Consider the following 72,089-nt stretch of genomic DNA (forward strand, 5'->3'; position numbering starts at 1 on the left):
CACCGTTTAATAGCCTTTCCACATTTCTTCAATTTCTTGGGAGGGGAGAAGCAGGCTTGTTAGGCTATTGCAAGTGGTTGTATATGGGTGCAGGTGCTTCTTTGCATATGTGGATGCACGGATGTCAAGCAGTTCACCTCAAGACGACGACATTACAAGAGAGTGTTGCCTCTTCGGAGAGGGTAGTTAAAACTCTTGGACCGAGGTGTGCGGGGATTGGACATGACTAGAGAATGTGAGGTAGTTTACATGTGAACAAACAGAGAGAGAGAGAGAGAGAGAGAGAGAGAGAGAGAGAGAGAGAGAGAGAGAGAGAGAGAGAGAGAGATAAAAGACAGAGAATGCCAATAGAAAATTAAATTTTTTGTCCAGGTTATAAGGTTTTTACCCTCATTATGAGTAGTGATGAGGATGTGGGGCCGTCCAACCGAAACACCTATCTCTTAACGAGGATCTTATGTCCTTGTAATCAATGCAAGCATGCTGTGCGACGGACAAGATTCGTTTCTTTGCAACACGTTCGTGAATTTGGTGAGTTCGATCCATCTATTATAGATCGAGTTGTTGCCAATTATAACTCGTCAGACTCTGACACTGGCCAACAGGCAGCAATCTTGCAACCCAATAGATGTGTTCGTAGGCGCTTTGGTCAAGTAGCATATGTGAGGCCACAAGATGTAGCCTCTGACAGCTCGGGGGATGATCATGCAGACCACATTCCCAACGAGGCCATGTTTGAGCCCGAGATTGATGAAATGATCGAGACGATCATGAATTCAGAAAGGCTTATCTATGATGATATGAAAAGTGAAGCCGATACGCCATTGTATGATGGAGCACGTGTGTTTAGATTGAAGGCACTCCTGGTTCTTCTCAACATGCAGACAAAGTTTGGATGGAGTGACACTAGCATCACATCGCTTTTCAGGTGATCTATTACAATGTATTTACTTTAATAAAAAACTCTAGATGTATAATGATCTGATAGATTTTTACACAATTGTATCGTATTTTTTTCATTGTGTAGATTGCTCAAAGAGCAATACTGCCAGCTGATAATGTGATGCCAGATTCCAGAGAGGAAGCAAGAAAGATCTTACGAAACTTGGAGATGGATTACAATTCGATCCACGCTTGTCCTAATGACTGCATTATTTTCAGAGGGGAATACATAGACATGAAGAAGTGTCCGAAATGTGATTTCGAGAGATATCGAGTAGATCTCCACGGAACAAAAAATACACAAAAGGTTTGTGACATTTTCCTCTGCTTCCTCGCATCAAGCATTCCTTCAAATGTAAGTCCATGGCCGCCCTAGCATCATGGCATGAGGAGAATAAATCTTAGGATGGTGTGCTATGGATTCCTGCAGATTGTGCAGCCTGGAAACATATAGATGAAACATGGTCGGATTTTGCTAGGGAAGCTTAAAATTTGCGCCTAGGCCTGGCTATGGATGGCGTAAATCCATTTGGTCAAAGATCAACATCTTACAGTGTATGGCCTGTTGTCATCGTCAACTATAACATTCCCCCGTGGTTGACTACGAAGAAGGGGCACCTATGGCTAAGCTTGATTGTGTCGGGGCAGTATAAAGTGAAGAATATGGATGTGTATCTTCGTCCACTATTGGAAGAGCTACAACAATTGTGGATTGGCATAGAAGTGGTGGATATGAGCCGATACACAGGTCGACGGAATGCTTTGATTAGAGGCATTCTAATGTGGATCATGCATGACTATCCCGGACTAACAGAATGCTCAGGTGATTTACACTTAAACTCAAACAATGTAAATCTTGGTTTTTCTCAAGCTTATCTATTATCATGTGTATACATGCAGGGCTTCAAACAAGCGGATACAGAGCATGCGTCACATGTGGACCTAGACTGAATGCACGTCGGGTGTCTTCATTGAAGAAGCAAATCTATGAAGGTCATCAAGCGTATCTTCTAGAGAATCATGTGTTATGTGATGGCATTTTGGGAAGAGAGCCACCGAGGATGTCTGCACAAGCATGGTTAGAGCAGAAGGAGATGTGTGATGACGGTTTGCCCCCAGGGATGAAGAGACCCTCTCTATGGTACGAGTTACCATATTGGCCCCGACTCATGATCAATCACTTGCTCGATCCAATGCACATATTCAAGAATGTGGGTAATATACTATGAGACCAGAGCCAGGGTTGACCTTAGAAATGTGGATCGTATGGAGAAATATTGGCAACAGACAGCATCCTATGGATCGATAAAACTCCCTAAAGCGCCGTGGATTTTCAATGGAGCCCAAGAATGCAAAGTAAAAGAGACCATTCGATTTGTGCGGACCCCACTGGCATAATGCACTCGCTCCGAACGTGTTTTACTAAAGAAGGAAAGCTTACCGGTTTGAAGTCACACTACTGGCATAAAATGTGTCACATATGTTCATAGTGGAAATTGTGTAACAAATTTGTGTGTGGACTTTAATATCATTGCTGCATGTGTTTTGGAGTCTATTTTACCAGTGGCCATTGAGGGATGTTTGCCTCTTGACGTCCATAACACAATCTACAAACTTGTGAAGTTGATGCAATGGATCTCACAAAAGGAGATCAACGTAGACTCCATACATTCGCCAAACTAAACGCTGTGGAGGTTGTGTGCATGTTTGAGAAACACTTTCCTACTACCATGCTAACCATTCAGGTGCATCTTCTTGTTCACATAGTTGATGAGGTGGAAATAGCTGGCACAGTACATTCCACATGGATGGTCTTTTCACTACAACATAACATCAAGATATCGACGCAGTATATATCGACTTCAAAAGGCCAAAGTGACCTATGAGACCAGAAAGTTACAATGTGGTGGATCTGATACAAAGTCAGAGTAACAAGATGACAAAATGACAAAATAAAATATTATGGAATCCTAAACTGCTGGGTGTGGACTAAGCAGCTAAAACAGCTAGCTAGGATAGGTAGATCATAGGAGATCCAGCATTGGTCCGCTAGCGGAGCTCATCAATCTCCTCCATGGTCAGTAGTCTGACCGGGCGTTGTGCATGCCCGAGGGATTCACTATTAGTAATGGGGGGATGTCACCTGCGTGCATCAAAATTAGAGAAACCCCCCTATGTACGGTATCTTACTACATACAGACAAGATACAGACGTTCTCACAATGAGTCATCCCCCCTCATACGGATTTCGTACGGAATGTAATGATCCACTATTTTATGTATACTAGTAACATAACAATTCTAGAAGCACATGCTTTTGCAAAAATACATGTTGAACTACAAATAAACAAAAGTGTACATTGTAGTGTGTTTTCATTTGCAATAGATGTCAAGAGAACAAACCATGAAAAGCAACTAATGTGTACATGTAGTGTGTTTTCATTTGCAATAGATGTTAAGAGAACAAACCATGAAAAGCAACAAATACAATGAATACTAAATTAAAATAAACCAATCATTTCAATGTAATTTGTCAAAAGACAAATAGCATTTACCTTGTAAACTGATACAAATCTCAATTTCAAAACATATGATACTAGCCACCTACTTAGTAGGCTTCCCACATGGGATTTAAGGCACACATATATAATGGATTGTTCTCTAAATAACAAATAATGCATACTCTTAAACAGCTATGAAAAAAATCACTCATCAAATCAAAACATATTACAAAACAACCCATTAAAAGATTACTCTTTTTGAACAAAAACACATCAAATCAAAACATATTACAAAACAACCCATTAAAAGATTACTCTTTTTGAACAAAAACAGTTATATGTGATATGAATACATGTCTATGCTTAAACAAAATGTAACTTTTAAAAAAGCACCATCTGTATTTAATTTTGAGTTTGTACATAAAATATAAATCTTAAAAATTTCGCCAAAGTCTCCTTCGTACGGAGACCTCTTTCTAAAAAAAAATCAGTATACCCTTTTCTTGGGCTACCACATGGGATTTTCATCACATAATTTCTTTTTTCAAAAAAACTGTCCACCTCATCTTAGGCTCCTACGTGGGATTTAAGGATTATCTTACACATTAAAATAAAGCACATTTTCAATAGAAAGTAATCTAACTTCAAAGTGGTGGTATGACCGGCATATCATAGTACATAGGAAACCTCCAATCACATAGTCTAATCACACGATTACCAAAAGGCCATGTCCACATCGATAGACGATCATGTACAAAACAAACACAAAATGAAAACATAAAAGTAGCCTACCAAATCAACTTAAGAACTCTCAAAACCAAACTACATTCCAAGTGCTAGTATGTCATGCTTCTCATACTACACAATCAGCAAAATGGCATGTCCATGTCATATGGCTGCCGTGTACATAAAATACATAAATCAAAACATCAAAATGAAATGTCTGAAGAGAGTTTCCTAAACCAAATGTGCACCTCTCAATCAACATTTCATTGGTCCACATGCCATGTCGGACAAACATCTTTCATAGAATCGTCATTTTATGCAAGTACTCCTATCTAGGTACTAAGTACATCGTCTTTTTATGCAAGTAATCCTATCTAGGTACTGAGCACATCGTCTTTTTATGCAAGTACTCCTATCTAGGTACTGCTTCTCTGGTAATTCACTAATCACCTTGCAGAGAGTTGACCTTAGAGAGTTACCTAGCACATGAAGGTGATCGCTGCTACAATATAAAATTGTATTTGATTAAGTAACATAAGCTATCGAAACTCCAAGCAACCCTCATGCAATGACAATTGCACGGGCAGAAAACTGTTCTTTATTGGGGTTGCAATTGAAAAATGAGTAGCATGCGCAGGTCTGCATTGGCTTCGGCCAGGAGCCACCTTCTTACCAGTCGCAACTCTTGCAGCATTAGTTAATTTCAGAGTCTAGAGCAGGAAAGGCACATCCATGCATGCTCTATACACCGGGCATCTTGCTCCAAGAGACAAATTGTAGGAGCTTCAAAGAAGCCTAGCGTAGTACTGGGACTTGGCCCTAATCAGTACCGCGTCGGCACGGGAGGGATAAGGGTGAGAAACATGCCATCTGTTGAGACCTGTTGTATGTGCCGGTCCACCTCTCTTCTGCCTATATTCGAGCCCCACGAGCTTATATAGACGCCAATCATATTGCACCTTTACGTGCATCTTGCAGCTGTACACCACTAATGTACACCATGGCTTCCTCTTGCAAAGTCTCCATGTGCGCAATGCATTCAAACACCACCACGCTGGTGCGGTAACCCTTGGACAAAGTACGAATAGAGATCAACATAGTTGCCTTGTTTTGTGCTTGAAACACCACCGCGCCGACGCGGCATACCTTTCGACAGAGTACAGGGGTTCAAAGCTGCCTGCTTTTGTGCTTCAAACTCACAGCGCAGGCACGGCATGACTTCGGATTGAGTACGGGCAAATCATATTAGCGCAAAGAAGTCCGGTTCAAAGATGCCTCGTTTTGTGCATCAGCAAAAATGCCCTTTGGATGTCTGCACCCGTTCTTGGCCCTTCAACCTCCCGCACCGGCGCGGAAGGGCAAGCAACAGAGTTCGAAGTGCTCTGAGATCATGTCTCGTCAAGAAATTGTTTAAATACCCATAAATCTGTTTACCATTTCTTGGGCCTTCAACATACCGCGCCGGCGTGGAATGTATTATAGGAGATTCATCGGAGATTTTAAATGTTATCTAATGAAGAAATCGACCCACTATGTAGCTACGACTAATAATCGGAGTCATGCAATATAAAAGATACTAAATGAAGCAAAAACTAACACTCCATGTAGAAAAGGACACAAATTCTGACCTAGAGCTAGCCTAGAGCCTTTTGCATAGATGCAAGACAAATTTAGCATGCTTTTTTTCTATTTTGTGGGCATCCGGGGTTGTCATCTTCTCTCTCTCTCTCTCTCTCTCTCTAGGGTATACCTCACTTAGCTGTACTCATAGGAAAGTTGGGCCGACAGTTTTCAGTGGGAATGTAATTAAGAGTGATGAAGACTAGTTCCTCCTTTACTTTGTGCCCATGGACTCTGATGCTTGAGTTGCCGATTGGCTGTCTGTTGCACATGATCTAGCACTGCCAGGCTCAAATTCTAGCTGCAAGCTTGCTCGAACGGACACTTTTTCCCTTCAGAATGCAGTTTTGGAACCATGATCTTCGAGGGTCCTATTCGATGTAACGCTAATGTAACTCTAGCAGTGTCTTTCCTGATTGCAGGCCGGGCTACAACTCCACCCTTTTTTGCTGATGTCTGGGTGGGGCATCTCTCTCTCTCTCTCTCTCTCTCTCTCTCTCTCTCTCTCTCTCTCTCTCTCTCTCTCTCTCTCTCTCTCTCTCTCTCTCTCTCTCTCTCCCCTGTTTCACCTAGATTTCGCTCCGTTTTTGTGTTCGCTTGATAAAGTTTGCTTGGTGCTTAGTAAGACTCTGGATAGCTAGAAGAACTGAAGGTAAAAATTGATAGCTCAAGATGGCACACCCGGTCAAGCCATATGACCATGTGACAAATTGAGACTATAGAATTTGTAACTACAAGGAAAAAAAACTAACAGTCTTAAAAACTTTAACGCTTTTTATCGTAAAAAGAGGCACAACTACACATTTGGTAAGAATGGATAGCTCAAGAGACCCAGTCAAGCCACATGCATAGGTAGAAGAACTGAAGGTAAAAATCGATAGCTCAAGATGGCACACCCGGTCAAGCCATATGACCATGTGACAAATTGAGACTATAGAAGTTGTAGCTACATGGAAAAAAAACTAACAGTCTTAAAAACTTTAACGCTTTTTATCGTAAAAAGAGGCACAACTACACATTTGGTAAGAATGGATAGCTCAAGAGACCCGGTCAAGCCATATGCATAGGGAGAAGAACTGAAGGTAAAAACCGATAGCTCAAGATGGCACACCCGGTCAAGCCATATGACCATGTGACAAATTGAGACTATAACTACATTGAAAAAAAACTAACAGTCTTAAAAACTTTAACGCTTTTTATCGTAAAAAGAGGCAGAACTCTAAAACCTAAAAATATCTGCAAATTACCTCATGACTTTGGACTATACCTAATATTAAAGGACCTAACAACTTATGAAAAATGACCTACAAAATTTTTAATAAAAAACTGGATTATAGGACTGTTTTTGTATATGTACGGTTGTAACAACATGGGCACCATGCTTGTCCGCAAATAAAAACTTGCTCACTTGCTACAATACTGTATACACCATGCAAGGCAAGGGAAGGCCACCTTGACTGTAGTCCTACGCCATGCAATGTGGGTGAAGGATGGGCAAGGAGTTGTGATCCCATTGCTGCAAGCATTTGCAACCATGTAGATCATAGGTCCTGCCTTTGCCTAGCTCATTTGCACGGGCTACCTTGACCGCCGAGACTTTGTGCATTGGCTACCGCATAACTTTCCTCATCTAGCCATGAGAAGCTCCGACATCTTAAATTGTCAAGAGTTGCTCCATCGCTTGTTAGCTATTTTCACTGTCGATCTTGATTGTATGCTGGCTTACAATATTGGATGCAGCGATATTTTAGCAATAACTTCTATTATTTTCTTGTTGTCCTCTTTTACTCATTTTTTGTCTATTTTTACATGAGGTCGAGAGAGAGAGCTCAGAAGGGCACACTGACTGCCCTAAGGTCGAGGCCGCCTGCTTCCGACATTCTTCTATTTTTGCCATGAAATCAGGCCTGCCAGTTTTTTTGTCCTCATTTTACTCAAAGCTGAAAAGAAGGCCATAGCTATTCTGAAAACGTCCTGCTTTTGATTCCTTTGCTTTACCATATAATTAGCTTATAGCAATACAATTGTCTTACCCATTCCCTACAATCCATATAAAGCAATACTACAATCGTAGCAAGAAAAAAAAGTTTCCTACGTCCCACTAATAATCAATACTTCAATCGTAATGACTAAGAATGGATGTGGAGTATCATGCTTCAAAAGGAGTGAATCCACATCCGTAGCTTTGATGAGACTCAAGAAATTGTTGTAGTTCTTGGTCTGATTTCGCAGAAAAACGAATGAGAAGCATCAAGGTTAAAACATGTTATAGCTCTAACAACTATCATGGAGAAGAATGGACTAATATGGCACAACACAGGCAGGGTTTGAAGGAGCATTGATGCTCTAGCTAAATGATGCATACCATCATAAGCATGCCTTTTATCGACATGCACATACATATATGTACATCCATACATACATGCATGCCATCTTCCCACATGACATGAGAGCATGCATTTCGTGGGGGACAGACTTTCGCACCTCGTTCGACACCTAGGCAATGCTGATATCCATAAAGCCTTAAACATCCAAACACATCCATAGAAGGTGCATAAATCTTTTACCCAAAAGTCCAACAATGTAAAAGATCATATCAATTGCTAACCTGTCATTCCTCGTAAACCCCAATGCTTGCAGGCAAATGCAAACTATTATCACATCACATCCAAAATGTTAGTATGTGAAATTTTTTTGCATGCACAAGTCCTTCCACATTACACCCACATACCAAACATCAAGCATGCACAACAGGATTGCAACAGACACCTGGATCAAGATCTCGGTGAAATTGACAGGGGCAGCGGCAGGACTCGGTGTGCTAATTCCATTAGGGTTAAGGACAGTGATGATGCTGAAAACGCTGATGTTATAGGGGGCCTTGTAGAGCTCGTTCTGGACAACAGTGGACATGCCACCATCTGTGCGGGCAATATGAATAGAGCTGCCTTTCACAGTGATGTTGACAAAGCCATCCTGGCTGGCCGCTCAATGGTGCAAGACGCTCAATGTAGTGCCCTTGGTGATGGCCTTGAACTTGGCAATGTCGAAGTAGTCGAGCAAGACATGGAAGCTTACAACATCATACAGAGTGTTGGAGTCAGAGGATTACTGATGGACAATGGGGTCGAGAACTGAGTCGGGCGGGACGAGGACAATGACGGTTCTCCCGGAGACGATGGCAGCCGTGACGTCCACGACCTCTGTTTCCTTGCAGAGCCTGCTAAAGGCGGAGTGGCTGGGGTGAGAAGCAAGGATCTTTGTGACGTTGTTGTTGGCTCTGGCGGCACAGAGCAGAGAGAGGAGCAAGGCGAAAGCAAGGAGGGCGACCTTCTCTCTCTCACACAAACACACAAACACGTGCTGTCACAGACACAAAGTTAGCGCTATATGCAGATCTCTCTCTCTCTCTCTCTCTCTCTCTCTCTCTCTCTCTCTGCTCGTAACCCCGCTCCTTTCACTAACGCGGGCACGGAGACTCGGAGAGGCCAATACCCCTCTGTCTCTCTATCTGTCTCTCTCTCTCTCTCTCACACACACACACACACACACACACACACACACAGTGTACTCAATGCATTTGAAGAGTGGCCCCTGTCAGTACCTCAGCACTAAAGGGCACGGGCATTAAATGAAGCTCGGGAGGTGGGATCGACGGCTGAGAAGCCCGGGCACGAATCTCAAGGAGATTTGAGGGCTCAAAAAAATGAGGCGTGGGGTGTTGAGCGCGGGTTTGAACCCTGGTGGGTGCCTGTCAAGGCGCATGACTTATCCAACCCCCCTATGCGCATACGTTGACCACAGTGGGCAACAAATGCATGATAAATAAACGTCGACAGGGTGTGCCCATGTCCAAGTTTACTTTTCGGCGTCCTAGTTTACTTCTGGGCATCCTACGGCCCTGCGCGCCTCTGCTTTTGTGCCCGGGCTTCTCAGCCGTAGATCCCACCTCTTGAGCTTCCTTTTATGCCCCGTGCCCTTTAGTGCTGAGGCTGTCAGTAGCTGGAGCGGGAGAGCCAAAATGGAACAGAGAGAGAGCACACACAGCGTACTCAACGCATTGAAGAGTAGCCCCTGTCAGTAGCTGGAGCGGTACTCGGGAGAGCCAAAACGGAAGAGAGAGAGAGAGAGAGAGAGAGAGAGAGAGAGAGAGAGAGAGAGAGAGAGAGAGAGAGAGAGAGAGAGAGAGGAGAGTCTACAGTGCTCGAAAAAAACTTTTTCCCAAAAACTTCGCAGACCTACATATGTGAAGCAACAGAGGTAAATTGACAAAATTTGAAGGTTTTTACACAAAATTGCACTAGTATTTTCAAAATTTTGTAGGTTTTCTCACCTTCAAATATAAAATGTAGAGTTAAATTTCAAAATTTGTAGGTGGGAATACACTAAACCTAGGTTTTTTCGAGCATTGGAGAGAGAAGTATCGTTGTTGTGAGCAAATATGTACACACACCACACACACACACACACACACACACACACACACACACACACACACACACACACACACACACACACACACACACACACACACACCACACACGCGCGCGCGCATGCACTCTATGAGGTAAGGTTGGGTTCAGACGGGGGTGCCGGTAGCTTTCGTCGAATTCTTCTACCTCCACCCTTCTGGTTCACAACACGCGGCAACTCTCTGCCACAAAAAAAGCGTGCCTCCGCTTGCAACGAATCCAAAAAAACCCTGTTGGTGCGCGATTGGCTATGGTGGGCATCGTTAGAGCTTCCCTATCTTTCACGCTGAAAAGTGTGCGGAAATCCTCATCTTCCGAGGGGGGGGGGGGGGGGGGGGGGGGGGGGGGGGGGGGGGGGGGGGGGGGGGTTGTCGCCCATTTTTATGGTGGGTCCGGAGAACCCATCGTCCCTTCCTTCCAATGCTTGCGTGCCACTTCATAGCAACGCCCCTGTGGGTGGTTGTGTCTTTGCCCCATCTAAACCCACCCTAAGTATGTGCACACTGAGGCACTTGGCATGTGAGGTGTCAAAGAACAATCTGAGAGAGAGAAACGAAATGGGCATATGCACATGGCAACACTCTGTGGAGAGAGAGAGCGAAAATTCTACCGCAATCATCCTCGAGGATTCCCCTTCGTTTTTCTTTTCTACCAGGAGCTACCCTACTACTAGTTCTTTTAAACTTACAATCAGCTCAATCAATCGTGCTGGTCGAGAGAGGCAGGGCGCGCCATGAGGGCTAAGGTTGTGAGAGGACACACATGGCACCTGCGTGTACAGTAAATAGAGGAGGCTCAAAGCTGGGAGGACCAAGCTCGCCCTTCTGTTGTGAGAGGAGCATGGGCAGATAGTACCACAGTGAGACCACCCGCTTTCCAATAGCTGGTAGAGCTTGCCGGCAGGCCTTGAGGTGGAAAATTGATAAAAGGTGGTAAAGCACAATACCTTGTCAGATCAGAGGCTCTGAGGGAGGGGAGAGATGCCTTGCAGGACTGGCTATGGAGTTTGGAAGCTCGTCTGTGACTCGCAGGGGGAGAGAGCAAGGACGAAAACCTTGGAAACCTTGGCTTCAACTCTCCTCGTCGACTAGATCTTTAAGGTATCTTGGGATAGTTTCCTACGATGTTAAAACTCTCTTCTTCTTCTTTTTCTTCTCTCTCTCTCTCTCTCTCTCTCTCTCTCTCTCTCTCTCTAGCCAATATGTGGCAGGATAGATAATTGACATTTTGTTGATGACTATAGTTATGTGTTATGTTTGTGGACATAGTCGCCTGTTTTGTGAGGTAATATGTGACAAATTACATGCTAACCACTAAAAAATGCATCTCAATAGAAAAAAATAAATAAAAATTAGAAAAGCTTGATCATTAATCCGACCAAAACAGATACATGTGTACTTTGGGAATTTTAAAAATTTGAAGGGTATTTTGGGAATTTTGACAAATTAGAGGGGTTTGAGATTGGCTTTAAGGAAACGAGGAAATTTGCATAAGTTTTAGTGTAATTACCGACAAAAGCTTCTAATTTTGACCCAAAAAAATGAGAAAATTTCAAGTTTGCCCTTACTTTCACCACGCTATGAAAGTATTCATCGATGCACACACACACACACACACATAGATAGAGGAGAGAGAGAGAGAGAGAGGAGAGGAGAGAGAGAGAGGAGAGGCTTAACCTAATAATTTTTTAAGGTGCTCTCAGGTAGTTAATGTAGCCCCCAATATAACCACCCTCCCCCTCCCCCCCCCCCCCCCCCCCCCTCCCCCCCCTCCCCTCGCCCCCCCCCCCCTCCGTCTTATGTGTACGTAGAGTATGAAATAATGACGGGCTTCTACCCCATTGTATACGCTTATGTGCAAAATCCAAAAACCCCCCCTATTGTACACTCATGTGGTACCGTACGAAAAAAAATAGTGAATCCCCCGGGTGTGCATGTCGAGCCAAAGTGACCTGGATCCTCTGATGTAGACTCTATCGATGTTGTGTAGTCCTCCGCAGTCATGGGCGTCTAGATCTCCCTAGCTCAGTCGCTCGTTCGATCAGTAGAGAGATAGGGAGAGAGAGAGAGAGAGAGAGAGAGAGAGAGAGAGAGAGAGAGAGAGAGAGAGAGAGAGAGAGAAAGAGAGAGGGAATAGAGAGAGAAAGAGAGTGATATATATATATATATATATATATATATATATATATATATATAGAGAGAGAGAGAGAGAGAGAGAGAGAGAGAGAGAGAGAGAGAGAGAGAGAGAGAGAGAGAGAGAGATAGGGAAGTGGAGAGCGAGAAAGAGAGAGAGATAGGAAAATAGGGAAATAGAGGGAGAAAGAGAGATAGTGAGAGCGAGATCGAGAGAGAGAGAGAAAGAGAGATAGCGAGAGCAAGATCGAGAGATAGGGTACGTAGACAGAGAGAGAAATAGAGAGTGATACATATATATATATATATATATATATATATATATATATATATATATATATATATATATATAGAGAGAGAGAGAGAGAGAGAGAGAGAGAGAGAGAGAGAGATAGATAGTAGATAGAGAAAGAGAGAGAGAAAGAGTTAGGTTAGTTGACCAATTGTGTGAAAAGGACAGAAACTCTCTCTCTCCCTCTAGAAGAAACTATGGAACTAAAAGAAGCAAAGGGATTTTGCCCGCTACATGCATTGCCATGTACACCTGGGAGTGCACGTATGTGTCTACTCATATAGGACTTGACCAATAAAGACGAGATTTTGACCCGGTGGTCCTGATCTTCGTACCTCTCGACCGAGGTGTACGGAGATTGGGCAAGACTAGAGAATGCGAGGTAGTTTACATTGTGAGGAGTATATATATTAAAACAACATTCATAATCATTGTAGATGGCAACAACATCAACTAACATGGAGGAAAAGATTGCATGCTCGTGCACGCTCTGCAAGTATCAAATCCTGTGCAAGCGTAGGATATGTAATGAGCATGTGCACAAGTACGGAGAGTTTGCTAGAGAAATCGTACAGAATCTACAATACAACTCCTACGGAACGTGCATTGATTTTTGCGGCATAGCACCTACATCTGAGAGAGAGAGAGAAAGGATTATGCGTGAAGGTCCGACCAATATAGAGCTAGGGATGGAAGCAGAAAAGGGCTTACAGACAGAAGACGACGGCATGGAGGAGATGTTGGATGCCTTCTTCCAGACAAGCGAGGAGAACGCTAACGAAGCAGCACCAGAAGCCGTGTGCCTATCTCCTGAAGACATGTTGAGAAAGTTGGCACGTCAACCAATCTATGGAGGTGCCAAAATATCTGTGCTTCGTACTTGTCTGGCGTTTTTGAATCTTCAGTCAGTGTACGGGTGGTCAGATGCAAGCGTCACTGCTTTGTTTAGGTACGTAATTTACAAAAGAGATTTTCTGATTGCAACGGTGACGTGCTTGGAGAGCTTTTTAATTTAATGTGCTTAAACAGGTTGTTGCGGGAGCAACTTCTTCCGGCTGGCAAAAATGAAATGTCTCCCTCCAGGCCAGACGCAAAGCAACTATTGACCTCAGTTGGCTTGGACTACAACAAGATTCATGCATGTCCAAATGATTGCATTATTTTTCATAATGAATTCGTAGATTGTCTGTCGTGTCCTAAGTGTGGAAAAATGCGCTACAAATAAGATACGGTTGGCGAGACAGTTCCAGCTAAAGTGTTGCGGCATTTCCCTATTATTCCTAGGATAAAAAGCATGTTTCGTTGTGGTTCCATTGCAAAGTTGATGTGGTGGCATTCTACGAATAGATCCACTGACGCAACATTTAGGGTGCCCGCTGATTCAAAGGCTTGGAGGCACATTGAAGATACCTGGCCACATTTTGAGAGTGAACCATGCAATTTGCATTTGGGCATGGCAATGGATGGAGTCAATCCATTTGGCTTGAGAAGCTCGTCATGGAGCACTTGGCCTGTGTGCCTTATCAATTACAACCTCCCACCGTGGCTTGCCATCAAGAAGGGTCATTTGATATTAAGCTTGATTGTACCTGGTAAGTTCAAGGCAGAAAACATTGATGTTTATCTAGCTCCACTAGTTGACGAGCTCCAGGAGTTATGGCATGGGATCGACATAGCAGATGAGGTTGATCCAGTAGGACAACAACATGCAATGATCCATGGACTTCTTATGTAGACTATGCATGATTGGCCAGCAGGATACGGAGAAGCTTCTGGTAATGGTTCTTGATTTACAAAATTCTTGCTATTCGCAAGCACTTTGCCTTGGCCTGATTCATGCTTTAATATATGTAGGGCTAACAACTTCGGGATACAATGCATGTCCAATTTGCGGGCAGTCTTTGTATGTGCGCTATTCTGCCTCTCTTCGAAAGACAATTTATCAAAGCCACCACCTTTATCTTCCAGATGGCGATCACTTGCGCGAAGGTCAGCTTGGTCGCGTCGAATGTCGTCCTATGCATGTACAAGAGTGGCGTCGCCGATGGGAGCAACATGAGGGGCAACCTGTTCCAGGAATGAAACGTTTGTCCATTCTCCATACGTTGCCATACTGGGGTGATCTACTAATTAACCATTTGCTGGATCCAATGCATATATTCAAGAATGTGGGAGAGCTCCTTTGGAAGACAATCATGGGAACGAAAGACAATGGAGCTTCACGAGATGATTTGCTGTCAGTTGGAAAGATGCTAGAGCTGTGGCCTTTCACCAATGCAGCTGGCCAAACAAAACTTCCAAGAGCGCCATGGGTATTGCTAAAAAGAAAAGAGCGACAAGTTAAAAGGATGATTTCAGAGTTCAGGACGCCAACAAGATATATGCGATGTCTCAAGATAGCATTCACCCGTGACGATCAACTGTCAGGACTGAAATCGCACGACTGGCATAAGTTCTTGCAATTCATTCTTCCAATTGCGATCAAGGGGTGTTTAACGGAGGAAGTGCGGACCTGCATATACAAGATTTCAGAGCTAGTGTGGTGGATCTCTTCCAAGGAGATACGGGAGGAATTTATTGCAGTGGCAAGGGCTAACTCCATTGAGGCAGTTTTCATGATTGAGAAGTATCTACCCACGAGCTGCCTAACTATCCAAATGCACTTGCTCGTCATGATGTAGTAGATGAGGTTGCAGTGGTAGGTACAGTCCGCAGCCGTTGGATGTTCTTTCTAGAGCGGTTCATGAAAACACTTAAGGGTTTTGTTCGCCAAAAAGCGCGTCCAGAGGGGAGCATGGCAGAAGGATGGCTGGTGCAAGAGTCTCTTGTCTTGATGACCGAATTTTTATCTATTTCTAACCCAGAAATGCCTCGACTGTGGAGCGATGAGGAGGATGTAAGACTGGTGGGAGAGGAGCCGCAAGGGCAAGGGGTGCCAAAGAAAATGAACGACGTCATGCGAGAAAAGATCATGAAGTTCTGTATACTATATTCAGAGATGATGCAAAAATGGCTTGAAAGGTACGAAGAAGAGAAAGAGAGACACAATACGGAGCAACACGATTTCAGGCGAAGCTGAATGACTAGAGGCTTACCCTTGCCAGACTATCTCGCTCCTCTACCTGAATTCCCTACAATGGCATGGTTGGACAAGATAGTGAGAGCAGCTCGACAGATCGGAGAACCCATATCTCTAGAAGAGGAAGAGATGGCTATTGGATGTGACTGGAAGTATCATACATACATGGCACTGTGGTCGCATGGAAAGCATTTCAGAACACAACAAATTGACAACAGAAGAAACACGTTTGACAGTGGGGTAATGGTTAGTTTCATACAAAAGAGCAAGGCCAGTGCCAGAGACACGAATGAGAGCACTAGAAACCTGGATTATTGTGGTCTGGTGTCAGATATCCTGAAAGTCAGCTTCAAGCGGTTTGAGATGTTTTTGTTGGATGTAAAGTGGTTCAAGGTGATTACTTCTGGTCGGAATGCAACGGTACGCAGAGATGGAAACAAGCTTGTGCAAATAGATTCTACAAAGGTTTGGACAGATGCGAGCGACGCATTTGCTCTTCCCGAACATTGTGAGCAAGTGGTCTTTGTACCGGACCCTCGAGAGCGACAATGGTGTTTGTGGTTTAGCTTACTCCAAGAAATAAACAAGTATTTGAAGGGCAAGAGCTTCTGGAGGAAAGTCGGTCAGACGACGCAGATACTACTGTGACATTAGATGAGATGGACGAAGGTATGGCAGAGGAAGTTGACAGATATACGAGGGATGACGCAGACGAGGCAGAACTAACACTTGTAGATGAAGATGCAATGGATGAAGACAATCTGCCAGAACGAGTTGGGGCAGAGTTATGTCTGCAATTAGAGATAGACGATGATATGGTGAAAGATCTTATCGATGATGCCTCACTCGTCGAGGCCTAGGCCTGTAAGTGCTTGTGTGAAGACGTTGATTTAAAATTAAGCTTAAAGTTAATTTAAACAAAGGTGTTGTGACGTTTTATTTTACTTTCTTTGTGCAGGACTTTAGTATGGCAGACCAGTTTCCAGATCCCGCTTCTATGAGTGCAGATACATTTATGGGCTTCGTCACACGGATGACGCCCAGTCAGATGGCAGAGGCGTCTCAGTACTGGGTAGCCAGAGGCACAGGTACTACGCCTCCGGGATTCACACCTGAGGGTCCGACGCCTATGGGGGGGGGGGGGACGCCTACGGGTATGACACCCGCGAGGTCTCCCATCACGATCGCATTGGCACCTAGGGGTGCAGCAGAGGTGGGTACATCCTCATCTCCGCAGCACAGGCGCACTCGTCGATCTTGGCGATCATCAGGTGGAGGTGGTGGTTGCTGTGGAGGAGGGTCCACAGATGCTTCGACCCCTCCTCGTCTTACCCAGGCACACCTCTTGACACACCTCTTGGCACACCTCGGACACCTTGGGGGGCACACGATCCTAGTGCCTCCAAGCTCTATACTGTACGGGCAGATGGTTCTGTTGACATGGATAGAGTCGGAACTGAGATGAGACAGCGGATTCGCCAGCTCCCGGAGCTGCAATTTTCGACCAGCATTCTGATGCCTTGGCCTGACCAGGATGAGGACAAAATCAGTTATAATGGAGACCATCATGAGAGAGTACCAGGCTGCTCTGGGTTCAAAGGCTATTCCGAGGAGGTGGATCAAGGGTGTCAACGGGACACCGTGAAACATCGACGAGATGCAGCTTGGCACGCTTTCAAGACCGACTCGTCGAAGCCTTCGGGCATCCCACACAAGACGTGACAACAGATCAGGGAGGATGAGGGGACAACAGACACGCGGTTCAGAGAGCAGCATCTGGCCACACAGATACGACAGATGACCAGGGGGACATCTCATCTTGGAAACGGAAGCTTCAACACCTTTCGCTATGAGTTTGTGAGTTTCCAATCCAATCCTAGCTATGGCGTTTTTTTAAACATGATGAATCATGTATTCTTATTACTTTGATTTTTGTATAAACGTAGAATCTTGCGATGCATCGATCCCCGACACGCCAGGAGGAGACAGATGGATATCGCAAAGGTATCTATGAAGTATTGAATGATCTTGATGCTTTAGGAGAGCTTGTAGGCTGGGAGGCCTTAGAGTCTCGCTGATCGATTGAGGTGAAACGTTAATATGTGTGAGTTGATTTAATTAAATAAGTATATGTGAAGTAATATCAATACTAATTTTGTGACTTGTCCTATGTGTAGGTTGTGACGCCTAGTCATCGATAGATTTCATATATATGCTTTGTGAGACACAGACACGCTTTTGTGTCTCCTTTCTTTTATAGACATATATGGTTATGGTTATTGTTCAGACATGGTTATGGTTATTGTTTTCCTTATGGTTATGGTTATGGTTATTGTCATTGTATAGACATGGTTAATTCTCATATTCTTGTATAGACATGGTTATGGTTATTGTTTTGTTTATGGTTATGTTTAACTTTCTGGTTATGCTTATGGTTATTGTTTTGTTTATGGTTATTGTTATCTGCATTATGGTTATGACCGGTTACGGTTTTAATTTGGTTATGGTTTTGCATAAATTAAGTTCGTTATGGTTATGGTTTTAAGTTGGTTATGGTTTTGCACAAAGTTCATTTCATTTCTTTCATTGGCCTTAAATCTCATGTGAGATCCTACATGGATAGCATGTAGGAGGCGTATACATGATATGTTTTTTTTTGAAAAGTTTATGTAGAAACGAAAGGAACTCTGCAAAAATTTTTGCGAGAGCATGGTTGATTTTGGTGCTGGTCGCTTTCTTGGGCAGAAAACAAGCAGTCTGGCTGTGGATGTGTCCATTTTTTCACTGGGCACACGCCAGGCTGCCTGTCCTCTACCCAAGAATTTTTTTTTCCTGTTATGGTCATCGCTATATGCGTCGCTAAGCAGTTTTTTCGACGGGGTGCGTCGAAACTTGCGTCGAAGGCCCCCTTTTTTATTGTAGTGTTTTAGAACGTTTCATGAAAATGCTCAAGGGATATGTGCGTCAAAAGGCACATCCAGAGGGTAGCATGGCAGAAGGTTGGCTGGTATCAGAGTCCCTAGTGTACATTAAAGAGTGGCTAGACGGATTTGATAAAGCCCGAGACATGCTATGGCGAACCATAGATGATGAGCCCATATTTGGGATTTTCATGTGCAATCTCGGTGTTGAGAAGAAGATGATGGAAGATCTAGAGGCTAAAATCAACCGATTTTGCATGCTTCACAATTCACTGATGCAAAAGTGGATTTCACAATATGAGGATGCAAAGCAAGAGCGACAAAGGACATGAATGAGTGGAGACGGAGAAGACGGCCACCGATGCACTATCTGACGGGTCTGGAGAGCCTACCAACATTCATGAGCTTAAGATGGTTGCACAACCAATTGAAAAGCACACAACAGTGCGGTGAAGAAGTGATTGAGGAGGAGTGGGAGTACTCTCGGGGTTGCGCAACCAAGGTAAGTTTGCAATGTACGACTAGTGACTTTCTAGATGTTTGAACGGACACTTATAATCTTTGTTGGTTGTAGTATAAGTCATATACAACGGCATGGTGTAAAGGTCGACATTTTAGGGTGGAACGGATCGACAAAAAGCGTTTTACTCAAGATTGTGAAATCATGGCAAAATTTGAAGAGTCTAGTTGACGACGGTCCTCTGATACCGATCCTGTGGTGGCGGAACTCACTTACTTTGGCACGCTACAAGAGATTTTGAGGATTGATTATAGAGGATTTTTTGTCGACTTGTTCGACGTGCAATGGTTCAAGATAATCATGGAGGGTCGCAACGCTACTATGTGTAGAGGAGAGTCTGGCTTTCTTGAGGTGGATTCAACTAAGAAATGGACTGACCTAAGAGACACTTTCGTACTACCCGAGCATTGTGAACAAGTAAGTATGTAAATAGTTAACATCCAATTTTAGAAGTTATGTGCTTGGAAGCTCTCATGTAAGTTATGTGGCTTTGGCAGGTGATATTTCATCCTACAAAGTCTGCATCAAACTGGTGGTACGTCATAGAGGTAGCCCCTTGTAGTGTACGGATGTATGAAGGCTACCATGTGCCAATCACAACAGCATCAATGGAGGATATCGAAATAGATGCTCAGTCAAAAGCCGTTGAGGTGGTGCCAGACGAGCATCAAGCTGCTACTCTCTATGGGGTGCATGCAGAGGATCTACAAAATGAAACGGAGGATATCTGTTTAAATGGAGAGCTCATATAGATATAGGAAGTTATGATGAACTTTGTGAGGATGAGAGAGAGACCTCTTAAAGCCATAAATATTGTATTTGAATAATTTTTCTCCTTTTTATAATATATATTGTATTCACGTGGCTTTTTGTCTATTTCTGTATATATGCATCATTGCCTCATTGTATTTAATGGTCTTTGCGTCCACTCTAGGTACGTATGCTCTAGGTATGTTCTCACAAGCAAGGATGACGAGCACTGTGCTCCGAGTGCGATAGAGAATGAAACTGCAATCGCGAAGGTTTGCTCAATATAGATGCTGCTCGTCCCACCGCTAGATCTAGCTGATCGGGTGAAAGAGATACTAAGAAGCACTACTACTGTTTCTCAGCGTCTCTTTCACTCAATCAATTAGATTTACTGGTGGGGCAAGCAACTTCTATGAGCAGACCTTCGCAATGCAACTTCAGTCTCCATCGCACCTGGAGCGCAGTGCTTTACAAATTCAGAGAAATTCAACAAAATCTCTCTACACAGGAATCTCTCCCCCTTTAAGAGTCCTCTCTCTCTCTTTCTCTCTCTCTACTTGTCGATGTTTTCTTGTCCATTCATTCAATATTAAGATTAAATGTTCGTGTGTTTAATGCAGGTATGGATGATGATGAGTTTCTTTCTTGTTTGTCACCCAGTAGAGACAGTGGTACGTGGAGCGTCATCACTCTGGAGCACCATCATGCGTTCCTACTCCTTTAGTGTCTCCCTCTGTTTTGGAGCAATCAACGCACTCTGAAGCTTTGGTGTCGATGAGACGATCTTCACACTCGTCTAGGCACCGACGCTCTAGTGGTGGCGGCGACGGTTGTTGTGGGGATGCCGCCGCCAATGCCTTGACACCACCTCGTGTTCGACAAGGCTCTTTACCCTCCCCTTCTTTGCCCGCACCCACACTAGCCATGGCATCGCCATCTACACCAGGTTTTGTGCGGCTGATGGTCGTTTCTAACAGCCACACACCACTAGCTACTCCTCCAGGAGTCACTCCAGTCGACACTCCTCGCTTCGGGGCCCAGAATCCATTGGAGACACCTGACGTCCGTACCCCCATCAAAACACTGCTAGAGACCCCTGCCGGGACACCTAGGTTCACGCGTCACCGGTGAGAGGGCTTGCCTTACTCCGTCGACTTCAGCGACGGCATCATCTTGGATGATGATGATCTCGCGCATGCGCGGTCTTTGCTCAGGTGTTTAGACACTACATACTAAACACCTGGAGTGAAGTACCAAGTGATTTAAAAGACAAAGTCATCAGCATGGTGCATGACGGGTTTCCCGTTGGATGACCGCTTCAATGAAGACCTGATGAAGGTTCGAATGTGCGAATACTGCAAGCACAAGCATTCTGAAGTGCAAAAAGCAATAAAGCATGGGTGGAACATACTAGATTGGGTGGCCAAAGAAGATTGGAAGAATGCAAAGAAAGCAACACGCAAGAATCCTGACAAGTGGAAGCAACAAAAGGAGCCAGCCAGAGCGCGAGTAGAGGCAGGGAGCTCACACCACTTGGGGAGCGAAAGGTGGGCATCATTTGAGGCCGATTTTGTAAGTGTTTTCGCATTGCTCTTTAGGTTTGATAGTTTAGGGTTTAGGCGTTTTTAAATTCTAACATAATGGATTCTTTGTATGTTTTAACAGTGGTCGATGACAGGACGTGACCCCACACTGTACGAGCGTGAGTACACGGCAGGAAGGGCTTAAACGCCTTGATGGACATTTTGAGTTCTCATGGCGGCATGGTTAGTATTAAGGTTTACTCTTTTCTATTTGTTGTATTGTTTTATAAATTATATATGTTTATACTTACAGAAAGCTGTTTTATTATAGAATCCGACAGATACGCCGCTTGGAGGGAATGAGACATCTGATTAGACAAAATCAATCTAGCCGTAGCTAGATAGCATTCGTTTCCTTTTGTCATAGCATATGTATCATGAGATGACGTTTATACGTATTTTTGTAATTATTGGAAAATCATGTATATTTTTCAATAATGACAATGGTGTTGTAACTAATACATTTGCAAAGTTTAATAATCAAGTGATTTTTCCTATGATGTGTACAATTGTCATTGATTTACTTTCATCAATTTACTTTTGTGGAATACTATGGATGATGGAGTTAATGGTTATATTGTCTTGTGGGTGACTACTTTGGGTCTATATCTAAGTTTGCACTTTCTTTCAAAGGTGAATCTGAGCTTAACCCAATGTATTTCCGTCACTAACAACGTCACAAGTGCACACAACCTCTTGTAGTGCTAATACAAGGTGAATAAGAAGGACCGTCACAACCACACCGACAACGTCACTACCTGTTGAGAGAGAGAGAGAGAGAGAGAGAGGCCCTTGATTGCTTTACATAGCAAAGAGTAGATTGAGCCTCAGAGCCATGGGCCATGTCGTCAAACCCATAGGTACATGCCATTGTGGGGAGTCAAGCCCCATCTTAAGACACCACTTTCTTGAGAGATAGTCAACATTCGCTTTCCTATCTATACTAATAGATAAAGGGGGAGGGAATTCCCCCCCTTGCCACATGGCATCTCATGAGGAGTCAAGCGGGCTCACGGGCTGAAAACTATCTCCTGAGGAGGAGTCAAGCGTGCTCTTGAGTAAAAAAATTCAAAAATTTATACTAAAGAAATTGCCGCCAGCTGCCTCTTGAGTAGGCGGGCTAGGCGATGCCAGGTTGATCAAAGCGGGCAAGAGAGAGAGAGAGAGAGAGAGAGAGAGAGAGAGAGAGAGAGAGAGAGAGAAATGATGCGTTAAGTCTGTGAGCCCGCGTGTTTTGTGTGTGTGTGTGTGTGTGTGTGTGTGTGTGAGAGAGAGAGAGAGAGAGAGAGAGAGAGAGAGAGAGAGAGAGAGAGAGAGAAAAGAAATACCCCCCTCAGTATAAAAAACGGACCTTAAACAAGGATATTTTGAGAGTTTTTGAAATTTGAGGGGTATTCTCAAAATTTGAGGGATAATGGCATTTAAGGGTATTTTGAGAAATTTTCGAAACAACATCATTTTTATAAATACCCCCCTAGTATAAAAAACGGACCTTAAACAAGGGTATTTTGAGAGTTTTTGAAATTTGAGGGGTATTCTCCAAAATAAGGTATTTGAGAGTTTTTGAAATTTGAGGGGTATTCTCAAAATTTGAGGGATAATGGCATTTAAGGGTATTTTGAGAAATTTTCGAAACAACATCATTTTTATAAATACCCCCCTAGTATAAAAAACGGACCTTAAACAAGGGTATTTTGAGAGTTTTTGAAATTTGAGGGGTATTCTCAAAATAAGGGTATTCTCAATTGAGGGATAATGGCATTTAAGCTTGCTCTGAAGAAAACCAAATTTTTTTACAAGTTATTTTGTATAATCATACATTCTATTAGATCCACCAAGCGAGGCACAAGTAATTACTAGAGAGAGAGAGAGAGAGAGAGAGAGAGAGAGAGAGAGAGAGAGAGAGAGAGAGAGAGAGAGCACTCCGCAATAACCCCTGTCGGATGTTTTATACGATGACCCCTGCCAAAGCATCAGCGCTTCGCATCGGGGGGGGGGGGATTGCGAGACTCCACGTGGATTTCCTTGGGCCTATCCTGCAAAGAGACAAGAGATAGAGAGAGGGAGCCAAAATGCTGGCTATGACTGCTTGCAGAGGGCATGGCTGCCTGATTCCATAGAACATGTAACATGGGGTTAAATACCTAGCACCTAAAATGAAAAACTGGGCAGGTCCCTCAACAAATAGAATCAAATCCCCATAAACTGGATCAGAGCCCTATGTGAGTAGGGCTAAGCATTGCACAACATGCCAAATAAATTAAAGTGTACCTCACTCGCATATTGGAACAACTACCACCAGTAGGGGCTCAATGTTTGGGAAAAATGTGTCTCGGTCGCAATCAGCTTAATATCGTGCCGTTTTTAATTTCAAAAATGTTGGTTGAAGACAAGGGGAAAATGAGAAATTCCACCCCGAAATAGAGAAAATTTTAGAAAATTAGGCTATCATTTGAGTTTTTCAAATCCCCATAAACTGGATCAGAGCCCTATGTGAGTAGGGCTAAGTACTGCACAACAAGCCAAATAAATTAAAGTGTACCTCACTCGCAGATTGGAACAGCTACCATCGGACACTAGGTGACACTCTTAGGAGAATAGGACACTCTTAACAGTTGAGGGTTTGGGATATGGCAGCGGATATCACCCTGAAAGACCTCTTGGTGGTGTGAGCTACACTTTTTGAACTACTAAAAGTTTAGGTTGGAATCTCCTCCATCTAGTGCTGGGCTATGACTGCTTGCAGAGGGCATGGCTGCCTGATTCCATAGAACAGGTAACATGGGGTTAAATATGGGGCACCTAAAATGAAAAAGTGGGCAGGTCCCTCAACAAATAGAATCAAATCCCCATAAACAGGATCAGAGCCCTATGTGAGTAGGGCTAAGCACTGCACAACAGGCCAAATAAATTAAAGTGTACCTCACTCGCATATTGGAACAGCTACCACCGGTAGGGGCTCAATGTTTGGGAAAAATGTGTCTAGGTCGCAATCAGCTTAATATCGTGCCGTTTTTAATTTCAAAAATGCCGGTTGAAGGCAAGGGGAAAATGAGAAATTCCACCCCAAAATAGAGAAAATTTTAGAAATTAGGCTATCATTTGAGTTTTTCAAATCCCCATAAACTAGATCAGAGCCCTATGTGAGTAGAGCTAAGCACTACACAACAAGCCAAATAAATTAAAGTGTACCTCACTCGCAGATTGGAACAGCTACCAACGGACACTAGGTGACACTCTTAGGAGAATAGGACACTCTTAACAATTGAGGGTTTGAGATATGGCAGCGGATATCACCCTGAAAGACCTCTTGGTGGTGTGAGCTACACTTTTTGAACTGCTAAAAGTTTAGGTTGGAATCCCCTCCATTTGGTGCTTGGCTATGACTGCTTGCAGAGGGCATGGCTGCCTGATTTCATAGAACAGGTAACATGGGGTTAAATATGGGGCACCTAAAATGAAAAAGTGGGCAGGTCCCTCAACAAATAGAATCAAATCCCCATAAACAGGATCAGAGCCCTATGTGAGTAGGGCTAAGCACTGCACAACAGGCCAAATAAATTAAAGTGTACCTCACTCGCATATTGGAACAACTACTACTCACTTCTTTCCCATTTATAGGCTTAGGGGATCTATATTTTGGTGGCTTTGGGGATATTGACTACATTTTGGTGGAGGCTTATGTATGTAGTGGATACCAATTTTCTCACGACTCTTGGTTGTCTTCTTTGGATACTACATTCTCAGAGGATCTCCAGAATTGTAGTATTTTTGTTGCCAATATGTCTTTTGAGTCACACCTCCCCCCCCCCCCCCCACCCCCCCCCCCCCCCCCCCCCCCCCCCCCCCCCCCCCCCCCCCCCCCCCCCCCCCCCCTCTCTCAAGTTATGGCAGTGAATCTCTCTCTCCCCCTCAAGTTATGTTGCAGTGAATCTCTTTCTCTCTCTCTCTCTCACACACACACACACACACTCACACACACACACACTCACACACACACACACACACACATACACACACACACAAAGTATTCTAGGTGTGTGTAATGTCTGAACTTCTTTCTACGTATGACAAATGTGAAGCACTTCATAAAGCACAAAAAGTGCGAGAGAGCTTCCTATATAGGATGCCGTCTCTTTGAATGCATTGATTGCCAGATATGCCCAACTTGGGTAGGGTCAAGAAGCTCTAGGCTATTTTTGGTAGATGCAAAGCGAGAGTGTCTCTCCCAATGCAAACACATGCACACCATTGCCTATGTGGTATTTGCTTTTGATTGCGTAAATGGAATGTACACAACAATTCAAGCCTCAATGCAACTCTACCAACTCAAATGGGGACTAATCACCATGGTAACTTTTAAAATGAAGAACCTCGGGGCTGATTTAAATGCACCTTTGAATCTGTCTTGATGTGGGTTGCCAATGGACAATAATGGGTTAACTTAGCACATCTGCTTCGACTGACGTGCAAACTGGCGTGTTGTAACCGTAGTGGAAACTTGCCGACTGAAACTCAGGCCTTAACCTGTCACCATGGTAACTCTTAAAATGAAGCACCTCGGGGCTGATTTGGATGCACCTTTGAATCCGTCTTGATGTGGGTTGCCAATGGACAATAATGGGTTGACCAATAATGGGTTAACTTGGCACATCTGCATCGATTGCGAGAATCCGACTGACGTGCAGACTGGCGCGTTGTAACCGCAGTGGAAAATTGTCGGCTGAAATTCAGGCCTGAACAGACAATCGTCAATGGGCTAATCGGATGGACTCCCACCCCCAATTATATCCTTAGTAGTAGTTAGATGAGATATAGGAAGACATATATAGAAGTATATAGACATTTACCATGTGGGTTGGCAAGCCTCCTCTCACTGACTCCCTCAAAGAAAGATAGACATAGTTGGGAAATCCTTTCTTCTCCATACTCTCTTGTTAATTCTCTAGATACTAACCTCTATATATCTGTGAGTACTTATAAGAGTTCTTTTTTGGATAGATGGCTATTGGTCCAAAGGTGTTGTCTCCTGGACATGCAAGACGTAGTAGGATATGTCAAGCCTCTCAAGCTACGCGACATGCAGCAGTGCGAGATAGAGTTCGACATTCTCTGGGTGAGATTAATGTGCATCGCTTGGAAGATTGCTAGCATTTGATAAACGTGAATCGATGCAATGAATTTCCTCAGGGAAGGATTGCATTGGATGTAGATAACGAGTCAATTCTCTCGCAAAGTTATGTAGGGATTGAAGTGGAAGACAATTTGGAAGCCAATAATGGAGATGTTCTTGAGGAGCCTATAATTGTCTCTAGAGAGGGAGATTACTCCAAAGTTGAGACACATTGCCTATCTATCACCTACTTATATTCTTATACCACTTCCTTTATGCATATCTCTATGTTGTCTCTTTCTCATGAAAAGTGTATTCTTCACAACATAGGCAACTTGGATTTTGCATGGTGCTTTAGCTTGGAAAACAGAAGCAAAGACCATTCACACATTTGTGGGGAAGAGTTTTTGCAACTCAAGAAATGTTTCTTTGCTGCCATTAAGTGGACCTCCTTTAGTATTAAGAGAATTGATGCACGGGGGTAATACTAGAAGTAGAAAATTTTGAAACATATCAGAGCATACAATAGTGTGTTGGCATTTGCTTCTTTGGGATGAATCTCTCTGCCAAAGAAAAGGAATCTATACCTTCAAGGTTCATGGATCTATTTATTATAACATTGGTCCACTGATGCCAGAAAGAGCGATCAGGTCAAATCCCTCGCTTTGCTCATTTGTATTTTTTTGACACTGAGAATCAGTTGCAAAACACGATGAGTCATGTTTGTAAACTCAAACCAGATGTTTTGGAAAGCTTGCAATCGATGATGCATTGAGTAAATCCGTATGTTCAAGCTTTTAGGGGGTTTTCTACAATGGTCCATACTTCCAATATTCCGGAGATTAGGATGGTCATTACTGAGAAGCGTACAAATGGCTAGCAGTATGTTGCTCCAATAAGTGTGGAAGTTACTGCAATCATGCCTAGTCAGGGTGAAGAGAGCAACATTGGACATCGTGATATTGTGTTGAATCTTTTGGGTGGTGGTCTAAAAAGAATCTCAAATTGCCATAGGTCATACATGCCTCTATTATATGTGTTGCTATTTCCAAATGGTGAAGAAGGTTGGAATCCTCACATAACCCAAGTGAACAGAGCAGAAGTAAGCAGAGAGCGAGTAAATGGAACTACAAAGTATATTTCTACAATGGATTTCTACAAGTATAGATTGCAAATTAGAGATGACACTGCACAATGTCTTTTACGTGGTGGTAGGCTACTGCAACAATATATCACGCAAAGCGGACCCCAAACCCTGACGGCCTCTAGAACGCCGGGATCTAAATGGCGCGCCTGGAGCCTGCCACGGTAAAGCGAACAAGGGGCACCACCTATCTTTGAGCGGCTAGAACGCAAACCACGATGATACGAACACCACAAACTTACACACACACACACATAGAGAGAGAGAGAGAGAGAGAGAGAGAGAGAGAGAGAGAGAGAGAGAGAGAGAGAGAGAGAGAGAGATAGAGAGAGAGCGAGAGAGAGAGAGAGAAATTTGCAAATGATGAAAACCCTCAGGGGGTGTGAGGGTGAATTATTTCTACAGTATTTACAAAGTGGCACGCCGTGGTGGTAGAGAGGTAGGGAGAGGAGGTGGTGCAACCTACTTGGTGCGTTCTCTAAGATGACTCAATGATTGTGAAACTTACTACCAAGAGCATGTATACATGTGTGCATCGAACATTGGAGTCGAGAGATGGGTGTGGTTCCCTTTGCATGGTGCAATTCCCAAGGAGAACCCAACACAAAAGCCCCCTACCCGTGATGGTGATAGTGTCAATCCTTCCCACTACACTCTACCAAATGCTTGGCTCCTCATGAATTGCCCCCCCCCCCGATAGTTACCTCTTAGTGCCAATTTATAGGTGTTGGCTGCTTGGATTATGGTAATCCCAGTGTGGTTAGGGTAAGCTTAATCGGGGAGACAAAGCAAGTGGTGGACCCGGTGTGGTTGACCCTTGCTTTGTTTTGGGAGGTTTATTAAAAGATGGGAATCTCTAGGTGGGACTTTGTGACCATCACCTAGAGAGAGGATATTTACAACAAAAATGGGAATTTACAATGGCTCGGGTGAAAACTGAAGAAAATGATGAAAATAACCTATAAATTACTGGGATGGCGTCATGGTTGCGTGTTGCCGGCGAATGGTGTGCTGCCGGTGCGTCGGTGTCAAGCGTACTTCTTTTCGGGGTCGGCCGAGGCATGCCTTCGGCGTAGTTCCTCTTTTTGTTGTTGGCGGCGCGTGCTTTGGATCCTTCATCTTTTTGTGGTTGTCGTAGTTGTGAAGTCCTTTGTTTTTTTCTCAATTCGTGGTGCGTATACGCATGTGTGTGTACGTATGTGCATGTGGGCGGATGTGTGTGTGTGTGTGTGTGTGTGTGTGTGTGTGTATATATATATATATATATATATAGTGTGTGTGTGTGTGTGCATGAGTGCATGTGTGTATTTGTATGTGTGCGCGAGCGTGCGGTGGGAACGGGGGCTTATATACATAATGTATATATGTTTTTTTAATTTTATTTTTCTTCTCTGTTCGACGGTCAGCGGCAGCTACGCAAACTTGGGGTGGGGGAGGGTGGTGTGTGTGTGTGTGTGTATGTGTGCGTGTGTGTGTGGTGTTGAGAGAGAGAGAGAGAGAGAGAACGCGCTGCGCTTGTACAGGCCGAGAGGGAGAGAGAGCGGGAGGACGGGCGGCTGCTGTGTTGCCGAAACAGAGCGCGAGAGAGGGAGAGGGGGTTGGGTGTGTGTGTGTGTGTGAGGATGAGGGAGAGGGTGAGGATGAGGGTGAGTGTGTGGTGTATGAAGGCGTGGGCTCCATGGTCAGGCACGCCGCAACTTCGCGCTTGAAATGGAAGAGAGAGAGAGAGAGAGAGAGAGAGAGAGAGAGAGAGAGAGAGAGAGAGAGAGAGAGAGAGAGAGGATGATGTGGCGCTAGAGGGAGGGGGAATCTCCTAGGGCGGGTGCCCACCGTGGCGGGGGGGGGGGGGGGGGGGAAGAGAGGTGTGTGAGAGGGGGGGGGGGGGGGGGGGGGGGGGGGGGGGTGTTGTCTTATCTTCCGTTTTGTATGCTGTCTCAAGGATGAGGGGGGGGTAGAAGTCAATGGTGTGGGGGGGATAGTGGGCCAAGGGAAGGGTGAGTGAAGCCGAGGGGAGGGTGAGGCGAGCGGGTGGGGAAGAGGGGAGAGGGGTTAGGGGAAGAATATTAGCGGGCCAAGGGGGGGGGGGGGGGGTAATGAGAGTGGGGGTTCCATGCGGCTCAACACAGAGGGAGCACGAGAGAGGGGTCGGGGTGAGTGCTCAAAGCTTGCGTGTGGTCTGGGGGGTGGTAAATTTGGGAGAGAGGGAGAGAGGATATTAGAGAGAGGTATGTAGGGAAAATGAGAGAGAAAGAGAGGGGGTATTATTTCATCCAATGCCCGTCGGGCGGGGGGGGGGGGAATAAACTACGGGGGGATTAAGGGTATCTGAAACCGAGGGCGGCCGGTTAGGCTGGGGTATGGACCAACGGGGCTGAGGGTGACAAGGCTGGAAAATCGAAGGGGGGGGGGTGTGTCATACCCGTAGGGGTGTTGGGAGGATTGACCAGGCGGTGCCGAGCCTTCCAACAGTGTTTCCAAGGCTTCAACAGAGGAAAAATAAGGTTTTTTTTCTTCTTTTTCTTTGATTTTTAAAAGTCGGCTATCAATGCATATAGTTGTATGGAGGAGTTGAGGCTTTTGTGGGTTCGTAATCATCAAAGTGAACTTCACAGTGAGGTGTATCAGGGCTTGATAGATATGGTTGGAGCAAGAGATGGAACAAGAGATGATAGAGAACTGTTATTGGGTGCTAATGTTGGAAGAAGGGTTGTATTGCCTTCTTCATATGTTGGTGGCCCACGCTATATGCACCAGCTGTATCAAGATGCCATGGCAATTGTACGTAAGAGAGGAAAACCTGATCTCTTCATTACATTCAAATGCAATCCTGGATGGAAGGAGATACACGATTCATTATTGCCTGGACAGACATCCAATGATCATCCTGATCTTACTGCCCGTGTTTTCTACCATAAGTTCATGGATTTGATGGGCTTGCTGATTAAGAGAGCTATTTTTGGTAAGGTCATTGGACTCATTTTTGTGATTGAGTTTCAAAAGAGAGGCCTTCCTCATGCTCACATTCTATTGATACTTGCATCTGAGCATAAGCCAACAGAGACATTGCATTATGATAAGATTGTGTGTGTGGAGCTTCCTGATAAGGTAATGTTTCCACAATTGCATGGCCCATGTGGAAACTTGGATAAGAATTCTCCATGTATGAAAGAGGGAAAGTGCAGGTTTAAATATCCTCAAAGCTTCAGTGCATCGACTACTGTGGCTAGGGATGGATACCCAACGTACATGAGGAGGGATGATGGAAATTACACTATTTGTAATAAAGTGCAAATGAGTAATAAATGGATTGTTCTATACAATCCATTTTTTTCAATAAGGTACAATGCACATATCAACGTGGAGGTTTGCTCCACTATATCCGCTGTGAAATATCTCTACAAGTATGTGTATAAGGGACATGACAGGGCCAGTGTTGTTCTACAAGATAGTGAAGGGCTTCTAAATGAGGTTACAAACTATCTTAATGCTCGATATGTATCAGCATCTGAGGCTATCTAGCGTATATTTGGGTTTCACCTGCATCAAAAGAAACCTGACATACAACGGCTCCAAGTTCACTTGCCTCATCAAAATCAAGTCATCTTCAGCGAGACGACAAAGCGACTGTACAGAGTGTGGTGGAGGGAGAGGTCAACAAAAAGACAACGCTCACTGAGTGGTTTGTTGCAAATCAACAATATCTAGAGGCCAACGATTTGTTGTACATAGACTTCTCAACAGTGGGTTTGGAAGCCAGCAAGTAGACCATGGACTTAAAGACAGATTGGTGACATGATTGGAAGAATGTACCACATTGTTCCCAATGCTGGAGATTTGTACTATTTGCGTATGTTACTCAACAGGTGCAAAGGATGTAAGCCTTTTGAGGAGATTAGAACCTTTAATGGACAAGTATATGACACATTTAAAGAAGCATGTGACGCACGAGGATTACTGCAAATTGATGATGAATGGTTTCTTTGTTTGGAAGAAACTTTTGTTCAATAAACAGGGTAACAATTGCGCTTATTGTTTGTAGTCATTCTGGTTTTTTGTGATCCAATATATCCTCGTGCATTGTGGAATCTCTTCTATAAAGAGATTTCTGAGGACCATGTATATCATATGAGGGTTCGCACAAATGATGCGAATATCTGTGAACACATGGCACAAAACCAAGCTTTGTCAAACTTAGAGACAATGCTTCAACACTATGGAAAGAGGCTCTCGGATTATTCTGGAATGCCCCAGGTGGATCACACATTGCAAATTATGAGTGAGCATGGGGAGCTTGCTGAAGAGTTCATGTATAACAAAGAGGAATAAAGAGTATTGTCTGCTTGAATGGAATCATCTTTCAATGTTGGGCAAATGGAAGCTTACAATCGGGTTTTACAAGCAGCTGGCATGAGTAGAGGGACTGTTGTTTTCTTTGATGGGCCAGGTGGAATGGGAAAGACTTATCTCTACAATGCATTGCTCTCTCGGATACGTGGAGAGTCCAAAGTTGCTTTGGCATGTGCATTGTCCGGGATTGTAGCACAGCTTCTCGACAACGGACTGCACACTCTAGATTCAAGATCCCTATTGATATAACTTCTGAGTCCACATGTAACGTTAAAGTAAACAACTAGCTCCCATGGCTCATAGACACACTTTTGAGGCTCTTGATAAGACACTAAGAGATGTCATGCAAAATGACATGTTGTTTGGTGGAAAGGTTCTCCTCCTTGGTGGTGATTTCAGATAGATATTACTTGTTGTGCGTAAAGGGGGAAGAGCAGATATTGTTAGTGCATCTTTGTGCCACTCATACATTTGGCAACGTACAAAAATCATGCATCTAACACAAAATATGCGAGTGGTCAATTGTTTCAGTAATGTTATTGAAAGAGAGTTTGTGCAATGGACACTTGATATTGGTAATGGAGATGTTTGTGATGGGGACATACTTGATAATGTGGCTTTGTCGGCCTGCATGATGCTACCAAAAAATAATTTGCAAGCATTGGTTACTTGCATATATAGAGACCTTGAAACACAGACTTGCCATGCAATCTTTTTCAAGGATAGACCAATTTTGGCTCCACGGAACAAGGAGGTGGATGCTATAAACAATTTGGGCTTGCAGCAATTTCCTGGTACTTATAAGGAATATGTCAGTGTAGACTTAGTGTGTGAATCAAATTGTGATAGCATTTTATTCACAAGTGAGTTTGTAAATAGTTTAGATATTGGGTGAGGTTTTCCACCGCATGTTTTACAATTGAAACAGAATGCTCCAGTTATGTTGCTTCGCAATTTGGATCCAAGAAGTGGTCTTTGTAATGGGTCACACTTGATTTGTAAGCAATTCCATAAAAAAGTGATTGAAGCAGAAATCATTATAGGGTCACATGTAGGAAATGCAGTGTTCATTCCAAGGATTGATTTTCTCATGGGATCTAGAGAAGGTCTCCCTTTTGATTTGAGACGCTGCCAATTTCCCCTACGTTGTGCTTTTGGGATGACAATCAACAAGGCACAAGGCCAAACATTGGGAGTTCTTGGATTGTATCTCCCAACACCTGTTTTCACTCATGGTCAACTGTATGTGGCAATGTCTCGCATGAGATCCTCTTCTGCCATCAAGGTTGTGGTTGGTGATGTTAGGAAATAAGACGTAGCTAAATAGATTTTTGAGTAGATTACTTAATGGAGAGAGATAGATTTCACACACAAGAGATTATAGAGTAGAGAGAGAGAGAGAGAGAGAGAGAGAGAGAGAGAGAGAGAGAGTCAGAGAGAGAGTACACACGATATACGTGGTTCACCCAATGTGGGCTACGTCCATGGGAAAGCAGCCACTCAATGGCTTTAGCACTTCAAAAGAAGAAGTAGTTTACAAAGGGATTGACCCTTGATAGAGCTCCCGCCTTGCTTCACTCTCACCACCTCACACTCACCTTGTTGCATCAACTTCACACTATAAAATGTGTGTAGAAATGACCTCCTTTTATAGGCCAAAAGGGCTGCCCTCTCTTATGAGAGACAGCCATGTGTAGTCGCCCTTGTGCGAATAAGTCCAAATCGGACCCTCCAATCCGCCCATGTGTGGCCGCCCTTGAGAAGACAATTCCGCTTTTGAATTCGGCCACCGGCCACCGGCCATTGACTTTCGACCACCGGCCATCGGCCATTGACTACCGGCCACCGACCAACCGACCGGTTGTTTTCCGACCACTTTTCGGCCGCCGTCCGGCCATAATATTCCGGAGAAAAGGAATATTCCAGCAAAAATTTGCCCCTGATTCTTGTCCATGAAAATTTTGGTTTCCGGTGAGTGATTTCCCTTCACGCACGATGGCTTCTCCTCATAATGGGGGCCTTACAAATGTGCGCTTTTACCACAGAAAATTACAAGGGTAAATCAGGCTCCATACTTAATAGGTGATAGTCACTTAACAAGCATTAGTAGACATGGAGATCAAAGAACATACACTTCTAACATTGTCTACAAAGACGTTTTGCAATTGACCTACCCCTTGCCACCCCCTTGCCATGGGGCTCAACGTGGTTGGATATGTTTCATCCAATAAAAAAGCACGGTGACTCTCACAAGAAGCAATAGAGCGACTATTTCTTTGTCATTTATAAGCTTAGTATCTTCTTATGAAACATGGTGTAGCCTCAAGCAAGGTATATTCGCTGAAACAATTGACTAAGATTTATTGGTGCTAAGAGATTTATGATTCATGTGCTTTTTGATGAATTTCTAATCCTTTATTGTATAATGTATGAACGAAGATGGATCCTAACGCCTCTGTGACTTACACACTAGGGAGATGACCTCGACACGTCCAAGGTAAAATATTGTATATGTGTGTTTGTGACATTTCGACACTTTAAAGAATTTAAATCTCACAGTCAACGATTATGTATTAGATCCACCATTGTGGAGAGGTCCAATCACATCCATGCAGGTGATTCATCTACTCGAGGACTTGGATGTAGCAAGGTAACAATGTTGATGTTGATATAGTAAAGTAATAGCTTTTGTGTATCAAAATATCTATCTATATTAATAGCTTTTTGTTTGGCTATAGATCACAATATTACCAAGAATTCTTGATGGTGGGTATATCATGCTTCATATGATCCGAGCTTGCTCTGCTACATTCAAGTTGCTATTTAGAGAGGATTCAGAGCACGTGTCACCATTGCAGAGTTAGGCAGAACCCGTCCAATTAATGCTATGTTTGCTCAAAATCTTAGTCTCGGTGCTTGGTTCCTACCTGTTTTTGTGTTAGGATCTCTTCCTCCAATGATTGATAGATGTGTTTTACATCGTGGGCCATGGGTGGTTCGATACCGCAGCAGAGCATGTCGTAGGCTACTCTTTTGAGTGTATAAATCTTAAGTCTCTACGCATGTTATATTTTTTGACATGGGAAATATCACTTACTCTATATATGTTAGTGCAAAGTTAGTTCTAAAATATGTTGTGATGACTTTTGTTTAGGTTGCCGCATAAAGGTTTTCATGTGAACTTGCAAAGATTCAAATGTTGTCCATCTTATGAATTTCAAACACATACAGTACCGCTCTCTCTCTCTCTTATGAAGAGAGAGAGAGAGAGGAAAGGAGAGAGAGAGAGCTCTGTCTCTCTCTCTAGCTAGAGAAAGAGAGAGAGCCCAGTACATGGACAACAAAGAGAGAGAGAGAGAGAGAGAGAGAGAGAGAGAATCCACCCAGTATGTAGACAAAGGAAAATGCTCAAAAAACACCAAAGTGTAATCCCACCTACAAATTTTGAGATTTACCTCTACATTTTAAATTTGAAGGAGGACTGATGAAAGAGGGCCCTATAGCCTTGATGTGACTGCGAGAGAGAGAGAGAGAGAGAGAGAGAGAGAGAGAGAGAGAGAGAGAGAGAGTAAATGTTCATCTGTTTTTATGAAATTTGCCAAGAGCAAAGAGCTTGAGGGTAATAGAGGCCATGCCGCCGCCAAAGGGGTGCCATTTTACTAGTTTCTATAAAGAGGGACATTGAGTAGTGGGTCATAGACTCTTCTTCTCATCCTCTTATGTAGGCCATTGTGATTTTCACCTTGTTGTGTGAATGTGTTGCCGCTCTAAATTAAAGAGAAAGAGAGCACAAAAACCTCATCGAAAAGGTATGAAGAGAACCCAGAAAGCTAAAAAGAGAGCCTTCATGAACATCATAGGGGCAACAATCAACCATTGCGAGGTGAATAATAAATAAGAGAAATATTAAAATTTGGAATGCCTGAGTCATCAGATTAATTCATCATAGTGCAAGGTGAATAACAAGGGCCATCACTACCATACCAACAGTGGCATTGCGTGTGTGTGTGTGTGTGTGTGTGTGTGAGAGAGAGAGAGAGAGAGAGAGAGAGAGAGAGAGAGAGAGAGAGAGAGAGAGAGAGAGAGAGAGAGAGAGAGAGAGAGACCCTTGACTGCTTTACATAGAAAAGAGCAGACAAAGCCTCAGAGCCACGTACCATGTCACTGAACCCAAAGCTATAGATACAAATGAGCTTGGGCCAACACCAATGGGGCAAACAACTCACACAATATGGGTAAAAGATACCAGATACAATCACAAATTGGAGAAGAAGCTTCACTCACCGGAGAAGATTACACAGAAAAACAGCAGAAAAAGAGTGAGGAATTTGGCAAAATGGACAGCGCCATCGCGTCCGGAACGGCCCAAAACCCCAGTCTACAATGTCAAAGTGCTCAAATCCGACATCGGATGAGCAGTTTACGGCCAAAACAGGCTCCAAAAACCCAAAAAACACACCTGCGGCTGTTCCTCCTCTCTTCTCCACGTTTTTTCTGGTCTTCTCTCTGTTTTTTCAGTTCCCACACTTAGCTTTATTAGTTGGGCACCCTTGGCCTTTTAGATGACCTCAAACGGACCCCGAACAGGCCAAAAACTGACCTCGCAGTGCATAGTTGTCACCTTTTTGCATCATTCGCACACCTGGCACTCAGCTTTTTTCCACTAATGCATCTCGCCACCACGTGAAGTGGCCCCAAAAAGTGGTCCTAATGATGACCTTTCTGCATAACTCTCACAAGAAAACACCCACGTTGTGTTCGTCCTCATCCGCGTGCAAATATTGACCTCGTTCGCCCTCCTGACGCCACTAGATGCCATCTGACGCACCTGCTGACCTCACGTCGTCCGCCCGCGGATAGCTTCCTCGAGAAGTTTTACGCGCTATAAACTCCTCATTATTGTAGAAAAAACATACTGGTACTGGTGATAGTGAAAATCGATGAACTATGTACATGCTGTCCTACCTGTACACATGTGGGCCCCACGTAACCACCTGGCTAAGGAAAATGGGCAATTCTTTATTTGATGCACCATGCATGTGTATGTACATATGCGCAATCCCTTGCTCCAAAAAACTCCTGACATATCCTCTGTGGTCCTCTTCCCAATAGGCATCACTAATGTATCCTCTAGCTTTGATGCCTTCTCCAAGGTGACTACACTTAGCACTTTTGTCTTTCCCTTTTCCTCCTGGGTCAATCCTCTGGTTCCTTCGTCTCCCTTAATTTCGATGCCATAATCATTTGACCTAGTTAGCACCTGTCTTGGCAATGGATACATGTCTCCCCCCATCCTTGGTGGCTTATCACATTGCGGGCTGATGTGACCCAACTCTCCACCATTGTAGCATGTGGGCATCTGCCTCCAAAACCTACCATTGCTTTGTCCAACACCATTCCTAGGCCTTTCTTCACCTCCTGGCTGATTTGCAAACCGCCCTCGACCTCGATTATTTCCCACTTGACCTAGCATGTTTAGGCTGAGATTCTTCATCAAATCTACCATTTTCCTCATGTCTTGCCTTAGCCCATCATCTTGCACTGCTGTAGTGACCACTGCTGGCATAACCTGAGTAGTAACAGGAACTACTGGTTCATGATGAACCCTTGACATGCGCCCTTGTAAAGACTCTATAGGCTGAAATTCAGACCTCATTGGCAAAGACTCCACCCCTAACTGGCTCATTTTCCTCAGCTTCCACTCTTTGTTCCTTGCTACCTCTAGTGCATCCTCATATGTCCTAGGCTTCTTTAGCTCCACTCTCCAATGTATATTCTCCCAAAGACTAGCCAAGAACCTGTCCTTCTTCATCATGTCAGGCGGGGGTACCTGTGGTGCTAAAGCCTTGCACATCCGCTCCCATGCCAATGAAAACTTTCGTATATACGCATCTACTGGCTCACCTTCCTTTTGCACTAAAGACTGTACTTCTTGCCACACTTTGTCAGGGTCTTCTATCTTCACAAACTCCACTTCCAATCCATGCCTTAGATTGTCCCAACTCAATCTTATAGGTGGATCAGCCATACGCAACTCCTCTTCAAATACTTTGGACCAAGCTCGTGCATCACTCTTCAAACAAATTTGGAGAAGACGTAACATTTGCGCCGGTTCATGAATCTGGTTGCTAATGCAGGCAACCTCCATCTTTTCCAGAAAGTCCTCCACAACTTCATCATTTCTTCCATGAAACTCCGGATAAGAGAAAGCCATGGCTAGAGAACCCCTTCAAACACACGTGCAAGAACCCAAAACTTTTCACTACCCAATCCCCAGAAACTTCAATGGAGCTCAGCTTTAGATAAGGACAAACACATGCACATCAAATGAGTTTTCATAGTTGATCATCGGAATGACAACAGGCAAAGGACATTCCAGGATCTCTCTCAATCTTCTTGGCCCAAACATAAAGACTATGCGCTGCTGGAAAAAGATCTTCCTGGACACATGAACATTAATTTGAATCCTTTGAGTTAAATGAAAAGGAGTGAAATGAGGGCCATTTTGATCATCCATTAAAGCCAACCATGAAGCTCCCAAGAAGGCACACCTGACTTATCCTCTGATTTTTTGCCCAAATTTCAGTAGCATAACAGCATAAATGGCTCAAAATACCAAAAAACCAGCCATCATAACTTGGGAAAATTTCGACAGAGTTTCCCCAGAAATAGAGCAATGAGAACCCAAAATATAGACTGTATCAGTATGCATAAACTGCCAACAATAGAACCCGAGCATCAAATAGGACTCACTAGTACATAGCCTATGGCGAGGTCACAAAAAGGGTGCTCCAGCTACCTGTATCACCGAAAGGATCTCCACATTTGAGAATCCCCCAGCTCAATAAAAACCTCACGCTATCGACCCTCACACGAAGGATAATGCAAATCGCGTATAGTCAAGTCTCAGAAATGACTATCCTCCAGACCAAGTCTCAGAAATGGCTGGGACTGCCAAATACAACCAAGTATGGCTCCACAAATGCGTACAATGGCAGTTTCCACAAGTAACGTACAATCCAGCAGACAATGCGCTCAAATAGGCGCCAAGTGATGCATACCCACAACAACTACAAGTGACATCACTGCTAGTATATCACTGTACTCCAGCTACCTGTACCTGTGTTAATCACCTGCACCTGTACCTGTAACCTGTAACCTGTAGTCTGCAACCTGCAACCTGTAATCCCCAATCTCGAAGCTCGAAGCTCGAAGCAGAAGGTACTCAAAGAAGATCCTCAGTGGGGGCACCAAAAGAATGTGAGCGGGAGGAAAACACACACAGCGCCTCTATAACGACCCGACACACACTCTTGGAATGATACACACACACGCTATGGGGAACCACTCGGCTTACACAACACACCTGGCCGAGACAGGGAACACACCTCTGGAGTGAGAGGAGAGAGACTATCCACTTGCCCACTCCACACAGAGACACACACACACACACACACACACACACACAAAAACTCAGCTCAAAAGAGGAGAACTTCTGATGTTTAGATACAAATGAGCTTGGGCCAACACCAATGGGGCAAACAACTCACACAATATGGGTAAAAGATACCAGATACAATCACAAATTGGAGAAGAAGCTTCACTCACCGGAGAAGATTACACATAAAAATAGCAGAAAAAGAGTGAGGAATTTGGCAAAATGGACAGCGCCATCGCGTCCGGAACGGCCCAAAACCCCAGTCTACAATGTCAAAGTGCTCAAATCCGACATCGGATGAGCAGTTTACGGCCAAAACAGGCTCCAAAAACCCAAAAAACACACCTGCGGCTGTTCCTCCTCTCTTCTCCACGTTTTTTCTGGTCTTCTCTCTGTTTTTTCAGTTCCCACACTTAGCTTTATTAGTTGGGCACCCTTGGCCTTTTAGATGACCTCAAACGGACCCCGAACAGGCCAAAAACTGACCTCGCAGTGCATAGTTGTCACCTTTTTGCATCATTCGCACACCTGGCACTCAGCTTTTTTCCACTAATGCATCTCGCCACCACGTGAAGTGGCCCCAAAAAGTGGTCCTAATGATGACCTTTCTGCATAACTCTCACAAGAAAACACCCACGTTGTGTTCGTCCTCATCCGCGTGCAAATATTGACCTCGTTCGCCCTCCTGACGCCACTAGATGCCATCTGACGCACCTGCTGACCTCACGTCGTCCGCCCGCGGATAGCTTCCTCGAGAAGTTTTACGCGCTATAAACTCCTCATTATTGTAGAAAAAACATACTGGTACTGGTGATAGTGAAAATCGATGAACTATGTACATGCTGTCCTACCTGTACACATGTGGGCCCCACGTAACCACCTGGCTAAGGAAAATGGGCAATTCTTTATTTGATGCACCATGCATGTGTATGTACATATGCGCAATCCCTTGCTCCAAAAAACTCCTGACAACGGACATGCAGTCAAGGGGGTCCCTATGTTTAGCAGGCCAAGGGCCTAAGGGCATGGTTGGGTGGTGATGAGCATGCTCCAGTCCCCTCAGTCTCACATTAGTATCAGAGCTCTAGAGGAGAGGAGAGCTATGGAGGAGGGGGGAGGACTAGCAAAATCTATGGAGGAGGGGGAAGGACTAGCAAAATCTTCTCTTTGTCTCTCTCTTGGTGACGGACATGCAGTCAAGGGAATCCCTATGTTTAGCAGGCCAAAGGCATATATTGGGCATGGCTGGGTGGTGATGAGCATGCTCCAGTCCCCTGAGTCTCACACAAGCCCCATCTCAAGACACCAATTTCTCCCACATGGCTAGCTGATGCCTACCATAAGAAGCCCACCAAAAGGTGCTCAAGATGATACCCAACTCCCACAGGTGCCACCACATCATCAATCAGCAGATCCAGGACCAAGAACACTCAAAACATAAACACCAATATCCACCACAATCAGATCGGGGCAAACAATTTTTCCTCAATAGAAGGACATGTAGCCGCCAAGCGCGAGAGCCAAAAAGAGTTTTGAGCTGAACCACCCTAGACCACCAAGGTAGACATAAGCAGCCGAGAGCTCCACCCCAGGAGCTTCCTTGTTCCCGGGGCAAGCCATCCCCTTCTTGGCAGCCTCTGAATATGCAGCTCATCCAAAACCTTGCATGAGCAACCCAATGAACCTCTAGCCGACGACCCACCTATGGTCTTTGAATCTGGTTTGGTGTGATTCTAAGTTGCCATGGCGCACTCTGTGCATGGTCTATAGGTGATCATTTTTTGTTTTCTTAATATAAATTCACTCACTTTATGTGAGTTTTGCTAAAAAGAAAAAAGAAGAGAATACAAAAGGATTTACACAAAACTGAAAAGTTGGGCTTGTAGGGAACCATAAGAGAGCAAGGATCCATGATCCGAATAAAGCCCATACAACTCATTGGAAATCTCAAATGTTGGAATGCTAAATCATCAGATTAATTCACCATAGTAGAAGAAAAATCCATTGATTGAAAGAACTATGAGCTCTACACTTATTAGCTATTGTCATCCTTGCGCCTGATTGTCTCCATTTCCCACTTATCCATACATGAAGTAGCTTTTTGAGTTGAAGCTTCAGCTCTTTGAATGGAAGAAGATTAAATAGGTCCACCCATTGGATCAATGAAAGACGATAGGATTCACACCTTACCTCACTAAAATTGCAACTCCGGAATACCTTGAACAATGGGCATACATAGTTTTAAACCCCACAAGTGAGAAGATTGATCAAAAAATTTCATGTTGGTTATGCTGTTAGCAGTTGGACACACCCTACGTAAAATGACTGCTCGGCGGAATATTATTTTTTATAATTATTCATTTATTGAGAAAAAACGACATTTCACATTTGTAAATATTGGGGTTTACAAAAGTTTCCATATTGTATTTCATTTTTGACATTTAGATTGAGTAGATGGTAAAATTGGAACATTAGGGTTTGAGATTGTAACATATTTATACCACTTTTTGACCTTAATGAAAAAACCTTTGTCATTTTTAAAAGAGTACTGTCCGTGAGTGAGCGTACTATGTACGAGAAAGAGTGAGAGCTTCATCTTGATGCTACGCGCGCACGGTGGTCGGAATCGAGTGAAGAGAAGTGCAGCGTGTTGTCCCCGACGAGAGCTATACGCCGATACCTACATTGTGGGTGTAAGGTCTGGTTCTGCGAGTTCGATCTACGAGCTTCATTTAGTGATTTGGTGAGCATACGTTATCCGTTTTTGCATTTCAGCATATCCATGCGTTCGTATTGAGTAGAGATACACATTAGGCACTTTAGTTTTCGAAAATGACAACCTGCAAATTTCGGCCAAACATCCTACGTGATTTTGCACTAGGTGTTTAGGGTTGGGATTTTGGTTCATGGACCTTAGGGAGAGCGACCTATTGGTGTTAGTAGGGTCTCCTTCAAGTTCTACGGCGTTTCGAGAACGTTTGATGGGTATTTGGCTCTAGAAAGCGTTGTAGAAAATATCCTCTTATGCACTCCTAAAGACTGTAGCTTAGACATTTGGTAGAGACCTCTGTAGGAATTAGTCGAGAGTCGGTCGAGTGTAGATTGACACCTTATGCTTGCTTTCACGCGCCTACGGGTCGAACTTTGTCCTTAGTTGACAAATCTTGCTAGGTGAGTTCTCGCTGTGCTGACGTCCGTCGCGGCATATCCGCCAACATTGGCGTCGTTGCCGAGGACGAAAACCTTAGGTAGGTGACCGAGACTAGTCCTTGAGGATAGGGATTCTCTGGCTTACCAGAATCTCGTTTTACATTTAGATAGGATCAGAGGGTGGAGGACTCTCTAGGTCTTAGAGGGAGTCTAGGGAGCATGTGTCTGGCCTAGATCCTTCGACTTAAGTAGACTTAGGTAGACTTAGATAGTTTTTAGGACTTAGTTGAGTTGATGAGTAGGAGTTGGAGTGGTGGGAGAGGTGAAAGGAGATCTTGAGAGTCTAGAGAGGCCAAGAAGCAACGGAAACACCATTATCACCATTTCACATGATGAGTAGGAGTAGGGTAAGTAGGAAATCATGATTCATGATCTAGAGCACTTCATGCATGTTGTACTTGCTGTTAGGTTCATCACAAGGTTGTAAAAGACACAAAAGAGTGTTTGAAAGCTGAAGTAAAGTTCAAAAGTTGTTGTGAGTGTTTTTGAGAGAGCTGCAGAGCATCATGAGCATTTCTGTCAGGAAAAAAATAAATTTTAAGCCAGGAGACATCCTACGCGTAGGATGTCTACAGGCTGATCTGGTGGGAATTTTGAAATTTTGAGTTAGGTAGGTTTTACCCTGTTTTCACCTGGAAAGTGGAAATTTGACCATATCTTGACAGGATAAGACCAGATAGATAGAAATTACCAGACATCCGACCCAAATTGTGCCAAGGAATTATTTTAAGACCAAAACCATAGTGTGGCTGCATGAGCATGATTTGCATGATTTATTGATGCTTGAGGAAGTTTTCATCTCAATTGGGTGAAAAAATTGGGTTCTAAGCAGACTTTAGCATCTTTGATTGAAAAGGTCTAGAACAACTAAAATTGGGGTCTTTTGAAATCTAAACCAAAATCTAAGCATAGCATTGGGTTGCTGACATCAAGGGGAAGCTGTGGTTCAAGTTTGGGGTCAAATAGGCCAAAAAGACATCCTATGTGTAGGATGTGTTCTGTGTGATTTGGCACTCCAAACCCAGATTTGAGCAAACCAAAGTCATCAGCACCTCAAGAGGAGTCCGTGATTTGCATTTGAAGTCACTTGGATCAGCTAGACATCCTACGCGTAGAATGTCTAGTGCATGAAATTGAAGCCAGAAACTAACTGTAGGCATAACAAGGTGTTGTATAACCAGTAGAATTCCAAGGAGTAGTTTCCAAAGCTATTCTTGACAGTGGAGCAGGAGTCGCTATTGCCACTAAGGAAATTTGGAAAAAATGGGGAAAACTGACTTTGAGAGCTACCATAATGAAATTGCAGCTGGTAGATGGGTTCATGGAGAAGCCTTTAGGACTCTTAGAAAAAGTAATTGTCACCTCATGCGGAATCGAGTATGCGCATACATTTGCAATAGTCGATTTCGACAAAAAGAACAATTACGAGATCATCTTGGGAAGACCATTCATGAGACAATTCAACTCAAATGATTTTCTCATATTAAAATGATCATTTAAGCTTAAATATCTTAGGGTTAGCTTCATTAAAGACCTCCACAGGTTAGTGTTAAAGAGTCCTTTCACCTTATGCAAGCTAGGACTGTGCTTAAGGTGGAAACCTGACCCAAGCTTGAGGTACTTGTCGTGCTTGCTGACTACGGTGCTTGTCATGCTTGATGACTAAGGTGCTTGAGGTGCTTTTCATGCTTGATGACTAAGGTGTTTGAGGTGATTCTCATGCTTGAGGTGCTAGGGCTGAGCTTGATGTGAAAACCTTCTCCACGCTTGAGTTGAGATTGTAGTGAGAACCTTCCACAAGCTTGAAGGGTTCAAGGTCTTCCCAAAATTCAACACGATCCCTACTCAAGGGGAGGAGAGCCCTCATTGTAGGAGCTAGAGAGAACACACACACCGTCACAAAAGTCAAGCTTGGTCTAAAGAAGCAACTAGGAAACTTGGCAAGTTCCTCTTCATGTTGCCCTCATGGTGTGTCTAAAGCGTATTGGTTGGCCTCTCAAGGGGTCCAATGATGATTTAGTTAATTAAATTAATTGATTGTGCATTTATCAAGTCTTCGCTCTCAAAGGGGAAAGGGGGACACTTGTCCCAAGGCTAGCATGCTTGCTTGATATGCACTTTGCATGGATTGGCCAGGCTTGCAAGGCTCCAATGAGCTTCCATTGAGCTAGAAGAGGGGCTCGACCAAAGCAAGAAGGGTGCTAGCTTGGGGGGTTATACTCTCCCACACACACAAACACACACTCTCATTGTGTGAAGTGCAAAGTGTAAGAGATCCCTCTCTTTCTCCAAACTTGTTGAGAAGTTGAGAGCCTACACCAACACTCTTGGCTATGGAATGAAAATCCAACCAAGAGCCATGCTTCAATGCTTAAGCTTTACATCTTCTTAATCTTCATTACTATGCTATTATGTATGCTAAGAAAGAAGAGTAATGATAAGTGATGAACTATTTCTTTCTCCTATGAAAGCTTCTTCTTCCTCTACCCTACCCTTATTCCTTGCTAGCTAAGAGTACACTATGCATTGTGTGTGCCTAGTGCACACACACACACCCACACCATCACCATCACCGCAATCACCATGCTTGTCTTAAGCATGACCTCTACACCCTTGGGCTATGGAAGATGAAGGGAAACTAAATGAAGGATGATGGCCGTAACCCTCGTGCGAGTCTTCGCCATCAACTCCCACCTATCCGCCATGTGATCTACCACGCTCTCCCTTCTCATTCCCCTACCCTATGCTCCCCATTTTATTGCCTTATTCTCTAAATAAAGCTTGAGGTTTTGTGAGTATGTTTTCTTGCAATGTTTTGCCCATGTGAGGTGTGCGGAATCGCCACCTAGTCTTGTGTTTGGAGTGAGCTTGTGTATGTGTGAAGGGTATGCGGATTCGCCATCCTTTTGTGGTGCCTAAGTACTAAGCCGCTATACCCCCTCCCTCACTCTCTCTCTCTCTCTCTCTCTCTCTCTCTCTCTTTCTCACTTGATCTCATTCCCTATCCTCTTCATCATTGCTCCCAATCATCCATCTCTCTTGGATGAAAACTTTGTTATGGTGGTGTGTTGTTTGCGTCCTAGCCGCTGAAGCTAGGTGGTGCCCCCTGTTTGCTTTACCATGACAGGCTCGAGGCGCGCCATTCGGTCCCCGGTGTTTTAGAGGCCGTCGGGGGTTCGCTTTGCTCCCGTCATTTGGTGCCCTCACTGAGGATCTTTTCATGAAACCCTTCAGTTTACAAGACTGAAACCCCTAAAGTATTGTGAATGGATGAATGGCTAGCAGGATTTGCTAATTGGACGACAGAAGAAGAAGAGCTCCAAGCACAACTAGACGAACTCCGCATCTCCATCGAAGCTCGAGTGTCAGGCGTAACGGTAATCGATTTGCAGTGGGAGAGTCAACCAACACGCCAAACCCAGTGGATATACATAGGCCAAGTGCCAAGAAGAAGAAGGAGAAGGTCGAAACCATGTCCGCAACCTACAACCAACCCACAACAACAAAATGGAAGGAGCTCTACACAATAGAGAATCAACACTATTCTACTTTGAGAATCGGGTAACTCAAGTCACCGAGGTAATTATCACAGTCAGTTTTCAAGTCGCACCTGATGCTGCAGCCCAGATAACGGAATCATTGGCTCACACTCTCACTAGAGAAACTAGGGATCTACTGAGTTTGTTTCAGGAAAGAACACCACCCTCTCCCACAAGCTTGGACAGTGACTAAGCACCTCTAATCTTCACATGAATCAGTACAACCTACCTCAAGACAGATCACACATACCAACACGTGTACGCTCAATCAAGGTAATACTGGATTTGAAGGCTCACTACCAGCACGTCATTGACACCATGCTGGGTGGGGAGCGATTTTTTGAGGTTCTGGCATCAGATCAACCATTTGTCCTACCTTTGGTACAAGGCAATGTACCGTTTGAAGTTTTAATTTATGTCCTAGTATAAGAGGGTATATACGCCTCCTTGTAAAGAAGAAAAACACTTTTGCAAGTTAAGCAGTGTGTCTTTCTAGCTCTCTCTGAGTAATCATGGCAAGTGTAGCATTTCCAACATTTAAAGGAAAGAAGGGGGAGGATTTGGTAACAAACTTCCTAGATGACTTTGAAGTAGCATGTGTAGTGAGCAACAAAGATACGGATGAATCCCGGGTTAGAATCTTTAAGCATCTCATGAAGCTAGAAGCTAGACCATGGTACAATGCACTTCCACAAGAAACCAAGGATGACTGGGAACCCTTAAAAACCACTTTTAAGAGGCGCTTTGGGGGAGGTACCACTTCAGAAAAGTTGTGGGACAAGTTGAGAGACTTGAAGCAAGAGGGTCTTTTAGAATATGCCACCTATGAGTCCAAATTTGTGGATTTGTGGGAACGGTGGGTTGAGTCACTGGCAAGGGGGGAAGCTGCACCCGATTTCCTAAAAAAAGATCGATTCACGCATGACTTATGGCCGCTTCTCAAGGAGAAGGTGAAAGGTAGATTCCCGGCTATGTATGAGTTAGTCGTTGAGATTGCTCACCTTAAGGACAAGAAGATGCGAATGAAAGCCAAAGAAACCGAGTCAACAGAAACAGCACCATCATGTCGACCAGCAACTACGACAACCACCATTCCACCACCACCACCGGCTCTTGGGGTAAGAGATGACCAACAAGATATGTTGGCCCATATTACTGACCAACTACAGAATTTGTCTGTCCACTTAATACAACAAGGGAGGAGTCAAGAAAGAGATCAAGACCCTGGAAGAGCACGATGACAAAACAGGGAGTATCATTGCTACAACTGCGGAGAAGACGGTCACGGTATGTACTACTGTCCCAAACCATGACAAAAGTATAATAGAGGAGGTAGGAGGAACCAATTGTCACCCTCTAGAGAAAGAACACCCCCACCCCGAGCACCAACCCCACCAACACAAATTCTACGTCCACCCCAGACACCACTACAAGCATCCATTCCACCTCTTCCACCAGCCCCACCACCTGATCGCCCTGTAAACATCATAAGGCTAGAAGAGAAAGGAAAAGCCGTAGTAGTGGATCCACCCAGAGCAAAGGAGAGGGACAAGGGTAAGGAGAAGGTAACCTTTTTAGAACCACTTGAGTCCATGACTGTGAAAAGAGCTAGGAGGGAGAAAGCTACACAATCAGATGATGAGAGAAGCATCAGAGGAGAAACTAGCAAGAGGCCATCCAGACCACAACGGAAATTGGGCATCACCGACTTCCAGCTAGAGGAAAGTTCTAAGCCCTATGATCTAACATTGGATGTGGCAGAGCAAGGACCGAAGATTACATGGCCACAACTGCTACATCTTGCACCAAAAGTAAGGCGACAATGGTCTAAAATGGTAAGTACAAGACGCTCCAAAACAAAGGTAGCCGGAGCAATTTCGGGATGCAACATGGATGACATCCTTCCAATTGTCGACGTAAACATAAAAGGAAAGAGGGTTGGAAACACCTACATTGATGGAGGTGCACAAATTTGTGTAATGAGCGAAGCTATAATGCTTCGATTAGGGCTCGAGGTTGACAGGCCTTCTCCATGCAAGGCAAAGATGGAAAACAACGCAAAAGTAAAGTGTGTGGGTGTGGTAAGTGCCGTGAAAATAAAAGCTTTCAACACTGAGGTAGAGGTAGATGTTTTTGTCATGCCTACTAAGGGGGAGGGCTATCCACTAATTTTGGGAAGGCCATGGTTGATGGCCATGAAGGAAAAACAGGACTGGGGTACTGGCCTTCTACGCATGACCGATAAGAAAGGGGAGACAATCTACTACGACATGAGGATTGGCAAGCAGAAGCAAATGAATCTGGAAACATCAGCAGATGAAACCACTAGCGAATCTTCCAGTTCTGAGGAGGAGACCACATCCACCGACGAAAGTGACAGTTCCATTGATGTGATGGGTATCATTATGAAGGATCCACAAAGGGTAAGCACAACTGGTGATCCATCACCAAAAGGGAAACCCAATGAAGAGGAGAGAAAATCACCTGGCCTAGGAGGAAGTAGGTTGAAGGGTATGTTGTCTACGGAATTAACACTTGAGGAGAAAGATAGTTTTTTGCAAATGTTGATGGGATTTCCTAACCTGTTCATTGACAACTATGAAAGAATCACAGGCACTACAATGGTGGAACATCATATTAAGCTGAAGGAAGGGGTAAAACCAGTTGTGAAAAAGCTACGACGACTGGGGGTCATACAAGAAAAGGCACTCTTGGCCGAGGTAAGGAAACTGCTGGAGGCGGAATTCATCTATCCTGTAGAAAACTCAGAATGGGTGTCACCCGTAGTGGTGACGCCTAAAAAGAATGGTAAGTGGAGGGTATGTGTTGACTACAAACCACTAAATGCAGCTACAAAGAGAGACCACTTTCCTCTCCCTTTCTTGGATGAAATTCTGAATGAAGTAGCGGGTTTTGAATGCTATACCTTCTGTGATGGTTATTCAGGATACTTTCAAATACGCATAGCCTTGGAAGATCAGCTAAAAACCACTTTTATCACGCCATGGGGTTGTTTTGCATACAGGGTTATGCCATTTGGTCTCACAAATGCACCTGCCACATTCCAAAGATATGTCACATATGTTTTTCAACCGTTCTTTGGAACATCCATAAGAGTGTTCATTGATGATTTTTGTATATATAGCTCCCGTATTTCACATTTAGAAAAGGTAAATGAAGGTTTGGCTAGGTTGCAGAGCCTAGGTGGGCAATTAAATGTGGATAAATGTCACATTGGGGAGGGTAAAGTCATTCTACTAGGCCATGAAATTTCAGCAAAAGGTATCAACGCCGACCCAAGTAAGGTGTCCACACTCATAGCGCTATCTTCACCAACGACCGCACGTCAACTAGTCTCTTTTCTACAGAAGGTGAGGTACTTAAGTAGATTCATACATCTACTATCAGAACTTGTTCTACCACTGCAACAACTCACTCAAAGATCAACTTTCACTTGGGACGAGGAAAGCAAACATCACTACAACAAGGTAAAGGAGGTCTTAGCCACTCTGCCAACTATCTCACCACCTAAGTGGGATGAAAAATTCTATGCCACCTCAAGTGTTGGTGATGACTCATTGGGAGCTATGCTACTCCAAAAGGATACGACGACATCTTTCATGAGGCCAATCTACTTCTCTAGTCGAATGATGACAGCAGGAGAGAAAGGTTTCACCCATGTGGAACATTTAGTCCTAGCTCTTAGATTTGCAACTACAAAGTTTAGGTCATATTTGCTGCCTAAGCAATTTGTGATTCTAACCACGGATGAAATATTTCCATATGTTGTACAACACATGGATGTGTCTGCTAGAATTACTAAATGGCTAGTTTGTCTGCAAGAGTTTGACTACACGGTACAGGTAGAAAGCACGACAAGGGCAAGTTTGGGGGGACTCATGACCTACCAAGTCTTTGAAAGTAAGGAGAAGCAATCTAAGGAAGGAGAAGTCCGATTACCTCCAGTACCACCGATGGTAGAAGGAGCATACTCTCTCTACTTTGATGGAGCCTACAAGCGAGCTTCCGACAAAGCAGCTGCAGGCATAGTGGTCTTTGATGACAAGGAGACAAAGGTATTTTCGTTGGGCCAATTGTTAGATTCACATTCTAACAATGAAGCTGAGTATGTAGCACTAACCAAGGGTCTAGAATGGTGCGTCTCGCAAGGTGTACAACGCCTTAATGTATTTGGGGATGCTCTACTTTTGGTAAGGCAAGTAAATGGAGCATGGACATGCAAGAATCCTAGTTTAAGGACTCACTTAAGTGGTGTAAAAACCTTGTTGGGTAAGTTTGAAGAAGTTCAAATACACCATATCCCAAGGGCTCAAAACCAAGAAGCAGATGCCCTAGCAAGTGAAAGACTACAGGAAGTGGTGGTTGGAGCAATAAAACTAAAGATCCCTCTATTTCAAGGCAGTGATTCCTTGCCTGACATCATGCATTTTTTGGAAACAGGGGAATGCCCATCATATTTAACAAAGGGACAGAAGCAATGGCTGACGCGGAAGGCCACAAGGTATCGACTCATCAATGATGGTTTGTACTGTAAGGGTAAGGACCAAATACTCAAGAAGGTCCCTCTCTCTCACAAAATCACGGGAGTAATTGCTAGCTGTCACGACGGGGTTTGTGGTGGTCACTTTGCCCTAGAAATAACAAGTAGGAAAATCTTGCAGGCAGGCTTCATATGGCCTAGCCTCAACTGTGATGTACACCATTACTGCAAAACGTGTAAGTTGTGTCAAAAGGCCGGCATTAGGTCACTTATGCATAAACCACAGACACCTATTCTCTCATATGGCCCATTTGAAAAATGGGGTATCGATGCCATTGGGCCATTACCTAGGGCCAACTCAGGAAAATTCTACATTATCATGGGGGTCGACTACATGACTAGATGGTCAGAGGCTACAGCCACCACTAGAATCACAACGGTAGAGGTAGCTAAATTTATCTACGAGCACATATGCTGTAGGTTTGGCACACCTTTAGAGATCATCTCTGATAGAGGGCTAGGTTTCAGAGCAGACTTGGTAGGAGAATTAATGCAAAAACTAGGCATTACAAGGAGGCACTCTTCACCATATTACCCTCAATGTAATGGCCTAGTTGAAAAGGTAAATGGAATGGTTTCTAAAATTATTACCAAGCTGGTAAACAATCATCCCGGAGACTGGGATAAGTATCTACTACCAGCTTTATGGGCCTACAAAACTTCATTTTGTACATCCTTGGGATTCACAGCGTATCATCTAGTATTTGGTAAGGAAGCAATCTTGCCCATTGAAGTGCAACTACAAAGTCTCAGAGTAATGGCAAGCAAACTTCAACAACCCAACATGCATTTGAGAGATCACATCATCAACTTGGAAAGACTGCAGTTGGACAGAGAAGAAGCAATAAATTATTATGCAGCACAAGCAGAGCATAGACGGCTTAGCTTTAACGAGCATCTCCGGAAAAAAGAATTGAAGAAAGGAATGTTGGTGCTCCGCTACGACAATCGCTTCGACACGCGCAAGGATAAGAAACTCCTGCTCCGATGGGAAGGCCCTTTCATCATTAGGAAAAAGCATGCCAATGGAAGCTACCAGCTTATGGAGGCTGATGGAAAACTTCATAAAACCAGGGTAAATGGTTGGCGACTTAAACCTTATTTTCTTCGATTTGACCAGGCTCCACCAATTGACATTCCAGATGAGGACACACCATCAGCCGCCACCTCCGATGATAATGATCAAACAGATGAGCTAGAGACATGAATGCCTCTAGCCAAAAGGGGAGGGCTAATGATGGGGGCTTTTCACAAGCCAAGCTCCCATACCCCTCTTCTCTCGTCCCCACCTCATGAAAACCCCCTCTTAGGGAGGGAGTGATAAAAGGCATTGGAAAAAGTAAGAAAAAAAATAGAGTATGATTATCTAAATATATAAGAAAGGTAAAATAGGCCACCTCATACCTGCGGGGTAGACCATCCCCACCTTGCCTCCTTTTTCTTCACTGTTGCCCCGCCGGCTGTCCCTTTTCCTCTCCTCCACTCAAAAGGTCAACCCCCTCTCTCTTCCCCTTGTCCTTTCTCCTTTCTCTCTCCCCTCAAGCTACCCCACCTCTCACCAATAATGCATTATAATTCACCAATAATGCACCCTAACTCACATGCAACTTACCCTATCTTCCAAAATAGTATACCCCACCCCCTCTTTCTCTCTCCTATCATATCCCATAACCCAAATAACCCCCTCTCTCTCTAAAGGGCGCCATGTCTCTTGTCTTGTAGCTAAATAACCTCCCCCACACTCACACATACTCATTTTCACTGAAAAAAGGTGCCCACAGACCCATCCCCACCCGGTGGTTACCTGATTTTCTTGTGTTCACACACATCTGCACACAGATTCACCTCTGAACACACTCCCCTCTCTCCCCTCTTGTAATTACTTTATTCTCCATGTCACCTCTCACTTTTTTTCATCAACCCATCTCTCTCTTTTAGTCTCTCTCTCATGAGAGACTGCTGTTCTGGCACATATACACACAGCCAGACAAGTGGGGCCCACAGTCACATGGCCTATGTAGATAATGATTTCTTCATTTCTAAATTCTAGAATTTCTCCCCCCTCCTCCCCTATATAAAGAGGGGTCACCATCACACTAAGGACACACACCATCACCAAAGAGTACACTATGCACTGTGTGTGCCTAGTGCACACACACACACCCACACCATCACCATCACCGCAATCACCATGCTTGTCTTAAGCATGACCTCTACACCCTTGGGCTATGGAAGATGAAGGGAAACTAAATGAAGGATGATGGCCGTAACCCTCGTGCGAGTCTTCGCCATCAACTCCCACCTATCCGCCATGTGCTCTACCACGCTCTCCCTTGTCATTCCCCTACCCTATGCTCCCCATTTTATCGCCTTATTCTCTAAATAAAGCTTGAGGTTTTGTGAGTATGTTTTCTTGCAATGTTTTGCCCATGTGAGGTGTGCGGAATCGCCACCTAGTCTTGTGTTTGGAGTGAGCTTGTGTATGTGTGAAGGGTGTGCGGATTCGCCATCATTTTGTGGTGCCTAAGTACTAAGCCGCTATACCCCCTCCCTCACTCTCTCTCTCTCTCTCTCTCTCTCTCCCTCTTTCTCACTTGATCTCATTCCCTTTCTTCTTCATCATTGCTCCCAATCATCCATCTCTCTTGGATGAAAACTTTGTTATGGTGGTGTGTTGTTTGCGTCCTAGCCGCTGAAGCTAGGTGGTGCCCCCTGTTTGCTTTACCATGACAGGCTCGAGGCGCGCCATTCGGTCCCCAGTGTTTTAGAGGCCGTCGGGGGTTCGGGGTTCGCTTTGCTCACGTCATCGCGTATAGTCAAGTCTCAGAAATGACTATCTTCCAGATCAAGTCTCAGAAATGGCTGGGACTGCCAAATACAACCAAGTATGGCTCCAAAAATGCGTACAATGGCAGTTTCCACAAGTAACGTACAATCCAGCAGACAATGTGCTGAAATAGGCGCCAAGTGATGCATACCCACACCAACTGCAAGTGACATCACTGCTAGTATATCACTGTACTCCAGCTACCTATACCTGTGTGAATCACCTATACCTGTACCTGTCCCTGTAACCTGTAACCTGTAACCTTGAATCTTGAATCTCGAAGCTTGAAGCTCGAAGCAGAAGGTACTCGAAGAAGATCCTCCGTGGGGACGCCAAAAGAATGTGAGCGAGATGGAAACACAAAGAACGCCTCTATAACGACCCGACACACACTCTTGGAAAGATACACACACACACACACACACACACACACACACACTATGGGGCACCAATCGGCTTACACAATCCACTTGGCCGAGACAGGGAACACACCGATGGAGCGAGAGGAGAGAGACTATCCACTTGCCCACTCCACACAGACACACACACACACACACACACACACACACACACACCCAAAAAACTCAGCTCAAAAGAGGGGAATTTCTGATAATTAGATACAAATGAGCTTGGGCCAACACCAAGGGGCAAATAGCTCACACAAAATGGGTAAAATAAGCCAGATACAATCACAAACTGGAGCAGAAACTTCGCTCATAGGAGAAACTTACACAGCCAAAACAATAGAAAAAGAGGGAGGAATTTGGCAAAATGGACAGCGCCATCGCGTCCGGAACGGCCCAAAACCCCAGTCTACAATGTCAAAGTGCTCAAATCCGACCTCGGATGAGCAGTTTACGGCCAAAACAGGCTCCAAAAAGACCAAAAACACACCTGCGGCTGTTCCTCCTCTCTGCTCCACGTTTTTTCTGGTCTTCTCTCTGTTTTTCAGTTCTCACACTTAGCTTTATTAGTTGGGCACCCTTGGCCTTTTAGATGACCTCAAACGGACCCCGAACAGGCCAAAAACTGACCTCGCAGTGCATAGTTGTCACCTTTTTGCATCATCCGCACACCTGGCACTCATTTCTTTTCAATAATGCGTCTCGCAACCACGTGAAGTGGCCCCAAAAAGTCGTCCTAATGATGAACTTTCTGCATAACTCTCACAAGAAAACACCCACGTTGTGTCCGTCCTCATCCGCGTGCAAATATTGACCCGGTTCGCCCTCCTGACGTCACTAGATGCCATCTGATGCACCTGCTTACCTCATGTCGTCGGCCCGCGGATAGCTTCCTCGAGAAGTTTTACGCACTATAAACTCCTCATTATTGTAGAAAAAACATACTGGTACTGGTGATAGTGAAAATCGATGCACTATGTACACCCTGTCCTACCTGTACACATGTGGGCCCCACGTAACCACCTGGCTCTGAAAAATGGGCAATTCTTTATTTGATGCACCATGCATGTATATGTACATATGCGCAATCCCTTGCTCCAAAAAACTCCTGACAGCGTTTGAGACATACACACTCAACCGTAGCTGTGAAGATTGCCATGTACTGAGCCTCACAATTAGAAGTGGCCACAATAGGTTGCTTCTTTCTCAACCATGAGATACATGAACTGCCAACCATGATGGACACTCACGTGTCAAAAAAACTAGCCCAATCTGAGTCCAAAAAAATCATGTAAGTTTGGCGGCAATGATCCCCCCTTGGGATACAATAAGCCAAGATGTAAAGTGCCACTCAAGTAGCAAAAAATCCTCTTGACAGCATGCCAATGCTTAGACCCTGTGTTATGCATGGATTTGTTGACCGGTGAGACTGCAAATTGAATATCCGGCCTTTTTGTTGCATACATAAATGAAGCAGGCAACAATAGTTTGGTAAAGAGTGACATTGAGAGGATCACTTGCATCATGAATACTCAACTTCAAACTTGAGTGGCAATAGGTTTGCAATCCTCAAGTCCAAACTTACATAGCAATGTCTCTATCTAACTTTTTTGACACAAGGCAATACCACCATCACAATGCTTAAATTGTATACCCAAGTAAGGATGCAACAAACCCAAATATTTCATCTTGAAAGTAGCATTGAAATCGGCCTTAAATACAGAAATATGTCTCTCATTTGGTCTTGTGATCAACAAATCATCCACATAGAGAATGACAATGAGAAGTACATCACCCTCACGCTTTACATACAATGTGCTTTCTGTTGGAATGTTACAAAAGCTTCATTTGACCAAATGAGTGTCAAGTTTCTCATACCAAGCATGAGGAGATTGCTTCAACCCATACAAAGCTTTTTTACATCTACACACTTTATCCTCTTGTCCTTTCTTGACAAAATCGTGAGGTTGCATTACATAAACTTCCTCAAATATGTCACCATTCAAGAAAGCAGTAACAATGTCTAACTGATGTACATCCCAACCAAAATGAGCTGCCAATGCACATAGTAAACACACAGTAGTCATACGACAAATGAGAGAAATTTTCTCTTCCTAATATATGCCTATTTGTTGTGCATAACCTTTTGCAACAAGTCAAGACTTATACCGATCAATCTCACCATTCGGCTTGCACTTCAACTTGTAAACCCACTTCATACCAATGGCCGTTTTTCTAGGAGTCAAGTCACATAAAGTCTATGTGTCATTATCTATAAGCGCATCATATTCTAATTGCATGGCAACCATCCATTTTTTTGAATTCTGTGCTTCATCAAAAGACAGAGGTTCCTCAACATCAGGTAAGCTAGACACAGCCAAAGCATAACAACTTGATGGCATAAGATGCATGTCGAGAACCTGAATGAGTAAGACTAGTAAAAGGTGCATCCAATTTATTGTCATGCAAAGTATGCACCAGCCATCTAGGTATATCTCTAGCCTGCTCATTCCCCACCCTTTACTCATCAAGTACATCATGTACATCTGCATCAGTAAAAGGCAGATTTGCGACATTTTTAGAAACCCCCATAGGTTGTACATTTGCCTCATTGGAATTTACATTCAACTTCCACTACCAAAAAGAGGCAAAAAAGTGTCTTAAATGTCCTGTGAGCTTATATTAATGTCTCTAGTACATGACAACAAGGGCTGAACAGACTCTTCCACAAACACAACATCCCGAGAGACCAAGATACACTTTGTTTGTGGATGATACTATTAAGAAATATGACGTAGCTAAGTAGATATTTGAGTAGTTTACAAAATGGAGAGTGTTAATTTTCCACACAAGAGAGATTATAGAGTAGAGAGAGAGAGAGAGCACACACGTGGTTCACCCAATGTGGGCTATGTCCATGGGAAAGTAGCCACTCAATGGCTTTAGTACTTCAAAACAAGACGTAAATTACAAAGGTATTATACCCTTTTGAAGCTCCAATCTTGCTTCACTCTCGCCACCACCTCATGTCCATCTTTGTTGCATCAACTTCACAATGCATCACAACGCTTCACCTCTTAATCCATTTTGTGTGTAGAAAAGGCCTCCTTTTAAAGACCAATGAGAGAGGGCAGCCGTGTGTAGTTTCCCTTGTGTAGAAAAGTCCGAGTTGAATTCTCCCATGTGCCCATGTGTGACTGCCCTTGAGAAGACAAGTCCGATTTGAATTCAACCACCGTCCATTGACTTCTGGCCACCGGCCATTGATCACTATATGTGCAATATATGGCCTTGTCCAGACCATAGCATACATTAGAGAACCTACTGTTGCAACATATTAAACTTTAGACATATAGGCTATCTCCTTTTGTGTCTTTAGAAACATATCCTTGGTTATTTTAAAGTGACCAGCCAGAGGTGTAGAAACAAATTTTGCATCTTGCATTGCAAACCTTTCTAGTATCTTCTTGATGTAATCCTCTTCAGATAGCTTTAGTGTCTTCTTTGTCCTGCCCCTTGATATCTTCGTTCCAAGTATCTTCTTTGCATCACCTAAATCTGTCACTGAAAAAGATTTAGATAGGTCCTCTTTTAGGTCTTTGATGTCCTGCATGTTAGCACTTGCAATCATCATGCCATTAACATACAGCATTAGGATGATGAACTTCCCATCTCCCAAATTTTTTGTGTAAATGTAATGATCTAAGTTGCTTCTATCTATGTGTTGCAAATGTAATGTAATGATCTAAGCTGCTTCTATCTACCTAAGGTGAAAAATTTGGACATAGGTGAAGCCTAAGTTTCCTCCATTGTTGGATCTGAGGCATTTAACCTTTGTACTTGTTTCATTCTCCACAAAGGATTTCCACCTTTAAAATATGGAAAACACAACAAATTTATAGGCCAAAGAGAAATTCAATCTTGTATCTATATTTTCAAAGAGACCTTTCCAAAAATTACTGGTTATTCTAAGATCTCTATCTGACATGATGGATGTTGGTACTCCATGGCGTTTTCCATTTGGTGTGCCTTAATAGTCTTTTTGACAGGAATAGAGTATGCTTGATTTCTAAACTTGTCAATTGTTGTCCATATTCCCGTATTTCCATGGATAGACTTAGGTAATCCAAAGATAAAATCCATGGATGTACTCTCCCATGGTGAATTAGGGATTGGCAATGGTTAGAGTAATCCATGTTGCTTCCCTCTATCATACTTGGTATTTTGGCATCCCACACATTTTGAAACATACTCTTATATGTCTACTTTCATGGTAGGCCAATAGAAGTACGTCTCTACTCCTTGGAGAGTAGGTTGAATTCCTCTATGCACCAGATAGGAAGGAGCATGGGATTCATACATGAATTTCTCAAATGAAGGGAGTGAGTAACACATAGCCTATTGCCATGGAGAAGATAAACATCCTGCAAGGTGAATGATCCTTCTTTCTTTCCTAAAGCAAGGGCTGACATTATGTCTCTATAGTTAGGGTCAATAGCATACTCATCTACATAGAAGATAGATCATTGTGAGTTGATATAGACACCACATTGACTCTTGGTCATCCTGAAAGTGCATCAGCCACTTGATTGTGCTTATCAGCAATGTGAGAAATATGAAAATAAAATTGCGAAAGAAAAATTTTCCACCTCATTTGTTGTTGAAAATTTTGGTTTGCATCATGAACTACTTGTGAGACTTTGGTGGTCCATTCGTAAAATAAATAGAGTCCCCAATAGATAGTGCTTCCATGTGTTTAGGGCATGTAGAACAACCAAAAGCTCTTTTTTGTATATGCCCAAGAATGGCTCATCGGCATTGAGCCGTTGGCTCTCGTATGCTATGTCATGCCCTTCTTGAAGCAAAACTGCTCCAAGGCAATCACCACAAGCATCACATTGGACCTCAAATGGATTTGAGAGATTCAGAAGCATAAGCACTGGTTGGGAGGTAAGCTTATCTTTGAGCTTGTTAAAAGCATTTTGCTCTTTAGATGTCCATAAGTACTTAAAATTCTTCTTTGTTAAGTCATGTAATGGTCTTGCTATTTGAGAGAATTTGGCTATGAAGCATCTACAGTATGCACACATACCAATAAATCTTCTTAGCTCATGTAGATTCCTTGGATTAGGCCATGCTTTTATTACCTCTTCAGATATAATACGGCCAAAGTATTGCATCTTTTGAAGGAAAAAATTACTCTTCTTTTGATTGATAAAAAGCTTGTTCTCCCTCAAAGCTTGAAAAATTACCTAGCGATGTTGCTTGTGCTCCTCCAAGGACTTCAAAGAAAACTCAAGTGAATTTGCTGTAGGGTCTAAATATTTTCTCCATTAAACGATTAACTATGGTGGGAGAATTTGTCAAACCAAAAGGCATGGTAAGATATTCATAAAGACCAAACGTTGTACGGAACACCGTCGTTACAATATCTTCATTCACTATCCTTATTTGATGATAGCCACTTTTAAGGTCAATCCTACTGAAGTAGGTCAAACCTTGTAGCTTATCAACCAGACCTTTGACTCGTAGTATATGACATATATTCTTGATAGTGATATGGTTTAGCACTCGATAGTCCAGACACATGTGGTATGTGCCGTCTTTCTTTTGCACTAAAAGGATTGGAGAAAAAAAGAGAGAGGAGCTAGGCCTCACCATCCCTTTGTCTACCAATTCTTGTACTTGCCTCATGATCTCCTCTTGTTAAGCTTAGGAAACTCGATAAGGAGGCTTGTTACGTGGTGAGCTTCTTGGTAGGAGCTCAATTCGATGTTCAATATCCCCTCGTTTTGGAGGTAAGTCCATAGGGATATCATCGATAAAAACATCTTGGAATCCATTTAGAAACGTACACAAGTCTAACTCTTCTTGATTCCTACCATTATCATTTGATAAAACATTAGTGTCATTTAGAGACCCTTTGACAAAAATCATGTACACAAAAACTAAGCTTTTCATTGACTTATCAAAAGCAGCTGAATTTACAAGTCTAACTCTTCTCAGCTACCATTATCATTTGATAAAACATTAGTGTCATTTAGAGACCCTTTGACAAAAATCATGTACACAAAAACTAAGCTTTTCATTGACTTATCAAAAGCAGGTGAATTTACACGTGGTATAGTACGACCGGACCCACTAGAATCTATATGTATGCTCTTTTTCCTGTAGGTTAAGTAGATTCTCCTTCCATGGAACTTCATGATGGTAGCCATGCGTTGAACCATGGTGCCCTAGGATGACATCCTCATGTTGGAGAGGAGAGATAAAAAAGTCTTCTTTGTCGACGTAGCTTTGGACATGAAGCCTCAACTTCCCAATTAAGGGAGTAACAGAGGATTGTTGTCCCTTGAAAGCTTCGTCAACAGTTACAATATCTCCCATCTCAAAAGCTTGAATGCCCAACTTAATGGCCAATTCCATTGATATGAAGTTGTGAGTAGAGCTAGGGTCAAACAAGATGAAGGCATCATGCTCCCTTCACTTTCCCAAAGAATAGGAGAGAGGTGATCCTTTGCAATGAGCATCCTCTTTTGGAGCTTCCATCGTTGAAGATCTAGAATTCTCATTGCGGGCATTTCTTTTGGGGCAATAATGATATCCATGTCCTTGCTCCCACACACTTAAAATATTTGTGGTCCTTACAAAAAGTTTCTAGTTCTTCAGGAGAGAGTTTATTTTTACCTTTGTAAACTCCCTTGTCCTTGGACCGATTGCTGTTGCTGTTGTTGGAATTGCTTTGGGAAGAGTTTTGGGCATTGTTTTTCCCCTTTGCATCACTTCCGTCTTTTCTTTCCATGGGCTTGGCATTCCTTCTAGCCCCTTGTTGAATTGATGCGTGAAGCAACCACAATGTGGTGGATTACTTCGCTAATAGAACCAGGCCATTGAGAGTTGACATACTTGGCTATTTCTTCAGGTAATCCAACACATAATTTTTATTTATGCTTGGCAAAGTCTATCTTTTGAAAGACAACAACCTTGAGATGTAAATACCAAAACTTGTCCACATATTTAAGGATAGACTCGTTGGAGAGCAGCTTCAAAATCTGCCATTCGATAAGCACTTTATCCTTTGTATCACTTGTAAGGAATTGCTGCATGATGGAAACTTGTAGAGTTTTCCATGTCTTTGGGGCTTTGCCATTGCCACAATATCCCACCATTGATGAGCTAATTTTTGGAAGTGCATAGCTACATGACATAGTTTGGAGGACTCCGTGAACTCGGGGGGTGCAATATGTAATCATGTTAATGTATAATGTGAGTTCGAAAGGAGGGGTTTTAAAATGCAAAAGTTTTAGGCAATTTAACAGAGATACATTAAAATAAGGGGTTTTTATATTCAATTTTGACAAAAATTCCAAAAATAAGGGGTCATTTTATTCATTTAGACATGTTAAAAGAGGAGTTTTTTTAATACCCCACGAACGCACGTTATATAGGGGAGTATTGAATGGTGAACCCCTTGAGTCCGTGAAGCCCTCATCTCCAAAGGCCGCATCAAATTGTTGGATGAAGGCCAATACTTTGTTGGTGGCACCAAAGGTGCCATCATAGGTAAGAAAAGAGATACTCTTTCCTCCCTCTTTGAATTTCTTGACCTTTTGGGACCTTCTCCACACAGGGTAAGATTTGTGATGTCCTCTCCTCTTGTATTCTCTAGGAGAATATTCGCTGCTTTCATCGAAAGAGGAGGAAGGTGAAGAAGAAGGAGAAGAGGGTGACCTCTTTCTTGGCTTTTTCTTCCTTTGTTTCCTCTCTTCCCTTTTGGAGTAATGAGGAGGACTGTGGGTTGACCATTTCCTCTTGGGAGGAGTTGGTGATTGTCTAGACTGCCCTCTTTGTGGAGCCACATCTTTAGAGGAACTTAGGGGCTTGCTTCTTTCTCGTTCTTTGGATTCCTCCTCTCGTATGGGAGAGAGACTTCTTTTGGGAGTCTCATCAAGAGGCCGTCTAAGCTCTTTCTTCTGTTGGAGAGGAAGGGAATTCCCATAAGCACAAAGTTGTTGAGTAACTTGAGCTTGCAAAGCAGGGTTGCCCATAGCTTGTTGAAACCTAGTAATAAGATAATTAATAGACATGGGGGCATCATCATTAACATCTTCATGTGCAAAATCAGAGTTATCTATGCTCATTCTACTCTCTTGGTTATTGATAGCCATGCTAATTAAACTTATGTATAGATTAATTTGTGCTTTGGTACCCTCAAAAACCTTAGTCGCTACTCTTCTTTACCTTTGAAAATTAGTCCTCAAGCATCCATACCCATGGTTTAGAGTTTGTTGATTGCAAAGACTAGTGGAGAGGGTCTAACATTACTCGGGAAATTATGGTTCTTGTTGAGCTTGCTCATAGCTCAATAATGGTTAAGCAAAAGGCAAGGACTGAGAGACTCCATTATTAAGACTATAGTTCCCAATCATGTACCTCAAACTAAGTCCATCTCAACCAAGATAGTAGATCCATGTCCCACTTACCCTATTTCAATGAGCATGTCCAACCTTTCATGGATAACTCAAGGATCTCTCTTCTTAAGTAAGAAAAGAGAAAACAATAGCTTTGATACCAATATAATGGAAATGGCCTAAGAACTTTGAGAATAGCGGAATAAAGAGAATTAGAGTGAGCATTTTTACGAGACTACTTTGAGAACATAGAATGAAATTAATTAGCGGTAGCAACATAACCATTATACTTAATTAACTTTTCATGAACAATACTTTTTCAAGAGAGATAATCAGAGAACATGACAACAATTGAGGACCGGATTTATGTGGAGCCGGTCCCCCCCTCCAATAGGCTTTTGTATTATAGATTCTCCCATCAAGAGAGACTTGGTACAATACAATCTTTGTGTTCCTTGTGACCTAGCTGATGCAATGAAGATGGAAAGCTTCATGCATCGGGAGCGTAACATAAACTTTGTAAAAGCATTAACCATCACTACAAGAGGTTGTGTGCTCTTGTGACGCTGTTAGCGACGGAAATACACTGGGTTTTTATAACCCCCGGCGTTGCTAAAAACGTCGCTAGTAGCGTCGCTACGAGAGCGTCGCTATAACCGTCGCTATATGCGTCGCTATATAGCGACGCGTATAGCGACGCATATAGCGACGCCTATAGCGACGGTTATAGCGACGTTTACACAGAAGACTATAGCGACGCTCATAGCGACGCTACAGAGCCATAAATAGCGACGGTTATAACGACGCCCGAGAGAATTTTTTTTTGGTGACAGGGCATTGAATGCCCTGCCACCCATCAACCATATTGTACTTGATTCACTTTTTAAAAAAAGTGCAAGGGTAGATAATAGACCCAAAATAGTCACCCACAAGACGCATTGTTTGCAAAATTGACAAGCGTAAAATTAACAATTGTACACATCATAGGCAAAATGAATTGATTGGCAAATGTAATAATGACAATTGTACAACATCATAGGGATAAAGAATTGATTGGAAAAAGGAACTGCGGTGAAAAATTTAATAATATACATGGTTCAAAAAGACGTATAAAATCCGTCTCATGATACATAAGCTATGAGAAACCCTAAACTAATGTTATCTAGCTACGGCTAAACTGACGTCGTCTAGTCAGATGTCTCATTGCGTCCAAGCGGCGTATCTGTCGGATTCTGCAAAAAAAGACAATAAGACAGCTTCCAGTAAGTATAAACATATAACGACATTTATAAAACAATACAAAAAATAGAAAAGAGTAAACCCTAATACTAACCATGACGCCGCGAGAACTGAGAATGTCCATCAGGGCGTTTAAGCCCTTCCTGCCTGCGTACTCGCGCTCGTACGGTGTGGGATCACGTCCTGTCATCGACCACTGTCAAAACATACAAAGATTTCATTATGTTAGAATTAAAAAACTCATAAACCCTAAACTATCGAACATAAAGAGCAATGCGAAAACACTTACAAAATCGGCCTCAAATGATGCCCATCCACCACTCCCCAAGTGGTGCGAGCTCCCTGCCTCTACTCGCGCTCTGGCTGCATCCTTTTGTTGCTTCCACTTGTCGGGATTCTCGCGCGTTGCTTTCTTCGCATTCTTCCAATCTTCTTTGGCCAGCCAATCTGGCATGTTCCACCCATTCTTGATTGCTTTTTGCACTTCGGAACGCTTGTGTTTGCAGTATTCGCGCATTCGAATCTTCATCAGGTTTTCATTGAAGCGCTGATCCCATGTTGGAATGGGAAACTCATCATGAAGTATGCTGATGACTCTGTTTTTTAAATCACTTGGTACTTCACTCCATTTGTTTAGTATGTAGTGTCTAAACAGCTGAGAGCAAAGACCACGCATGCGCGAGATCACCTTCTTGCCGTCATCATCCATGATGATGCTGCCGCTGAAGTCGACGGAGTAAGGAAAGCCCTCTGGCCGGTGACGCGTGAACCTGGGTGTCCCGGCAGGGGTATCTAGCGGCGTGTCGATGGGGGTACGGACGTCAGGTGTCTCCACCGGCGTCTGGGCCCCGAAGCCAGGAGTGTCGAGTGGGGTGGCTCCTGGCGGAGTAGGTAGAGGTGTGTAGCTGCTAGGAACAGTCAGCCGTGCAAAACCTGGCATAGATGGCGATGGTGTGGCTGGTGTGGGGGCGGGCAAAGAAGGGGAGGGTAAAGAGCCTCGTCGAACACGAGGCGGTGTGGAGGCATCGGCGGCAGAATCCCCACAACAACCGCCACCGCCACCACTAGAGCGCCGGTGTCTAGACGAGTGTGAAAATCGTCTCGTCGACGCCGAAGCTTCGGAGCGCGCCGAATGCTCCGAAAGAGAGGGAGATGCGGATGGAATAGGAACGCGCGATGATGCGCAAGAGTGATGACGCTCCACGTACCACTGTCTCTGCTGCGGTGACAAAGAAGAAAGAAACTCCTCATCATCCATACCTGCATTAAACACACGAATATTTAAACTTAATATTGAATGAATAGAGTAGACAATGACGCAAAGACCATTAAATACAATGACGTAATGACGCATATAAATACAATGACACAATGAATTGAGTGATAGAAGAGGCAAGTCGAAAACTTAGAATTTTCAATCAAAAGATGTGAGCGTGAGTACAAAAGAGCGTTATACACCATGGAAGGTACTTAGAGAGCCAGAGCTTTTACAACACGGAGCAAAATTGTTCAAATACAATATTTGTGGCTTTAAGAGATCTCTCTCTCATCCTCGCATAACTCAGCATAACTTCCTATATCTATATAGATCTCTCCGTTTAAACACATATCCTCTGTTTCATTTTGTAGCTCCTCTGTATGCACCCCATATAGAGTAGTAGCATCTTGATGCTCGTCTGGCTCCACCGCAGCGGCTTCTGATTGAGCATCTTCTCTGATCTCCTCCATTGATGCCGTTGTGATTGGTACATGGTAGCCTTCATACGTCCTTGCACTATGAGGGGCTACCTCTATGACGTACCACCAGTTTGATGTAGACTTTGTAGGATGAAATATTACCTGCCAGAGCCACATAACTTAGATGAGAGCTTTCAAGCACATAACTTGTAAAAGGGGGATGTTAACTATTTACATACTTACTTGTTCACAATGCTCTGGTAGTACGAAAGTGTCTCTTAGGTCAGTCCATTTCTTAGTAGGATCCACCTCAAGAAAACCAGACTCTCCTCTACGCACAGTAGCGTTGCGACCCTCCATGATTATCTTGAACCATTGCACGTCGAACAAGTCAAAAAAAAATCCTCTGTAATCGATCCTCAAAATCTCTTGCAGCGTGCCGAAGTAAGTGAGTTCCGCCACCATAGGATCTGCATCAGAGGAACGTCGTTGACTAGACTGTTCAAATTTTGCCATGATTCCACAATCTTGAGTAAAACGCTTTTTGTCGATCCGTTCCACCCTAAAATGTCGACCTTTACACCATGCTGCTGTGTATGACTTATACTACAACGAACAAAGATTATGAGTGGCCGTTCAAACGTTTAGAAATAAAGTCACTAGCATGTCGTACATTGCAAACTTACCTTGGTCGCGCAACCCCGAGAGTACTCCCACTCTTCCTCAGTCACTTCGTCACCGCATTGTTGTGCACTTTTCAATTGGTTGTGCAACCATCTTAAGCTCATGAAGGTTGGTAGGCTCTCCAGACCCGTCGGATAGTGCATCGGTGGTCGTCTTCCCCGTCTCCACTCGATTCGTGCCCTTTGTCGCTCTTGCTTTGCATCCTCATATTGTGAAATCCACTTTTGCATCGGTTGATTTTAGCCTCTAGATCTTCCGTCATCTTCTTCTCAACACCGAGATTGCACATGACAATCCCAGATATGCGCTCATCATCTATGGTTCGCCATAGCGTGTCCCGAGATTTATCAAATCCGTCTAGCCACTCTCCAATGTACACTAGGGACTCTGATACCAACCAACCTTCTGTCATGCTACCCTCCGGACGTGCCTTTTGACGCACATATCCCTTAAGCGTTTTCATGAAACGTTCTAAGAAGAACATCCATCTGGAATGAACTGTGCCAGCTATTTCCACCTCATCAACTATGTGAACAAGAAGATGCACCTGAATGGTTAGCATGGTAGTAAATGTTTCTCAAACATGCACACAAGCTCCGCAGCATTTAGTTTGGCGAATGGTATGGAGTCTACGTTGATCTCCTTTTGTGAGATCCATTGCACCAGCTTTGCAAGTTTGTAGATTGTGTTACGGATGTCGAGATACAAACATCCCTCAATGGCAACCGGTAAAATAAACTGTAAAGTATATGCAGCAATGATATTAAAGTCCACATTTTATGCAATGATATTAAAGTCCACTATGAACGTACCTGACACATTTTATGCCAATCGTGTGACTTTAAACCGGTAAGCTTTCCGTCTTTAGTAAAACACGTTCGGAGCGAGTGCATTACGCCAGTGGGGGTTCGCAAAGATCGAATGGTCTCTTTTACTTTGCGTTCTTGGGCTCCTGTGAAAATCCATGGTGCTTTAGGGAGTTTTATCGATCCATCAGACGCTGTTTGCGGCCAATATTGCTCCATACGATCCACATTTCTAAGGTCAACTCTGGCTCCCAAAGTATCTTTCTTGCCGGTCAGATGGTCCCATAGTAGATTACCCACATTCTTGAATATGTGCATTGGATCGAGCAAGTGATTGATCATGAGTCGGGGCCAGTATGGTAACTCGTACCATAGAGATAGTCTCTTCATCCCTTGAGGCAATCCGTCATCGCACATCTCCTTCTGCTCTAACCATGCTTGTGCAGACATCCTTGGTGGCTCTCTTCCCAAAAAGCCGTTGCGTAACACATGATTCTCTGGAAGATACGCTTGATGAGCTTCATAGATTTGCTTCTTCAGTGAGGGCGCCCTACGTGCATTCAGTCTAGGTCCACATGTGACACATTCTCTGTATCCGCTTGTTTGAAGCCCTGCATGTATACACATGATAATAGATCAACTATGGGAAAAACAAGATTTACAGTGTCTGAGTGAGGAGTGTCAATAGATCACCTGAGCATTCTGTTAGCCCGGGATAGTCATGCATGGTCCACATTAGAATGCCTCTGATCAAAGCATTCCGTCGTCCTGTGTGTCGGCTCATATCCACCACCTCTATGCCAATCCACAATTGTTGTAGGTCTTCCAATAGTGGACGAAGATACACATCCATATTCTCCACTTTATATCGCCCTGGCACAATCAAGCTTAGCCATAGGTGCCCCTTCTTCGTAGTCAACCACAGGGGAATGTTGTAGTTGACGATGACAACGGGCCATACACTGTAAGATGTTGATCTTTGACCAAATGGATTTACGCCATCCATAGCCAGGCCTAAGCAAAAATTTCGAGCTTCCCTGGCAAAATCCGACCATGTTCCATCTATATGTTTCCAGGCTGCGCAATCTGCAGGAGTTTGTAGCACACCATCCGAAGATTTATTCTCCTCATTCCATGATGCTAGGGCGGCCATGGACTTACATTCGAAGAAATGCTTGATGCGAGGAAGCAGAGGAAAATGTCACAAAACCTTTTGTGGAATTTTTGTCCTGTGGAGATCTACTCGATATCTTTCGGAATCACATTTCGGACACTTCTCCATGTCTATGTATTCCCCTCTGAAAAGAATGCAGTCATTAGGACAAGCGTGGATAGAATTGTAATCCATCCCCAAGTTTCGCAAAATCTTTCTTGCTTCATCTCGGGAATCTGGCATCACATTGTCAGCTAGTAGTATGTGCTCTTTAAGCAATCTACACAACATAAAAATACGATACAGTCGTGTAAAAATCTATCAGATCATTATACATTTAGAGTTTTATTAAAGTAAACTAATTGTAATAGATCACCTGAAAAGCGCTGTGACGCTAGTGTCACTCCATCCAAACTTTTCCTGCATGTTGAGAAGAACCAGGAGTGCTTTCAATCTAGACATACGTGCTCCATTATACAATGGCGTATCGGCTTCACTTTTCATATCATCATAGATAAGCCTTTCTGAATCCATGATCGTCTCGATCATTTCATCAATCTCGGGCTCAAACATTGCCTCGTTGGGAATGTGCTCTGCATGATCATCCCCCGAGCTGTCAGAGGCTACATCTTGTGGCCTCACATATGCTGCTTGACCAAAGCGCCTGTGAACACGTCTATTGGGTTGCAAGATTGCTGCTTGTTGGCCAGCGTCAGAGTCCGACGAGTTATAATTGGCAACAACTCGATCTATAATAGATGGATCGAACTTGCCAAATTCGCGAAGGTGCTACAAAGAAACACGTCTTGTCTGTCGCACAACATGCTTGCATTGATTACAAGGACATAAGACCCTCGTTGAGAGATAGGTGTTTCGGTTGGACGGTCCCACATCCTCGTCACTACTCATAATGAGGATAAAAATCTTATAACCTGGACAACAAATTTAATATTCTATTGGCATTCTTCGTCTTATCTCTCTCTCTCTCTCTCTCTCTCTCTCTCTCTCTCTCTCTCTACCTCACATTCTCTAGTCATGTCCAATCCCCGCACACCTCGGTCTAGAGGTGCACGGAGATCAGAATCACCGGGTTATAATCTCGTCTTTATTGGTCAATACCTATATTTGTGGGTACAAGAAATCTACATACCCACGTCTACATGATACTGCATGTAGTGGACAAAACCCCTTTGTCTCTTCTCTAGCTGTAGCACTTCACAACATCTTAACATCTTTTCACAGTAGATCTTTTCACTGTTCGTCTAACTCTAAACCCTAAACCGTAAGTAATTCTTGCGTGGACTCGATCTAACGTAAATAAGCATAAATCTAACTAAAAATAAACCTAAATCTAATTTAACGTAAGTCTACATCTAACCTAATCTTTAACGTCTTTTGGGATAGTTTCCTACGACGTTAAAACTCTCTTGTTCTTGTGTGTGTGTGTGTGTGTGTGTGTGTGTGTGTGTAAACCTAAATAAACCTAAGTCTAATCTAATATAACATAAATCTAAATCTAACGTAAATTATGTTATATTAAAAACAAAGAACTAAACTAACAGGGATTATAAGAACCTTAAAACTGATTTAACACATAATTTTTCACATAACTCGGCAAGAGTTGGAATTCTCATCACTAAAGATGTGAGAGTTAACTTCCGGCGGTGACGCTGCCTCATCTCCATCCACATCTGACGACAGCAATTGGCCCTTTAGACCGTTCTTGCTCTTGTTACTAACTTTGAAGTTGCTGTTGAATAACTAGAGGTTGTCTAGATGGTCATTGTGTCGGGGATGTAGTGACTCTTGCCGCCCTGAAGATCCACCTTCTTCCCTATCTTCTGAAGACATTTCACCAGCACTTTTGGATCGACGGAGCCCACCATGAGTGAAGGCAGCAATACCCTATATTCCATTGAGGGCTTTCTTCACCCGCTTCATGCAGGCATCGCAGTCTATGGAGACCTAAATCTAATCTAATATAACGTAAATCTAAATCTAGCGTAAATAAACGTAAATCTAATTAAAAATAAACCTAAATCTAATCTAATTTAACTTAAATAAACCTAAATATAATTTAACGTAAGTCTACATTTAACCTAATCTTTAACGTCTTTTAGGATAGTTTCTTACGACGTTATAACTCTCTTCTTCTTGTGTGTGTGTGCGTGTGTGGATGTGTGTGCCAATAAAAAGAGATAAATGGTATAACCTTTCTATCACCCATGCCAAGTATGATAGATTGGTTATGCCATTTCCCTCTTGAATAATAGGTCTTGAGTTCAACTCCTCGTCGGCTAGATCTTTAGGTCTTTTAATTTTAATTAGTTTCCTACGACGTTAAATTAGTTTCTCTCTCTTTCTCTCTCAATGTGTGTGCGTTTTTTTGGATCGTATGCATGATTTATCTCTCTTTTCCTCTCTCAATGTGTGCGTTTTTTGTTTATGCATGTTCTCTCTCTCTCTTTTCCTCTCTCAATGCGTGCGTTTTTTGTTTATGCATGCTCTCTCTCTCTTTTCCTCTCTCAATGTGTGTGTGCATTCTTTGTTTATGTATGTGTGTGTGCGTTTTTGTTTATGTTTGTACTCTCTCTCTCTCTCTCTCTCTCTCTCTCTCTCTCTCAAAAACACTATGTGTGTGTGAGAGAGAGAGAGAGAGGGAGAGAGAAAGAGGGGAAGGGAACATGAGAGTGAGGAGAGGGAAGGAGCATACCTGGCTCTCCTTCCTCTCCTCGTGTGTGTGTGTGTGTGTTTGTGTGTGTGTGTGTGTGTGGAGAAGAAAAAGAGAGAGAGAGAGAGAGAGAGAGAGAGAGAGAGAGGGAGAGCGTTACCTGCTCCTTGCTTGAGGGCACCGAAAAACTCAGATCTGAGATCTGAGTTTTCGGGCGCGCTCTGTTATTTTTTTAGCCCAGTCGGCGTCGCTATGAGAGTCGCAAATTTCTTTGGAAATTTGCGACGCTCATAGCGACGCCGGGAATTTTTTTTTGAGCGTTGCTGTGTGAGCGTCGCTAATATGAATAGCCTCTTGTAGTGCATCCCTGGCCTCAGTCCCCATTAGGAAGAGAATGTGGTATAGGAGGGCCTTTTTATTTGGCCGTTTAAGGAGGTCAAACCTTTGGTATTAAGACAGTAATCAAGGGATATCTTTTGAATTCAAAGAGACAAAACAACTAGTTTATTTGAATTCAAAGTTGCCCCCAAAATGCAATTTAAAATCTAGTGGGTAAAACCATATCATGTAGCATTTGTATGGAAAGAGCTCGATGCTTAGATTGTAGATGAATGATGTCCACTCAAATGGGATATCTTATGTGGGAGCTATGGTAGACCAAATTTCATAAAATTGTCCACCTCCTGTTTGGGGGGAAAAGTGCATCCTTTGTAGGGATTTCATTGACGTAATCATGATTGTGTGATTACGTTAATAACTCTAGTAATTACACAATAAAAACACGTGATCACGTTAATTATTAACGTGACTTTAATGATGACCAGCAAAAACCTATAGAGTAGGTTAGCTTGCAGAGTAAAAGAATATTCCCTACAGAGCCTGCTAGGAAAATAAAAAAACACAATGGGCCTGCCAGAAAAATAAAAAAACACGACTGGCATAATTGCATAAAGTAAACAACTTGCTTAACGTGGCGCTTTGACTAGGAAAATCCTTGGGGAGTGTCTTCGAGTGCCGGGTATTGTCATCTCCTTGTGAATTGACCTAAGGTTACAGAGTCACAGGTCCTTTTTTTTGGGCTGAACGTGATTCTTAATTCGGTAATCACTTCTAAAAATATTTAATTCCTTTACCGAAGATAAAGGTATGAAACCCAAACAATTGAAAATTTGGAGAGTCATGCTCATTGCAATGAAGCCATTGCTCCAAATGAGGGCTATGATTGATTTTAGAAGATGAGCATATGTAATTGACGAGTCGATAGTCAAGGGTTGGATGTCTTGTACTAGTGTACTGGGCATATAAAGATCCTTGAAGTCTTGCATTTT

At 43.5% G+C, this 72,089-nt stretch overlaps 2 protein-coding genes and 1 pseudogene across 2 annotated transcripts; 2 read left to right on the forward strand and 1 right to left on the reverse strand.

Moving 5' to 3' along the window:
- Positions 1–8,399: 8,399 nt before the first annotated feature.
- LOC147429425 (fasciclin-like arabinogalactan protein 1) lies at positions 8,400–9,416 on the reverse strand (annotated as a pseudogene).
- Positions 9,417–30,353: 20,937 nt separating this feature from the next.
- LOC147429426 (uncharacterized) lies at positions 30,354–32,120 on the forward strand. The gene is made up of 4 exons (XM_086495017.1): positions 30,354–31,289; positions 31,403–31,554; positions 31,658–31,731; positions 31,834–32,120. Exons 1-4 carry the CDS (start codon positions 30,354–30,356, stop codon positions 32,118–32,120), a joined length of 1,449 nt encoding a protein of 482 aa, XP_086351143.1.
- A 529-nt stretch (positions 32,121–32,649) lies between these two features.
- On the forward strand, positions 32,650–33,036 carry LOC147429427 (uncharacterized). The gene has a single exon (XM_086495018.1). It carries the CDS (start codon positions 32,650–32,652, stop codon positions 33,034–33,036), a length of 387 nt encoding a protein of 128 aa, XP_086351144.1.
- The last annotated feature ends 39,053 nt before the right edge of the window (positions 33,037–72,089 follow it).

Source organism: Adiantum capillus-veneris, chromosome 22, assembly GCF_014529385.1.
Source record: "Adiantum capillus-veneris isolate H3 chromosome 22, ASM1452938v2, whole genome shotgun sequence".
Lineage (NCBI taxonomy): Eukaryota > Viridiplantae > Streptophyta > Polypodiopsida > Polypodiales > Pteridaceae > Adiantum > Adiantum capillus-veneris.

Excerpts from the sequence above, each read along its gene's own strand:
- LOC147429427 (XM_086495018.1), top strand. The coding sequence starts at position 32,650 with ATGCGAGTGGTCAATTGTTTCAGTAATGTTATTGAAAGAGAGTTTGTG.
- LOC147429426 (XM_086495017.1), top strand. The coding sequence starts at position 30,354 with ATGGAGGAGTTGAGGCTTTTGTGGGTTCGTAATCATCAAAGTGAACTT. Across the intron at positions 31,290-31,402 it reads ACTATCTTAATGCTCGATAT|CGAGACGACAAAGCGACTGT; the intron begins GTATCAGCATCT and ends AGTCATCTTCAG. Across the intron at positions 31,555-31,657 it reads GTGGGTTTGGAAGCCAGCAA|GTGCAAAGGATGTAAGCCTT; the intron begins GTAGACCATGGA and ends GTTACTCAACAG.